Source organism: Petaurus breviceps, unplaced genomic scaffold (assembly GCF_028583685.1).
Source record: "Petaurus breviceps papuanus isolate PSGF00001 unplaced genomic scaffold, PetGlider_PUasm1.0 90823, whole genome shotgun sequence".
Classification (NCBI taxonomy): domain Eukaryota; kingdom Metazoa; phylum Chordata; class Mammalia; order Diprotodontia; family Petauridae; genus Petaurus; species Petaurus breviceps.
This window is the reverse complement of record NW_027187352.1, coordinates 2,907,957-2,977,753: the sequence shown is the minus strand read 5'-3', so window position 1 is coordinate 2,977,753 and position 69,797 is coordinate 2,907,957. Positions and strand designations below refer to the sequence as shown.

Genomic DNA, 69,797 nt, shown 5'->3' with positions numbered 1-69,797 from the left:
GTTCTTGAGCTTATTATTTAATATTTTTTATTTGCATCTCCAGCCTAGCACAGTATCTAGCACAGAATAAGTACCTAATAAATTCTTGTTTGATTGAATTAGTGTAGAAAAGTACACAAACTGATACAAAGTAGAGTGAGATTAAGTGCAAAAGAGAGTGGTAGGCAAAGTTACAGGAAAAATCAGCAGAAAAAAATATTTGCTTTCTTTGGGGCAGGGGTAATTGAAGTATAGGAATAATTCCTAGAAGAAGATGACTTCCAAATGCTCTAGACTGTGGAAGAGGGCAGGATAAGCTAGAAAGTGGCCCAAAAGACAGACCCTCAAGGCCCTTACTATAACAGGGGATCACATTGGTGGGCAACTTGGCATCATTGAAAGTCATCTTTCCAATTGCAGTCCTATCCAGTTTCTTTCCATTTGATTCTGGGCCCAGCTCATTTATCCAGAAAAAATACCTGTTCACAGTAATGATATCTGTCCTGAGAGTCCAGCTCAAGTGGCTGACCACCTCATTATACATCATAATCTGAGAATATGTGTTCTTCATCACCATGTTTCTCCTTTAGAGTTCACTGGGCCAACCTTTGGAGCTGCCAGGGAATCCTACTGAGAGTGTCTTGTATTTTTATGGTGCTTAGTGGATTCCATCAATGCCATTCATGAACAAGAGTATCTGTAGAACTTCACCATATGTAGAGAATCCCTTTCCCATTTCGCCTTTGTGCAGAGCATTCTTTTTGATGTTGGCAAACACCTTTGGCAAGCAAGTCTCATTCTGTTCTATGCCTCACATGGAACTGGAAATTAGAGAATTATTAAGCAAAGTTATTTCTGTGGTTACTTCTATCAGGAAGCCTTAACATTTGCATTGATGACCAATTTAATTTGCTCTACTGAGTCAAATGCTTTATTATAATTAACAACCAACACAATGCTTTATTTTCTACATATGTCAGCTAATTGTGTGATTGAGAAGAGATATTCTGCTGTAGAAAACTATGAAAACCTGCCTGTTCCCATTTTATATCATCATCAAGGATACCCTAATTACATGCAGAAAGTAGTATCAGAGATTTTATAGTTTTTTTAAAGTAGCCTATGGATCAGTAGTCCTTTGCAGCTCAGATTCTGTGGTACTTTTTACACATGTGAACGAGGCTAGACAAAAAGCCATGTGAAAAAGGTCCTTCATGTTTTAGTAGAGTAGAAGTTTAAAGTCTTACCTCTCTCTGGCCCTCGGTTTTCTCCTTTGTAAAAGCAGCCTAAAAGATCTCTTCAGATCCTTTTAGTTTCAGATCCTGTGGCCCTATTAATAAATAGAATGAACCAAAATACAAAGGAGGAGGAATAAACATGATGTACCTGGGGGGACAACAAGGAACCCCACTTGACAGGAGTAACGGTTAGGAAGAGCGAATGTCTCAACATACTTTTCCCTCACTCCTTCCTTCAGACCAGAGCCATTGGTGGTTCCTAATTTCTTCCTTTCACCCAAGCACTTGGAGGAGTCAATGAGGATGCTGTCTCTCTCTGCAGCTTCACCATCAATCACAGCCCATCAGGTAAGAGCAAAGCAAAGTTCTTACCTGGAGAGACAATATGCCCCCAGCAGTCCACCTAATATGGTGCCTATCAGTCATCGGGTAGGAATTAAGCATCTTCTTTGTGTCTAGCCCCATGTTTGCCATGCTTGGGTGCACAAAATAACTTTAAAACTTGTTTTCTACCTGTCCTCATGGCATTCATATTCAGTGGGGGACATAGATATGAAGACCTGTAAGTTTCATAGGCCATAATCTTGACATGAGTTAAATATTGTAACTCAGAAGCCACTGGATTTATCTTAGACTACAAAAATTAGGTTGAATGCCCAGAAAAGGGAGGTAATAGCCCCATTATCCTTGGACCTGGTAAGATCACACCTGACATACTCTGTTCTTGGCATCATGTTTTAGGAAGTGGGGGAGGGAGTATCTGACAGTTCTCTTCCAGTATCTATCATGGGATAAAATAAGTTAATGTGTTTCTGCTTGGCCCCAGAAAGCAGAAGTAGGATCAATAGATGAGCATTGCCCAGAAGTAGACTAATGTAAAGAAAAACTTCCTAACCTCCCTCCTACTAGAAAGTGAACTCTATGATGGAGTTTTCTTTGTTATGCTATGTCTTGTCTAAATTGTCTGATTTCCCCAGCACCAAGCCCAGTGCTCTGTATATAGTCAGTGATTTCAAGTAGCTATCTGTAGCATCATAAATTTAGAGCTGGAAGGGATCAGCAAAATGCTGCCTCTGTGCCACAGACTATGCTAGATTCTGGAGATAAAGACAAAAATTAAACAGTCTCTGCCTTTGAGAAATTTGTATTTTTCTATCAGGAGAGAAAACATGTACGTGGTTAGGAATGTATACAAAACAAATGCCAGGTGCCTAGGCAGGACTTTCCTGGTGGGGTGGGGGCCTTACGTGAGAGGTGGCTGAGCTTTGAAGGAAACTAGGAATTCTGAGATGGACGTAAGTAGAGAGACACAGTAGGTTGAGGCCTCGGTGTGAGGAAGAACAGGTGGGCCATTTTCAACTGCACCCTAGAATGCCAGAAGAAGTGTTACATGCACAGGTTCCAGCCACAGTTCAGTGTTAAAACTCTGGAAGCTGAAAACCACACGCACGCTTTTGAGACACCCTGTGTAATAAGACTGAGAAGATAAACTGGGGCTAGATTATAAAAGGTTTTAAAGCCCAAACAGAGAGTGTATTTGTCCTTAGAGGTAAGAGAGAGCCACTGAAGTTTACTGAGTGAGAGAGACCTCAGACTGACATGGTCAGACTTATACTTCAGGAATCTCATTCTCACATCTGTGGCAAGCATAGATTGGAGAGGGGAGAGCCTTGAGGCAGGGACACCAATTAGAAGAACATTGTAGTAGTGCAGGTAAGAGGTAATGAAGGCCTGAACCATGGGAGTGGCTGTGGGGCAGGGGAGAGAAAAAGGAAGACTGTTTAGATATGTGAAATGAGGGACAAGGAAGAGTCTAGGATGAATCCAGAGTTGCAAACCTGGGTCCTGGAAGTTTAGTGGAAGCTTTGACAGAAATAGGGAAGTTGAAATGATAAAAGTGAAATCAGAAGGAGAAGATAATAAATTCTGTTTTGAACATTCTGAGTGATATGTGCTATATGATATGTACAGGAAATCCAGTTTGAAATGTCCACAGGTAGTTAGTGATGTGTTATTAGAACTCAAGAGAGAGATTAGAGATGCATATACAAATCTTGGAGACCTCTGTATAGAGATGATAGTTATGGGAGCTGGTGAGGTCAGCTTAAATAAATAATTGAAATAAGTGGAAGAAAATAGCTAAGAGGACCCAGGACAGAACCTTGGGGTACATTTACAGCTGGGAATAGGGTTTAAATGATCCAGTAAAGGAGATTGCGAAGGAATGGTCAGACAGGTGGGTGGCAACTAAGAGTGGTTTCATGAAAACCTATGAGGAGAGAGCATCAAGAGAGAAGGGTGGTCAGTAAAGCCGAATGCTGCAGGAAGGTCAAAAGGGCCGTCAGATTTTGCAATTTAGAGATTATTGGTCACTTTAAAGCATATTTTCGGTTGAGTGATGAAGTCAGAAGCCAGAGAATACAAGGACTTGAGAAGGGTGTAAAAGGAACCAGTAAGTAGGCTCTGGGGAAATTAAAAAAAAAGGAAAAGAAATCACTTTCCTTTAAGGAGATGAGGGAAGACTTACAGTGAAGATAGCACCTGGGCTGAGAGCTAAAGAAAAGAGAAGGATTTGAGTAAGCAGTTTGGAGGAGAGAGAGGTCCTGTTAATGGGAATTAACTGGCAGAATAGCTTAATGATACTTGATACTGACTTTATTGGAGGCTTTAGATTTGACATTTGGAAAACTCTGGGTATGATTATGTTGCCTGAGGCTGGACATCTCAAGAAAACATGATTTCAGTGACTCAGCATGTCAGGCCAGAATGCCTACTTGTGTATGTTTCTGAATCTCTCAAGTCTTCCTGGATGAAAGCTGTAGAAACACATACTTAAAGCACCATAATTGAGATCTGGAGAAATAATTGTTATTTTAGCAAAATTATTTATTTCAGTTCTACTGATTGATAATTTATGGTGAATTGGACAAGTAAATTACACTACCCTGACATTATCTGCAAAGAAAGGTTTTGCCAAGCAGATTAAGAGCATAAACAGTATTCCAAATAAGCAGTTCTTTATTGAATACCTATCACTGTATTAAATAGTATGCCTATCACTGCATTAAAATAGGATAGATACAGAAGAAGCAAGAAGCCTAGTTCCTGTCCTTAAGGAGTTTACAATCTAGTTGGCAAAATAAGAACATAGTTTTCCAAATTGTGTGATGTCTCCCCTTGATGGGGACAAATCCATCTGTACAACTGCAGCGGTGACCAAAATTATTGTGGATATTCAGTACAATTCTTGGGTAAATAAATCGACTTGTCGTTAGAAAACAAGGTTCAAATCAGGATCTACAAATGTAAAACTATCATCAAATTGTCTCTAACTATTAAGAAGCAGCAGAAGGTGAACATGTATTTGTAGGGCAAAAGGCACTGGGTCCAGACCTAGATGGTATGCAGGGACTAGATTGCTACAGGATGAAAGGACCCAGACCCTATACCAGAAGGAAGGGTTCTCTGCTTGTGGCTGCCAAAGCTAATTGGATACTCCCCACCAGTTATTCCCTATGTGGCATGTGGGACTGGAGGATACCATCCAGTGGTCATTAGGGGCCATCAGGTACTTGTACTATTATTATTAGCAGTGATTATTTTTTCTTTTATGCTACTTTTTAAATATAAAATTATCATGAATGCTTAACTGAATAAAATGCAAGCTAAGAAGAAAATACACACAGCTCTGCTGAGAGGTTAGGGGGAAGATGGGAGAATGAGCTCTTCAGGAGCTCCCACACTGACTGAGGAGACAAAGTAGTCTCATACTAGAAATAGTCATATAACCAGAATACTCTATAATCAAGTGTTCAAATGTTCTAAGAACAATTGCAGTTGAATTTCTGAGGGATGCTGCAGCCCAGAGTGCTCTACCCAACTCAGATTTTCCATCTTTATTTTATACTACTTCCCCTTACACACTTTGTGTTCTAGCCAGACTGGACACTTTATTGTTGTTGAGTCTTGTCCTTCATCCTCCTACGTGCCAAGAATAAACTCCTTCGTCATACCTGCCAGCTAAAGCCCTTCTCTTCCTTGAAGTGGAGCTCAGGGGTAACCACTTATTGCCTCTCCCCCAAGCAAAGTGTTCTCTTCCTTGTAGTTGCATAAAGCACATTTTCTTCATCATCCTTTGCAAACCTATCATGCTAGACTTTCTATCATACATATTGTATACATGCCATATAAACCCTCTGATCATTGGAGAGTGTAAGCACTCTAAGGACAGGGGCTCTGCCCTTAATCTTTATGTTCCATGTGCCCAGTAAAGGAGCCTATCCCATAACAGACTTTTTTTTTCATTTTTCAAATGCTTTATTAACTTCTGATTTACATCATTCATTTCCGCCAGATGTTAAATTACAAATTTTCTCCCCATTTTTCCCCTACCCACGCAGTCCCACAGGATATCCCCTCCTCCAATCTGCTGTCTCCCATATCTTCTCCCATACCCCCTTTGACTTGTACAATAGGGCACGGTGTATCTCTATGCCCCAGTGCCTGTATATCTTATTTCCCAATTACATGTAAAATAGTATTAATAATAGCACATATATATTTTTTTAAAACATTTTATTTTAAAACTTTGAATTCCAGATTCATTCCCTTCCTCCCTTGTCACCTACCGTTACTGGGAAGATAAGCAATTGAGTATAGGTTGTACATGTGTAGCTAATGTAAAACATTACCATAGTAGATGTTGTTGTAAAAGACTGACTACATTTCGCTCCCTCCTATCCCACTTCTCACTTGTACAATTCTCTACTTTAATCCCATCCCTTTTCAAAAGTGGGTGCTTCCAACTTCCCTCCCCGCCCAGCCTGCCCTCCCTTCCATCATCCCCACTCTCATTCCTTTCCCCCCTACTCTCCTGTAGGGTGAGATACCCTATTTAGTGTGTATGTCATTCCCTCCCCAAGCCAAATTCAGTGAGAATAAGGTTGACCCATTCCCTTTTGCCTTCCTATTCTTCCCCTCCATTGCAACGATTTTCCCTTGCCTCTTCTATATGAGATAGTTTGCCCTGTTCTGTCTCTCCCCATCTCCTCTCATTATATTCCTCTCTTCCCTCTTAATTTCACCTTTTAAGCATCATCCCTTCCTATTAAATTGGTCCTGTGCCCTCTATCTATGTATACCTGTAAACATATATACACACATTCACATATGTATTCATATACCCATATGCCCTCCGATATAGACATATATATATATATATTTCTATTCCCTTCAACTATTTTCATACTGAGAAAAGTTTCATCAGTTACAGTTATTGTTTTTCCATGTAGGAATGTTAATAGTTCAACTTTGATAAGTTCCTTATGATTTCTTTTCCCTGTTTACCTTCTCATGCTTCTTGTATCTGAATGTCAGATTTTCTGTTCAACTCTGGTTTTTTCAGCAAGAATGCTTGAAAGTCCTCTATTCCACTGAAGGACCATATTTTACCCTGAAACATGATATTCAGTTTTGCTGGGTAGGTGATTCTTGGTTTTAATCCCAGCTCCTTTGACCTCCGAAATATCATATTCCAAGCTCTTCGATCCCTCAGTGTAGAAGCTGCCAGATCCTGGGTTATCCTGATTGTGTTTCCCCAATATTCAAATTGTTTCTTCCTGGCTGCTTGTAATATTCTCTGCTTGATCTGGGAATTCCGGAACCTGGCTATAATATTCCTAGGAGTTTTCTTTTGGGGATCTTTTTCAGGAGGTGATCGGTGGATTCTTTCAACCTCTATTTTGCCCTCTGGTTCTAAAACATCAGGGCAGTTTTCCTTGAGAATTTCTTGGAGGATGATTTCTAGGTTCTTTCTTTGATCATGGCTTTCAGGTAGTCTGATAATTTTTAAATGATCTCTCCTGGATCTATTTTCCAGGTCAATGGTTTTTCCCATGAAATATTTCACATTGCCTTCTATTCTTTCATTTGTTTGGATCTGTTTAACAGCATCTTGATTTTTCATAAAGTCACTAGCTTCCATTTTCTCCAATCTAATTCTGAAGCCATGATTCTCCTTAGTGACCTTTTGAGATTCTTTTTCCATCTGGCAAATTTGGCTTTTTAAGGCATTTTTCTCCTCATTGCCTTTTTGAGCCTCTTTTGCCATTTGAGTTAGTCTGTTTTTAAGGTGTTATTTTGCTCAGTCAGGCTATTGACTCCCATTTCTCAATTTTCTTGCATTGTTCTCATTTCTCTTCCCAATTTTTCCTCCACTTCTCTTATCTGCTTCTTAAGGTCCTCTATGGCCTGTTAACCAGCTCGTATGTTTCTTGGAAGCTTTTGGTGCAGGAGTTCTGACTTCCCTGTCTTCCTCCTGTTCCGTGCTTTGCTCCTTTTTGTCCCCAAAATAGGGGTCTAATATTGGATTGCTTTACTTGGTTTGCTTTCTTTGCCTGCTCATTTTGCCACTCAATTACTTGACTTTTAGGCTTTTTGCCACAGTAGGACTCGGCCACCAGACAGGGGAGCTTCATCTCAAACGCTGGGGTTTTCGCAGCTGCCGGAAGTATTAGATGAGCGCCCTCTCTGAAGCATCCACACGCTGTGGCAAGCTGGTCACACACCCCAGGACCTCCACCCTAGACTGCAATCCAGATCCAAGCAGGTTGAAGCAAGAGCGATTACCCCTCAGACTGGTGCTTGGTCCCCCTACACTCTGCAGGCCAGGAGCTGAAGCTGCCATGTGGCGGTGGCTGCACAGCAGCCCTCAGAGGCTTCTCACCCCAGAGGCAAAAGCTGCCGCACTCCCACTTACTGGTCCCAAAGTCCAGACTGCACTGACCTCTCACTTTGTCCTTAGCATCTATGTGTTGGAAAACCGCCACAGCTGCTGATGATCTAGAGTCCCTCCAGCCAGTGGTTGGTGAGGCCCACCTGGGGCTAAAACCTCTTGCTAGTGAGGGGCTGGAGTCAGCTCCCAGAGCGTTGTGCTGGCCGACTCCTGCTGGCCTGCCGGGCTGTCCTCAGTGGGAGGTTAGCATCTCTGTCATTTTGTGGGTTCTGTAGCTCCAAAGTTTGTTCAGAGTCCCCTTTTACATGAATTGGAGATGGTGGGAGCCAGAGCTGCGCCAAGGTCCTGTTTCTACTCTGCCATCTTGACTCCGCCCCCCATAACAGACTCTTTAATAAGTGTTTGTTGAATTGAAGAAGAGCAGCACATTATCTTTTCAAGACAGGCACCAAGTGACTCCCCACATCCACCACGCCTCTGTCCAGACAAGACACATTGAGTCTACTCTGGCCGAGTCATGGGCTCCCCTCTAAGAGATGTACCCATTTGATTAACCTGCACCTCCCACATTTTCTTCTTTACCATATTCAGCAGAGAAAATAGCCAGTTAATAAATAGTTCATGTGTATCTCCTGTATGCCCAGTTCTGGGAAACTTAAAAATCTTGAGACCTGAATTCAGGATTCCAACTTCCCCAATGTTTTGTTTTGTGACATTAAACAAGTCCTCCTTAGTTTCCCTATCTGTAAAATGAGTGGTTTAGATTTCCAAGGGCCCTTACAGCTATGATGTGTTATGTTCTTAGGCCTCTTCTGCTTTTGTCAATGCAAGTATGTTTCAACTCAAAAAAGTTTGGTAAGTGCCTGCTATATGCAAAACCCTATGCTCTTTGTTCTAAAGTGCCTATAAGCGCTGACATTTTGTATTAAGCCCTTGCATTTGTAGAACAGTTTACCATTTACAAAGCATTTTGCATGTATTGTCATTAAATTCTCTCAATAAGCCAGTGATGTTAGATAGTATGTTAGATAGTCCATCCAACAAGTTGAGTTCAGCAGAATGCTAATAAAGTACTTCTGTGCAGGACTTAGGCTATATGGTGATGGTACAAAGATAGACCTAGTACTCAAGGACCTGAAAGTCTTTTTTTTTTTGGAGGGGGTGAGGGCAGGGTAGTTGGCATTAAGCGATTTGCCCAAGGTCACATGGCTAATAAATGTTAAGTGTCTGAGGCTGGATTTGAACTCAGGTCCTTCTGACTTCAGGGCCAGTTCTCTATTCACTGTGCCACCTAACTGCCCTCCTGAAAGTCTTAAGACATAAAAATGAATGACAGAAAGAAGCATGACCTTAGTATCAACAAGAGTCACAAGGAGAACCCTTTGAAAAACCTGAAGATTGATCACAGAATCCCAGAAGTAGAAGAAACCTCAGAGATCAAGTAGGCCAACCCATTCCTTAACAAAAATCCCATCTAGAATATCTCTGCCAATTAGACACTCAACTTCAGCTTGAAGATATCAAGGACAAGGATTGCTCCTTCGTCTGAGACATCCCCTTCCTATTTGGGGCAGCTTTCATTGTAGAAAGTTTACTTCAGATGGAGTCTGACCACCCAGAATCCAATGAGTCTGTAGACCCCAACATGATAGAAAGAGGCAGTGGACTTGGAGACTCTGAACAAACTTTGGAGCTGCAAAACCCACAAAATGACATAGAGAAGCTAACCTCCTGCTGAGGACAGCCTGGCAGGCCAGCAGGAATCAGCCAGCGCAACGCGCTGTGAGCTGGAAGTTTGAGCCCCAGGGCGGGTCTGACCAGCTGCCCACCGGAGGGACTCTGGATCAGCAGCAGCTGTGGCCATTTTCAGAATTATCAACACATAGATGCAAAGGACAAAGTGAGAGGTCAGTGCAGTCTGGACTTTGGGACCCAGTAAGTGGGAGTACATCGGCTTTTGCCCCTGGGGCGATAAGCTGCTGAGACGCTGGCACAGCCAGCCAGCACCATTTGGCAGCTTCAGCTCCTGGCCTGCAGAGTGTAGGGGGACCAAGTGACCAGTCTGAGGGGTAATCGCTCTTGCTTTAACCTGCTTGGATCTGGATTGCAGTCTAGGGTGGAGGTCCTGGGGTGTGTGACCAGCTTGCCACAGCGTGTGGATGCTTCAGAGAGGGCACCCATCTAATACTTCCGGCAGCTGCAAAAACCCCAGCGTTTGAGATGAAGCTCCCCTGTCTGGTGGCCAAGTCCTACTGTGGCAAAAAGCCTAAAAGTCAAGTAATTGAGTGGCAAAATGAGCAGGCAAAGGAAGCAAAGCAGACAGAAGATTCCAACATTAGACTCCTATTTTGGGGACAAAAAGGAGCAAAGCATGGAACAGGAGGAAGATAGTGAAGTCAGAACTCCAGCACCAAAAGCTGCAAAGGAAAATATGAGCTGGTTACAGGCCATAGAGGACCTTAAGAAGCAGATAAGAGAAGTGGAGGAAAAATTGGGAAGAGAAATGAGAACAATGCAAGAAAATTATGAAATGAGAGTCAACAGCCTGACTGAGGAAAATAACACTTTAAAAAACAGACTGACTCAAATGGCAAAAGAGGCTCAAAAAGGCAATGAGGAGGAGAATGCCTTAAAAAGTCGAATTTGCCAGATGGAAAAAGAATCTCAAAAGCTCAATGAGGAGAATCATGGCTTCAGAATTAGACTGGAGCAAATGGAAGCTAATGACTTTATGAGAAATCAAGATGCTGTTAAACAGATCCAAACAAATGAAAGAATAGAAGGAAATGTGAAATATCTCATAGGAAAAACCACTGACCTGGAAAATAGATCCAGGAGAGATAATTTAAAAATTAATGGACTACCTGAAAGCCATGATCAAAGTAAGAACCTAGAAATCATCCTCCAAGAAAATCTCAAGGAAAACTGCCCTGATGTTTTAGAACCAGAGGGCAAAATAGAGGAATCCATCAATCACCTCCTGAAAAAAGATCCCCAAAACAAAACTCCTAGGAATATTATAGCCAGGTTCCGGAATTCCCAGATCAAGCAGAGAATATTACAAGCAGCCAGGAAGAAACAATTTGAATATTGTGGAAACACAATCAGGATAACCCAGGATCTGGCAGCTTCTATACTGAGGGATCGAAGGGCTTGGAATATGATATTTCGGAGGTCAAAGGAGCTGGGATTAAAACCAAGAGTCACCTACCCAGCAAAACTGAGTATCTTGTTCCAGGGGAAAATATGGTCATTCAGTGGAATAGAGCATTTTCAAGCATTCTTGTTGAAAAAAAACAGAGTTGAACAGAAAATTTGACATTCAGATACAAGAAGCATGAGAAGGTAAACAGGGAAAAGAAATCATAAGGAACTTATCAAAGTTGAACTATTAACATTCCTACATGAAAAAACAATAATTGTAACTTATGAAACTTTTCTCAGTAGTTGAAAGGAATAGAAATGCGTATATATATGTGTGTGTGTGTGTCTATATATGTCTATATATGAGGGTATATGGGCATATGAATACATATGTGAATGTGTGTATATATGTTTACAGGTGTACATAGAGGGCACAGGACCAATTTAACAGGAAGGGATGATACTTAAAAAGTGAAATTAAGAGGTGAGAGAGGAATATAATGAGAGGAGATGGGGAGAGACAGAATGGGGTAAACTATCTCATACAGAAGAGGCAAGGGGAAATGGTTACAATGGAGGGGAAAAATAGGAAGGCAAAAGGGAATGGGTCAACCTTATTCCCATTGAATTTGGCTTGAGGAGGGAATGAAATACACACTGAATAGGGTATCTCACCCTACAGGAGAGTAGGGAGAAAAGGGGATGATGGAAGGGAGGGCAGGCTGTGTGGGGAAGGAAGTTGGAAGCACCCAGTTTTGAAAAGGGACGGGATCAAAGTAGAAAATAGAACAAGTGGGAGGTGGGATAGGAGGGAGGGAAATATAGTCAGTCTTTTACAATATATCTACTATGTATTGTTTTGCATTAGCCACACATATACAACCTATACTGAACTGCTTATCTTCCCAGTATGGGTGGATGACAAGGGAGGAAGGGAATCTGGAATTCAAAGTTTTAAATCAAATATTCAAATATGTGTGTGTGTGTGTGTGTGTGTGTGTGTACAAATACATATATATATATATATATATATGTATATATCAATACTGTTTTATATGTAATTGGGAAATAAGATATATAGGCACTGGGGCATAGAGATCCACTGGAAAAGTTGAAAGGGGAATGGGAGAACATATGGGAGAGAGCAGATGGGAGCAGGGGATATCCTGTGGGACTGCTATTTGTGGGGGTGGGTAGGGGAAAAATGGGGAGAAAATTTGTAACTCAAAATCTGGCAGAAATGAATGATGTAAATCAGAAGTTTATAAAGCATTTGGAAAAAAAAAATTCTTTTCTCTAAGATTTGCCAGGAATAAAGGTTTGGCTTGCTGGCACACAGTTGGTAGATTTGATTTTCTTCTCTTTTGTGGAGAACTAGATTCACCCTTCTCCAAAATCTTTGAAAAATCAAGACAGTGACTCAGCAATCACATCTGCCAGCTCTGTTTGTAGCTGTGGTTCATCTGGGCCAAGTGCCTTGAACTCAGCAAGGACAGCTAGGTGCTTTCTTGCTGTCTCCTTCCTTAATCAGGGTATCTGCAAGCTGTTTTCCACAGATATTTATTATACCGCCCCATGCGGTAAAAAGTATTTAATGATGTGGTGTAGTATAAAAAGCAGAGTTTTGGAGTCATAAAACAAATTCAAATCTCAACTCCTTACTCCAAAAATGACATTAGCTTCCTCATCCATAAAATTAGGAGATATAGACTCCAAGGTTCCTTCCAGCTCTAGCTCCTGAGATAAGTGAGGATCAGACAGATAAGTGGACCAAGGTCACCCAGCAAGATGGCTGGAATCAGGAAATGCCAGCACCACTAGCAAGCAGCCCTAGAACCATGAAACTAGAACAAAGAAGAATGGATAGATAACCAGATGTTCAAATGAGTCTGTCTGGACTAGGCTTCCTAGATAAGCTATAGGACCTTGAGAGTCTAGCAGGATCAGACAAGTCAGAGAGAAGGAGAAGGAGGGAGGCTTGAGGGGGGATCATTGTGTTTATATTATCTGTCTGTTTTCTGTTCTTTGTTCTATCTGGCCACGACCCATTTAGTTAAATTTAGCAAACATCTATTAAGAGCCTGTCTTATGTATGACACATTGAACAATCACAAATTACAACCATCTGTCCCATGTGTACTTGGCCATAGAATGTTCAGAGGAGCACTCTAGTACCTATTCTCTCATCCGTTCCTTTGCCCTGAGTGTTCCTCATTCCTGTGTTCATCACTGCCTTTGTCCCAAGGACAAAGGACTAAAGTATTCCTGCAGCGAGGGCATCTAGATTGAGTTCTGAGCCTGCACTCAGGAAGACCTGAGTTCATATCTGACGTCAAATACTTACTAGCTGTGTGACACAGTGAACCCTGTTTGCCTCAATTTCCTCATTGTTAAATAGGGATAATAACATCATTTAGTTCCTGGGACTGTTGTGAGGATCAAATGAGACAGTATTTATACAAGTCCTTAGCATAGTGCCTGACGCATAGTAGGTACTATATAAATGTTAGCTGTTAACTGTTTGCTGTTATTAGCGGAGTCCTTCCTCTTCCTCTTTGGAATGATTCAATATCTGACAGAACTGTTTAGCCATCAGTAAGGTCAAGGTTTGAAATTGAGGTTGTAAGTCATCCTTGCCTACATCCAGATTTCTTTCCAGCACAACCTGATTTCTTTCCTGTTGGGCCCCTTTTTTCCCCTCCTCTTTTCTCCCCCTTTTTTTTTTTTGCCTTTTGGAGGGCGATTGGGGTTAAGTAACTTGCCCAAGGTTACACGGCTAGTTTTTTTCGTGTGGGTGTTAAGTGTCTGAGGCCAGAACAGAACTCGGGTCCTCCTGACTCTGGGGTTGGCGCTTTATTCACGGTGCCACCTAGCCACCTCTCTTTTCTCCCTCTTATAGCCTTGACAAGCACATTTGGCACAAGTGCCATAAGCAAAACTGTCCTCCTCACCATTGGGGCTAACCCAGCCCATAAGAAAAATATAGGTTTGCAGGCTGAGATGTTTTTGGTAAAAAATAAAATATCTTTGATACTTGTGGCATGACATCCTGTAAGAATATAGCAAACACATATGCCCCATGTCCAAGGGTGTATAAAGGCCAAAGAGGAGCTTACTAAAACATGAACACAGCAGCAGCTGTTACCTAGATGCCTCCCTGGAAAAGGGCATAGAGGCAAAAGATGCTGAGCTGACATTCTGGGATTGACTTTGAGGGTTCTGAGACCCCATACTGCCCCAGCCTAGTGAAAAGCAGCATAGGGAGAAACTTTATACATTTAAATATGCCTTTACATGAGAGGTGTTAGAAAAATCTCTGGGAATCAGTCATCTCAAAGGGTCCTAGGTTCTAGCCCTAGCTCTACCATTCTGCACAGATCCACTGTGTGACACCAAGCAAATCTCTTCCCCACAATAGGTCTGTTTCTTCAGTTTTCCTTCTGTAAAATAAGGATAATAGCCCCTGCCTTGCAGGATATCACAGGGCTATTGTAAGGGCAAAATAAGATAGTACAAAAAGCTGTGAAAATTTTAAATTCCCATTTTTAAAAAGTAAGGGAATTTTTACTCTGTCACATGATTCTTCATCTAGTTTTGCTGGTTGTTAGCAGTGTGGCTTTGGGGGAAATCACTTAACATCCCTGGAACTCAGTTGTTCAGTGCATTCGGTATTGAATTTCAAAACAGGGACACCTGGGTTTGAGTCCTGCCTATGACACTTAATTGCTGTGAGTTTGGGCAAATCATTTAACCTCTCTGGCCCTCAGGCTCCTCATTCATCATAACTGTCTCCACTAGAGACATACACAACCAAGAACTGTTTGTTAATTCAGTAAATGTTGTACACCTCAATCTAGTTAAACAATCTGGACAATATAGACTAACCATTGTATCCTTGTGAACAGCATAGATGATAGTTACATATAGTTAGGTGGATTTAGAACTAGTGGAATGACCAGACCCTGAAAAGTAGTCATTAGTGCATCAGTGAAATTTTAGAAGGCTGTCGCTGGTGGAGTGTTTCAGATTTGTACTTTTTCAATGGCTTCAATGCCTATTAATAATAAAAATCATGATGGGGATAATAGGCAGCATCTATATAGTAGTAATGTTTAGAAGGAGCTATACAAATGTTTCTTTATTTAACTCTTGAAATGATGCTAGGCAGTAGGCACTATTATTACTAACCCCATTTTACAGATGAGGTAACAGACAAGACAAAGGTTAAATGATTTGCCCAGGGTCACACAGCTAATAAGTGTCTAAGGACATAGTTGAACTTAGGTCTTCCTGACTCCAGGTCCAGCACTCTATGAACTGTGTCACCTTGCTGCCTCTTAAAAGCCAGGAGATAGGGCGGCTAGGTGGCACAGTGAATAGAGCACCGGCCCTGGAGTCAGGAGGACCTGAGTTCAAATCCAGCCTCAGACACTTAACAACAACAACAACCAAAAAAAAAAAAAACCCTAGCCATGTGACCCTGGGCAAGTCACTTTACCCCAATTGCCCTCCAAAAAAGTTTTTTAAAAAAAGCCAGGAGATAGAGATAATGTGTTACATAACAGAACAGGATCCAAAAGTTTCTTGACAGGCTAGAACATTATACTGAATCTCATTAAGTCAGTCAGTAAGTATTTAAGTCCTGCTATGTGCCAGGAACTGAAGTAAGCGTTGGAGATACAAAGAAAGCCAAGAGACCTTCCTTGCCCTCGAGGCATTTTCCAGCCCAGTGGAGGAGAGAACGGGAACACCTTTGTACCAACAAACAGGATCGACCCGGATCCATCCCTTGGAGATAATAAGTGAGGGGTTAGCACTAAGAGGCAGGAGGGTAGGTTTCTGGTGGAAGGTAGGGTTTGGGTGAGACTTGAAGCTAAGAAGCAGAGATGAGGGGGAAGAGTATTCCAGCCAGGGAAGATTCATGGAGTTGGAACACCAAGGAGGCCAATGTTGCTGGGCCTCAGAGGGTCAAAGTATGTGGAGGGGGAAGGGAGTCAGATGTAAGTGAAAAGACCAGAAGGGGGTCGAGTCATCGTCTAACGGACTTTAAAAGCCAAACAGCGGATTTTCTCTTTGGTCCTGGAGGTGATAGGGAGCCACTGGAGTTTATTGAATGGGGAAGGGGGTGTGTGACATGGTCAGACCTAGACTTTAGGAAGATCACTTTGGCAGCTGAGATGAACAGGGGGATTGGAGTGGGGAAGAGTCTGCAGGAACTGGACCAGGTGGTGGCAGTGTCAGAGGAGGAGAGGGGGCATATGCTGGCATTGTTACAAAGGTAGTAACAAGATCCTAACAGGAGGGGGTTAAGAGAAAGTGAGGAGTTGAGGGTGACACCTAGGTTGGTGCCCTGGGTGAATGGGAGAATGATGTTTACTCTCAACAGCAATAGGGAATATCAGAAGGGAGGAGGGCTTGGGAGGAAAGGTGGTGTTTTCAGTAAAATGTGATAAATTTTAAATCCTTCACTTCATTTCAAATCAAATATACCAAGTAGAGGTTTGGAGGAGGGTGTGGCTAGGTGAAGTCTGCATGAACATGACCATCCTGAGGCACCAGGATTGTATGGAAGAAGTTCTGCTCAGCTCCAGAAGGCAGCACTGGAAACAGTAGATGGAAGTTACATAAAGAAGTTTTAGCTTTAGATAAGGAAAAACTGGTAAACTGAGCTGCCCCAAAGGGATATTCTGGAGGACAAGGAGTTCCCTTTCAACAGAGATCTCTAAGGAAACACTGAATGGCCATTTGTCAGAATTGTAGATAGGTTTCCTTTCAGAGTATCTTTGAAATTCTGTGATTCTAAAACTCCCTGGAAAAAGTAAGGCTGAGCTGAATCCTAAATTGTGAAGAAGATTGGGGGCAGAGGGAGCATAGGACACAGATGAAACAGGCATTCTGGAGAAGAGATGAGAGATAGGAACTGAGCAAAAGACAGGGACTTATAAATGACCCTGGCATGTTCAAGAACTCAGAAAGGAGCTTGGGCCTTCCCAGAGAGAAAGAGGAGTTAGACACAGGAGGTGAGATGCAGAGAAAAAACAGAATTTCTCATCTCTTTAAGGTTTTACAGAGTACATTCTTCACAACAATTCTGTATAGGGAGTCTGTCAGGGATTATTATCATCATTTCACTGCAGAAGAAACAATGATACAGAAGTAAATTTCCTTGATCACAATCACAATAGTTACTGTAAATGACAAAGATCAAAACCCAGAGAAATAAAATTTAAATTAAAAAAAAAAAAAGATCAAAACCCAGGACCCTCCTGGGACCAATGCAGCATTCTTTTCAATACACCACCACTACCTAACTGGGCGAGAGCATTGTATGCCAAGTTAAAATTTTATTTCTCCACACTCCTTTTCTTCAGCTATACCTCCTCCTTCCCTAGGGGCTGGTGAATTGTTTCCATTCCCTCTTTGCTTCCCAGGAGTCCCTTGTTTCCACAGGGAATGGAGATGCCAAGTAGGGGAAAGGTGAGCCAGGCACAGCTATATTTAGATTTCATAAATAAAGCTGAGTCTCTTCCTGAGGACTCGGTTCCTTATTTACTTTGTTTTCATCCTCTGACTCCTTAGTCAGCATTTGTGGAACTTAAGAAACACACTGAGAGAAAGAGAAAACCATCCAAGTTGCATGAGGAACTAGGAGAGGGAACTGGGGAATAAGGCAAAGGCCAATCTAGGGCAGCTAAAGTCAGTCACTGACCATGGGCCCAGTGCCAGGGAGGGAAGCAGTGCAAAGTGTGTCACATGGGACAGATGAACTGCCCATTCATGGGGGAAGGGGGAGGGAGTTAAGAAACCAGGAATGTTCTTATTACTGTCCTTGGCCCTCAATTCTCATTTCTGGACTGTCAGTCTGGTTCCCAGGAGAATAGGGCCAGGGTAGTTAAAAATTAAGGCCACTATGTAGAAATTTGGTTTTCTTGACTATACATGTTTCTAACGGTTTCATTTTTCTTTTCTTCCTCACTTTCCTTCCCCACACCACTCCCATTGAGAAAGCAAGTATATGAAAATAAAATTTAATTTTTAAAAATGGATTTAAATACACAAGTTGCACTGTACTGAAAAACTGAATTTGGAGTTGCAGGTTCTACTCTTAATTCTGCCACTTAGTTCCTGTGTGGCCTTAAGTAAAAGTTATTCCCCTCTCTAGGCCTCAGTTTCCTCATCTATTAAACTCAGTGATCACTAAGACCCCCTCTAGCTCTAAATCCTATTGATAGTACTGTGTTAGAGCTGATGGACCTTTTCATCTCTCCCTTTCATTTTGCAGGTGAAAAAACTGAGGCACAGACAGAATAGATTTTCTCCAAACCAATATAGCATGTCAGGGATGGAGCTGAGAATAGAACTAAGGACTTTATGCACTCCCTCCGCATAGAAGAGATTTTGGCTGAGCACTAATCTTTTGCCCTGACCTTGACTTTTTGTTTTTCTGTGGAATAAGTGGGAGCTCTCAGATGGAAAGCTGGGTCAGGACTAGGGTGGGGAATGCAAAAATTTCTTTATTGTCTAAGCTACAAAAACATCTCGGTCAAAAGCCAACTGGTCACACCATTCCCTTGGGGAGAGAGCAAGTCTCTCACTGGTGACCCTGCCAGGCCATAGATACTGTAATACTAATTATCTCTCATAAAGTTTATAAAGTTTTACAAGGTCAGAAGTAACAAATAGCAAAACCACTATAGTGCAGTGGATAGTACCTGGGGCCTGCAGTCAGGAAAACCTGAGTCTCAGGTCTGATCTCAGACCCTGACTAGCTGTGTTACCATGGGCAAATCACTTTACTGTTGTTTGCTTCCATTTCCTCATAAAATGGGGATAACAGTAGTCCATACCTCCTAATATTAATGTGAGAATCAAATGAGAAAGTTTGTTAAGTGGTTTTATTATTATTTTTAGACACAGTGCCCTGTCTACTACACTACACTGCCCCCAAGAAAGACCCTGGTGCCATAGGAACAATAACCACGGATCCCATCCATCTCCAATAGTAGCTTACGTTTATTAGCACTTCAGAGTTTATACAGGTATTTCTTCCCAACCCTGTCCAATAGGAACAAGAGGATTCTTGTCCCCATTTTTTAAAAGGAGGAAACTGAAGTACAAGGGCAGCTGAATAGTCTGTCCAAGATCAGCTGTCCAGGTCTGCAGAACAGGCAGGAAGCCTGGGGCTTGGAACACCCAGTCTGGTCCCCTCCCTCTGTAGACATGTCTGGCAGGTTTGGGCTAACTCTCCTAACAAGCTCAAAAGCAATTTCCATTCCTCTGGTTTTTTAATCTCTTTTAGAACAGTAGAAACTCAGTACCCATCTGGTGTTTTCTCTGTTGTTGTCCCTTGGGGTTTTGTATGGGCGCAGTGCTGTGCCCAGTTCTGGGACCTGCAGGAAGCCCCCTGAGCTAGGGGGAAGTAGAGGTGATGCTGCCTTGCTCAGACTTTGGGAGGCTAAAAGAACCAACAGTGTTCTTTACTTCTATGGTAGCCCTTCATCCACTAAACAATGTGAAATACTGGATATGGATCATGGGGTGTCATAGCCTTAGGATATAGAATAAGGAGCCTTAGAGCTAGGAGGGATTTTAGAAGAAAGTAGAATATCAAAGGTGTAAGGGACTTTAGAAATTATCTAGTCCCACCTCTTCCTCTCTCAAAGGAATAAACTAAGGCCCAGAGAAGGGAAGGGAAAACACAACAAATCTTTGACTTTGCATTAGAACTAATTCTTAGACCTTTTTTCCACTATGTTAATCCTGTCTATAAAGGATAAAGATAATGCTTCTTCTTGAAAACCAAGGCTTTAATTAGTTTGTCCTATGTTCAAGAACAATGAAATTTAAACAAGTCTGTTCTGATTTCTGCAGCCCACCTTCTTTCCTGAGTGCCTGTGCCATAAGTATTCTCATACCTCTTTTATAACCAAATTCTCTTCTTTCCTTCCAGGGAGTAAGTGAATCTACAAAGAGCATCCATTACCAAAGGCCTGGCCGACCCAGACCAAACCTACTTCCACCAGATCTGCCCAGAAAAGAGGCACAGAGGATTGCCAAGATCTTCTCTGCCCAGTATTCCCAGAAGGACTAGACTGTACCCAACCCCTCATCCCCTTCCCTAATGCACCCTAAGCATGTCTACAAAGGAGAGGGCAGATGGCTCCCCCTCAGGAATGAAGCCTGCCTCTGGCAACCACTCTGCCACATAGCAGGCAAGGAATCTCTAAGCCAAGGATCCCAACCATCCCTCATGAGGTTGGTGAGGATGACAATCTGGGATGTATGTACCACAGCGAGAGCAGCTCCTCTGTGAACAAGAATCAGAGTTGGAAGCCTCTCACAGAACTCTTTTTCATGGAGTGGCCATGGCAGTGAGCCCAGTCAGGATGGGACCTCTGCCCCTTAGATGCTGTACCCACCCACAGCTCACAGTCTGCTTAGACTTTACTGGAAGGGGTAGGAATGGAATCATTTTGTTAGACTTTTTTTTTTAACTAGATTGTGTGAACCAATGGGGAAAGGGAAAAATCACCTTCATGAAAGGTTTTTTGATTGTTTGTTTTTTAGGAAATTGTCTTAAATGAAAAACCATGCTTTTAACTTATTGTCTGGACTCAGAGGAGCCTCAGCCTGTCTCAATAAAGCCCTTTGTACTTGTGTCCTGGACACTACTATTCCCAGTGATAGATTCTGGTTTTTCTTAAGAGAATGTTGAATTTGGGGCCCTCACCACAGAGATCACCTAGGCTCCATGTCAAAATAATGCCCATGGAAGGGAGAGGTTCTGCAAGGAGAAAGAGACCAAGCCAGATGCCAGTGCCACCAGGGTTTGAGTGTTTAATAACAGTGCCCATTTCTCTAACAGTTTACAAAGTGTTTTTCTTAAAACAACCCTCATGTGAGATAGGTCCATTAACAAAGGAGAAGAAAACAAATAGCCTGCTAACACACAATGGAGCCAGAATTCAAATTCAAGGTTCCTGATTCCAAGGGGTTAGAATATCAAGTTGTAAAGATCTTTCTAGCATACTAGGCTGCATTCTACCACATTGGCCTTTCCCAGCCAGCCTTAGGGATTCGCTTTTCATGGATGCCCTCTTCCCATTTTGCTTAGCGGAAGACTAAGGTAGGATTTTCTAAAGATAACTAAGGGAAACAGAGACATGGCATAGATAAGAAGGTCTTGGGGCAGCTAAGTGGCACAGTGAATATAGAGCACCAGACCTGGAGTCAGGAGGACCTGAGTTCAAATCAGGCTTCAGACACTTGACACTAGCCATATGACCTTGGGCAAGTCATTTAACCCCAATTGCCTTGCTTTCCCCCCTCAAAGAAAAAAGTCTGCCTTGAAATCAGAAAAACCCTACCTCCGACATAAACTATTTGATCAGGAGTGAGCACTGTATTTCCAGTGGGAAGAGCACATGTACAGCATTTCAAAGTAAGAAGGAACTTGAGCACTCCTCTAGTCTAATCCATAACCAAAAAAGAACCACCCTACAACACAGTGACCAGACAGTCATTCTGCCTACCCTGAAGCCCCTCCGATGAGGCGGGGTTTCACAGGTTGTACAGAGGTGACAGAGCAATAGTGCAGTAAATGTTCATACGTATCAACAATAAATGAATTGGTCATGCTGCTTAAATATACCAAACTAATAGCCCCTTTAACTTAGGAGTCGGTTTTAGGAATGCTTGCTACAGTAAAGGGTAGTCTCACTGACATTTCTATTCCCTTCCCCAACTAGGTGACCTCTCCCTAGTAATCATTCCTACATATAAAAAGAGTTATCACTGAGCCAAAGGTATAATTTATAAATAAAAGCTTTTAAAACTAGCCGTGTGACCTTGGGCAAGTCGCTTAACTCCAATAGCCCTCCAAAAAAAAAAGGCTCTTTTTAGTTGGCATAGTAAAGAACCAGTCTTAAAGTCAAAACAACCTGAATTCAATCCTGCCTTTAGCACAAGGTGTGTGACTGCACAAATCACTTAATTTCTTTGGGCCTAGGGAATTCTAAGACTACAAGTTCCATGTGAGTTGGCATCTGCATTTGGTGGAAGGGGTTTCCATAGCTAGAATTCCCTATGCCAATGAAATCATGGATATTAGGTGGATCCCCTTTGATGGATTATAGATATGACATGGACAAGAGTAGCCCAAGATGAGATGGTATGGATAGGCTGCAATATGCTCCTTTGGGAGGAGCATCTGAAGAGAAGAGATGAAGGAGCCATCAAAGTATTGAAGGCTTCTCACAGTTCATAATACTACACAACCAGTTACTCTCCCAAACACAGACAACCTAGTCCAGGCAGGGGCAAGGAGCCTGTGGCCTCAAGGCCACGTGTGACCTCAAAGCCACAGATTCCCTACCCAGACCTAGTCTTTTGTGAAAATGGGTGAAACCTATTCCTTGCCTTTTTAGAGTTAATACCCTCAAAAGGGGATAAGAAGCAGAAAAATCCCAAGTTGAAAGGCACCCTAAAGATCACTCATTTTACATAACAGAAAATAGAGGTCTTGAGCAGGGAAAGAACTGCCCAAAGTGAGAACACTATTATTACATGGTAGAGGTGAGATTTAAACTTGGGCTTCCTAACTAAATGCAGTCATGTTTTTTTCCATTGCATCAACAAGGAATAACAATGTTAGGCAATCCATGTTAAATTCCAAATAAAGGGGCATACTCTGGAGGGCTATAGGAGCACACAGGATGGATGAGAGATCACTAGGCTAAGTAGTTAGAGAAAACTTCCTAGAGAGGGCACTGGGTCTGGAAACTGAAAATTCAATGGGGAAAAAAGGTCATTATTTTTCCCAAAATATGGATTTTTATAAGAGAAAGTATAGCCAATGCTTCGACTGTAATCCTGCTAAAGATCACATCTCTGTGTATCCTCCTTATATCAATGCAGATTCCAGCCCCCTATGCCCTATTAGACAATTACATCAATTGCTATGGCTAGAAAAATCCATCTGGTGGCCAGTGCACTGCTAAGGAGTGTGTCTGCAGTTGGGCTGGCACTCAGACAATAGTCTGTTGCAAGACCCATATTTGAAGTTTTTCCAACTTAAGACCTGCCAAAGCTTGTGTTCCACTGGCATAGGCTTCAAGAGGTAAATAGCTAGTTAAGAAGATGGTGTCTGTGCATGAGATTTGGGTGTGAGCGACCATAGCTTAAGACACAGAAACAGTGGCCTCCTGGCCAGGAGTTGAATAGACTTTACAAGGACTGGTTACAATATATTTCACTGGTGCTTTGCAAATCTATTCCAGAGAGCTCTCACTGACAAAGGAAAGGGAGAAAAGACCTATACATACACCAAGCAGTCTGCATACCATACAACAGCTGCAGCATAGGAAGAAGGAAAGCCATTGAAATGGACAAAAATTCATGTAAGATAAAATCCATGGCCTTTTGATATCTGTACACAAATGAACAACGTCTGAGCAACAAGCATGGCAAACTAGCGATCCTACTGCAGAGACAGACTTGAGACTTGGTAGGAAGAACTGCGTATCTAGAATGTCACAGCCTAGTAAAACAGGGAAGTGAGGGGAGGAGAGCATTGTAACATTAAAAGGATGTGCTTGTGAAGAAATCCAAAACACAGGACAGAAGCGGGAAAAGAACAATGAAAGCAGGAGAGAGGTCAGGAGTCAGGCATGCTTATTACAGGTAACCCGGAGAGAGGGAAGAAATAAGTAAGTTCAGGAAAAAAAATGACAAAGGTGGTCAAATGATGATGGGGAATTTGAATTATCCAGGAGTCTGATGGAGCTTTCAGCACAAAACGAAGCTTGTAAGTTTCTTGGTTTGCCTTCACTCTAATTTCATGCTTTAAATGGTGAAGGAGCCAACAACAGGAACAATTCGGGATATGGTTCTTGACAACGAGGAGGAACTTGTTGCTGAGATAGAAAAGATGACCACCTTGGGGGAAAATGACTATTCCCTCTTGGAACTTGGGATAGAGAGGAAAGTTGTATGTATTCTGACGTGAACCCTAAATTTTGAAAGAGCAGATTTCAAAAGATTCAGAGGAAGAATAGTAGTGTTTTATGGATTAAAATTGTACAGTGGATTCGGGGCGTCTAGGTGGCGCAGTGAATAGAGCACTGGCCCTGGAGTCAGGAGGACCTGAGTTCATATTTGGCCTCGGACACTTAACACTAGCCATATGACCTTGGGCAAGTCACTTAACCCCAATTGCCCTTCCCTCCCCCCTCCAAAAAGCAAAAAAAAAAGTTATACAGTGGAGATATGCTCACGGTGGGTGTTACACTCCAGCTTAAAACCCTGAAGATTGAAGCAAATCATTTGAATGAGGACGAAAAAGGAAAGTTGCAGAGAGATTGATGTGGATGCACAAGGAACTCCTCAATTAGACAACTTTAGTAAGATGTGTACAGAAGGTGGCAACAAGGACATCAGTTAATAGACAGTGAATACAAAGTCATGGCACTGTCCTGTAGGAATAGTTAGGAGTGCTCTGAGTCAGAATGAACCACAGCTGGTGAGGAAAACTAAGCACAACAAAGCAAAGAGGGTGGACAGAGAAGGCATAAGACATACACCAGGTGGGTAGGGTAATGTTAAAATGTTGGGCAGAAGGTGTGATTACCTAATTCTCATCTTTCTTGATGAAGCAAAAATAAGGAAGTGATGAATATTCAAGTCAGGTAAGGAAATAAGAGAACACCCAAATGACCTTCATCAGTTCAAGTCTCCACATCTCAGGGTACTGAATGAAGGATGTTACTGCTAAGTCAGTGACAGTCATCTTTAAAGGATCAAGAAGAATGGGGGAAATACCCCAAGACTGGAGAAGAACAAATGGGCGAGCCAATTTTTTAAAAGGAGGAGAAAAAGTCTATAAACTGTAAGACAAAGAACTTGATGTCTGGGAAAAGTTTACTGAAGGAATACTTTCTGAACATCTAGAAAGGCACTAGACATCACATATAAAAACACATGATCACAAAGAGCCAGCAGGTCACTCAAGACCAACCTCACTTCCCTTTTTTGACATGATTACTAAACTTGTAGATCAGTAGAATGCTGAACATATGACTGAGATTTTAGCAGTTTTGGGCAGTCTCTTGTGCTATTCTGATAGAAGAGGTGAGTGAAACATTAGCTAGATGATACAAATGTGATGTGAATTTGTCTGGAATCAAAGAACAACTTGGAAGGAGGGTTTTAATAGAGCTCAGATCTATGCTTGGCCTTGTGCCAACAATTTTATCAGTGAGTCAGATAAAAGCATGGCTAACTGGTATATTGAATTTTTAAATGTCTCAATGCAGGTGGGATTAGCTAACACATTGGATAACACAGTTCAGAACCAAAAAGATTTTGGCAGGCTAGAACACTGGACCAAATTTAATAAGATGAAAATATAATAGGGAACCACAATACATTCTAAGTGGATATGTGACTTTTAATATTAAAGATTATAGGGGCGGCTAGGTGGTGCAGTGAATAGAGTACCAGCACTAGAGTCTGGAGGACCTGGGTTCAAATTTGGCCTCAGACACTTAACACAAAACTAGCCATGTGACCTTGGGCAAGTCACTTAACCCAAATTGCCCTACCTTCCCCCCTCCAAAAAGCAAAAAAATAAAAATAAAAAAATATTAAAGATTATACTATTTAAAAATTAAGAGAGGTGCGGCTAGATGGCGCAATGAATAGAGCACCAGCCCTAGAGTCAGGAGGACCTGAGTTCAAATACTACCTCAGACACTTGACACACTAGCCATGTGACTTTGGACAGGTCACTTAACCCTGATTGCCCTCCAAAAAGAAAAAAAAAATTAGAAGAAAAACAGACCATGTACCTCTCTGAGCTATGGGTAAGAGATGTATTCTTAATTAAACAGGAGATATCAAAGATAAAAAGGTAATTTTGATTACTTGAAACTGAAAAGCTTATGCACAGATAAGATTAATGCATTTAGGATGACAAGTGCAATAGTCAAATAGGAAAACTCTAATTTTTCTGATAAGGGATTAGTGTCCAATGTGTAGAGGGGGCCAGAGTGAGGGGAGAGGAGAAAGAGAGAAAGAAATGGCCCTTCCTGAATAGATAAATGGTCAAAGGATATGAACAAACATCTCAAAAGAACTGCAAAGTATTAACAGCCACAAGCAAAAATGCTCCAAATAACTAATAATAAAAGAAATGTAAATCAAAATAACTGAGGTTTCCGCTCACACCACATAAATTGACAAAAATGGCAACAATCAATGTTGGAGGAGTTAGAGGAAGATAAGCACACCAATATATTGTTGGTAAAGCTGTGGAATGGTATGACCATTTTGAAAAGCCATTCACAATTATCAAATTGCTAAAATTCACATACCCTTTGAACTAGACACTCGACTACTGGGTTTATACTCCAAGCAAGCCATCGATAAGAGGAAAGTCTCTCTAATCCTCCAATATATTTATAGCAGCACTTTTTCTGATAGCCAAGAGTTGGAAACAAAGTAGATACCCATCAATTGGGGAATGGCTAAACAAATTGTAGTACATGGGTGTAATGCAATATTACTGTGCTGTAAGAAATTGTATGTGATGAATACAGAGAAGCATGGAAAGATCTACATGAACTGATGCAGAATGAAGTAAGCAAAACCAAGAAAACAATATACACTAACTACAATAATGTAAACTGAAACAATGACACACCAAAAAAAAAACAAAGTCAATGTAATAAAATTTTAATGATCATATGGAATAATTCTCAGGGAGGGAACAGAGAAGGTATCAAGGACAGAGAAAGCATCAATACTATGCTGATGTAAGAAATAAAAATCAATAAAAATATTTTTAAAAAGAAGAAAAATAGGGATAAAACTAAATGTGTTCAGAAAATCAGCTTCACAGGCAAAGATATGGCTAAATAGCAGTTCATCTGAAAAAGACCTATGCTCTGGGTTTTTAGTGGATTGCAAACTTACCTTGAATCACAATGTGATTGATTGATTGTAATGGAGCAAAAATTAATGCGATCTTAAGTAACTGCATTAGGAAGGCAGCCACTCTGAATTCTGCCCTAATCAGATCTTATATGAAATACGATATCGAGTGTTGCTTGATTTGGAAAGAACCAGTGGTGAACTAAAAACAAGAAGAAAGTTCATCAGGATAAAGAAGAGCTACATGTGGCTTTGAGATTCTGCCATAGGATGATCATTTTAAGGTACTGGGTATCTTTATCTTGGAAAATAGTAGACTTGTAGGGACAGAGTAACTACGAAAGAGGGATTATACTTGTTCTGATTGGCCTCACCAATTCTTCTCCCCTCAGACCCCAACCCAAGTCCCATGGGCTGCCTCAACCCAATGCCTGCCACTTGCCCGGATCCAGCTTGATTGACTACATGTTGTCCTCCATATCATTCTATTCAAACCTATAAGATCTTCTAGACTGTGATCTCCATGAGGACAGGTACTAAGCACTACTAACCTGTGTATTTCCTCCAAAATAATAGCACTATGCTTTCTGCACACTGCACAATATCAGGCTAGAAGGAACTTCTAAGGACAGCAACCTGTGCCTGAAACATAAACCCCTTCTGTGGCATCCTTGGCCAATGGCCATCCAACCTGTATTTGAAGCCCTTCAGTGATAAGCAGCTTCCTACCTTCCAAAGCAGGAGGATGGAAGAACCTAGGGAGCAGGGGGGTAGATGACTATTTGTACACAAACCCCATCCCCGAGTAGCAAGGAAGCTCTTTGAGAACAGAGGTTTGTTTTTCATCCCTGTATCCCTAGCACTAAGAACAAAACACTGAACACAACAGGTACTTAATAAATGTTTGTTAAATTAAATTAACTGAACAAAAAGTAAATGTTCTGTCCTCTCAGCCAAGAAATTTTTTTTTCCTAGTTGTGCCCTGATGGCTCTGGTGCCCAGAAACACAGATAACAAAGACAGGCCCAAATTCTATTACTCTCTAGTTAATAGAACATATTTCCCATTACAGCCCTGTGAAGGAAATGGTACAAATATTATTATCCCCAATTTACAAATAAAAAAGCTGTCAAAGAGAAGTGACTTACACAGAGTCACACAGCTACTAAATTTCAGATGTGAACTTAAACCCAGGTCTCTTGATTACAAGCCCCATGCTCTTTCCATGAATCAACATGGCCCCTGCCTCCTCTTCCCTCCCCACTCCCATTCAGATAGATTTCTCCCCTACCCCCACCCCTGCTCCTTGTGACAAGAAGCCAGTGCCAGCAGGTACCAGGCAGTGCAGGAGAGGCTCTGCTCTGAAATGCCCTGACCATCCCACTCCTTCCTCCTCACTGCCTGTCATCAGATGATTGTGGCTGTCACCTGGCTCTTGGAGGATAAGGTTGCCGTAGTCTATAAATACAGGCCACAGCCCACCCACAGGCCCCCAGAGACAGACAGATGGCAAAGAGCACAGAGCAGGGCACTGCTGCTGTTGCCCCAGGAAACAGGCCCCATCCACACAGACTACTCACAGGTAAGAACCACCTAGGTGTTATTAATCTCTGGGAGAGACTTGGGCTAAATAAGACCCATGGTCTGGAGACTTCTAGAATTGGGAGGGAGCTTAAAGATTGAGTCTGATAGCCTCATTTGACAGAGGAAAAGGAACACCAGAGAGGAAACAGGACCTGCCCAAGGTTACCTATGGAGAGAGAATGGCAGACCCCAAATGTCTAGGACTCTGGGGCTCTTTCTCCTACATGTCTCTCTGTCCCAGTTTCCTGTGTTGCTATTGGCAGGAGGGAGGTGCTGGAATTCACTGGCCTCTGTGGCCAAGGGACTGGGAGCCGATTAGCCCAGAGCCACAGAGCCCTAAGTTGGGGAAGGGGGGGGGGACCTGCCTGATCCACTCACAGCATTACACAATGTTACCAGCTGTGAGGAGCCTTAGAGAATGCCAGTTCCACCCGAAATGTTCAGAGAAGGGAAGTGATCTAACCAAGATCACAGTTCATGGCACAGCCACCTACTAACTTCTCAACCATTTAACTCTTGTGTGTCCAAGTCCAAGGTTCTTTCTAGTGCTCCAAGCTGTTCTGGAAGGATGGTTTCCCTGTGCTAACCCCTAAGGGCCACTGCTCTGTGATCCCAGAGCATATGGGGGGAGGGGGAGTGAGAGCACAGAAGGGAGATAAGGGGAAACAAGGACCCTGAATGCTGCTAACCAAGCCATGTGCCTGGGCAGGCTGGGCTGCAAGTAAAATCAAGGCAGCATAAGGGAGTCCCCTGGAGCTTCAGGTTTAAAAACTTATAATAGCAATAGTAATCACAATGGGGATTTCTACAAAGCTTTAAGATGCAGTTTTTTCTTATATTTCTTGCTCAGTTGCATACAACTCTTTTGTGATCCCATATGGGATTTTTTTTTTGCAAAGATACTGAAGTGGTTTGCCATTGCCTTCTCTAGCTCATTTTACAGATAAGGAAACTGAGGCAAACAGGGTAAAGTGACTTGCCCAGGGTCATACAGCTAGTGAGTGTCTGAGAACAGACTTGAACTCAGGAAGCTGAATTTTCCTCAGAGTCACTAAGGTGGGTTATTCCTCTTATTTTACAGAAGTAGAAACAAGGAATGAGAGAAGTTCTTAGCACAAGGTCACCACCAGCTAGTTAACAGCAGGACCAGGTTTTCCACAGAGGTCCTAGGTCTCCATTCCCAGGCTTAAGCTTCCTAACATAGTGGTGCTGGTGAGGGGAGAGAAGTGATTAGGGCCCATCAGCCACCAGTGAATCTATCTACAAGGCTAGAAATGAAGGGCAGGCCTGGTTCATGCCTATAAAGAGACTGACGAAACCCAGACATGAGGAAGTATACAGAGCAATTAAGTATAAAACTAAAGTGGGGAGTGGGGGGTGCAAAATACCTGGCTTCTACATGGGCAGCCTGGGTTTTGGCACAAGTTCTGGCACTGCCTCACTGTGTGACAAAGGCAAGGGCAGATCCCTTTCCCTCTCTAGGCCTCAGTTTCCTCTTCTGTAAAATGAGAAGGTTGGCCTGGTTCCCCAAGGACCCTTATAGCTCATATACTCTCTAACCCAGAAGCCAGGGAGATGTCCCTTTATGAGGGGACTAAGCCTATATTCAGGAAACCAGGCCATGAGCTAAGTTTCTCTGAGATTTCAGGGCCCTACAAAGCCATTCCTCTAATGACCAGAAAAAAATAAGATGGTTGTCAGATATAGGGTGTAACTGACCCTGCCTGTCCTGAGGCTGAGCCTCCCAGGCCAAGGACAGATCTCAACCTTCCTGGTACTCTTCAGACAGATGCCAAGGCTCAAGGCTGGGCCTCAGACGCCCTGACCTGAGTCAGCTTCCCAGAGTCCTAACTCCCTCTCTTAGAGCCAATCTAGAGCCTTTGCCTTCATCCTTCAGGCTTTCAGCTGTCACTTTCACTAAATGTCCCTGATCTGGGGGATCTGATAGGGATAGGGGATCTAAGGCTCCTGACATTCCCCACTCCCGTCACCACCATCCCCGTATTCCTGGTGCCATCATCTTCTCCCCGTTGCTTCCATATACACTCATTCAGAAATAACAAAGCAACTGAACAAAGGTCATTAGATGTGTAGATATAAGAAAACTCTCTAGTCTTTTATTAGGGAACCCTAAACTTCTGGACTCTTCTACTAAGCTAAGTTCACTAGTCTATCCTGATTCCCACTCAGGACCAGTTGCTCCACCCTAGGCTCCAGCTAAGAATCTAAATTTAGGATTCAACTATCTGAAGAGACCAACCTCATTGGTCCATTTTTCTAATCCCAGCCACACTTAAAGCCAATTAGAAAGCCTCTCAATAGTTTGCTAGGCTTGTGGTGCTCAGCACACAGCAGTGAGTAACCCCTGAGTTAATGAGTTATCTCATTCAACTTTCCTCTACTGAGGGACAAACAGAAATAAAAACAGGAAAATTAAAATAGTTCCCATCATCTCACAGTCAGAACTATTCAAAAGTGGAATGTGCTGAGGTAACCCCTGCTAACAGAACAGTGAGGGCCAGCAACTGACATACACAAAAGAGAGCTCCCTGGAAGCTTGGAACCAGAGGTTGGATGGCTCCTTGGCAGTGAATCTGAGGAAGACATTCCTGCACCTCCTGGGGCCTGCTCCAGATGCAAGGATTACAATTGGAATTATTCAGTCAGATACCTGGGTCATAACCAACACTGATAACACTCTCCTACTTAAGGGCAGGTAGGGAAAGCACAGGTCTGTCCTGCCTGGGCATGAAAGGCAAAGGCAGAACGTAGAATGTGACCTGTCCTAGGCCAAGCTAGAGAAGCCTCCCATACTTACTGATACCTTTTGTTTCAGGTCACCTTCATTTCCAAATATATCTCTCCCCCACCCACCCAGAAAGGCAGACACTTCCAACAAAGAATAAAAAAGACAAATGAAAGAGTAGTTAAACAAAACCAGTCAACACATCAACCACATCTGACTCTTAGACATAAAGCTAGAAGGGCTCTTGGAGACCATCCAGCCATGAATGATGAAGACATGTAGCAAATCAGTCTAAGGGTGAGCTCCAAGTCCCTTAGACTTTGGTTGATAGACCAAGATTGTGGCAAGGCCACTAGAAGGCCTGAACAGACCAGCCCCCTGGGCCTACCTAGGTCTCTATTCCTTTTATCATTCCCTCATAGATACTAGAGCTTTGGAAGAGGTTTTAGAAATGAGAAACTAGGGGATTCCAGAACTCAAGTTATTAAGCAAATAATAACTTGCCCATGAATGGATGATAACTAGGTAGAGGCTAGCCTTCAGAGATAAAAATTGGGAGGCGTAGTGAATACTCACCATATATTAATATGAGGACACCCATAGAGACCCAAGCTCAATAACTAGGAAGTTAGTCCAAAAAAAAAGATTTAACTTGAGAGCATGAGAGCCAGCCCAGAGGACCCTGCTCTTTTGTTTAATGATCTTGGCCCCTGGGGCAAATAATATTCTATTAAGGACAGAAAGGCCATCTAACCTAGTCTCTGGAAAAGATCAGATAGTCTCTTCTGTAAAGGAAAAAAGCTGTTTGTTTGTTTTTTAACCTTAGGGTTATTTTTGGTTCTATGACTGAAGCAAGGCTTGCTAATCTTCTAAAAGAGTTGTTTTTTTAAAAGCCTTTGGCTCTGAATCAAAAGAACATGAAAGAACACACTTTCCTCCTGAGGAAGAGATAACACTATAAGGCACTCAATAAGGTTAATCTGTTAACATTTCTATGTGGAAAGATAATACCTATAACTCCTAAGAACTTTATCATTATTAGGTCAGTTAGAAGGCGTCTCTATAGACAGAGGGCACATACACTAGGATGATCTCCAAAAAAATGGAGGGAAGAAAAAATAAGGATTCACTGGAAGAAGAGGAAAGAGAGAGGAAGAAAGGGGAAAATTATCTGACATAAAAGAAACATACAAGGAAAGGCTTTTACAATGGAGAGGAAACTGCAAAGAGAGTGGGTAATGCTTGAACCTCACTCTCATCTGAACTGATTTAAAGAGGGAAGAATACACACACACATACACACACACACACACACACACACACACACACACCTGAATATGAATGGGATGAACTCACTAATAAAATGGAAGAAGATAATAGAATGGATTAGAAACCAGAATCCAACAATACGTTGTTTACAAGAAACACACTGGAAACAAAAGGACACACACAGAGTTAAAATAAGGGGGGAAAGTGTGGATAGAAATCATCTCAGAAAAACCAAAAGCAAAAATAGATCTAATTAAAAGCAATAATGAAACAAACTACAGTTAGCTAAAAGGTATTATAGACATGATGTCATATTGATCCTAAACATATACAAATGGCATATACAAATATCATAGTATATAAATTCTTAAAGGAAAAGTTAAATGAGTTGCAAAAGGAAATGGTAAAATTATAACACTGAGAGACTTCAATTTTCCTGTCTCAGAGCTACATAAATCTAACCATAAAATAAATAAGAAAAAAGTTAAGTAAATATAATTTTAGAAAAGTTAGATGTGATATACTTCTGGAAAAAGTTGAATGGGAACAGAAAGGAGTATACCTTTTTTCCTCAGTTCTATATGGTAACCTTCACAAAAAACTAACCATTTAACAGGGCATAAAAATCCTCACAATCAAATACTGAAAAGCAGAAATACTAAGCAAACCCTTTTCAGACCACAATACAATAAAAATTATATTCAGAAAAGGGCTGTGGAACCATAGATTATAATCCATCTCTAAAGAATGAGTGGGCCAAAGAGCAAATCATAGAAATAACCAATAATTCCATTAAAGAGAATGACAACAATGAGACAACCTTCCAAATCTTTTGGGATACAGCCAAAATAGTATTTAGGGAAAAATGTATATCTCTAAAAGCATGTATCAATAAAAAGAGAAAAAGAGCAGATCAATGAATTGGGCATGCAACTAGAAAAACTAGGAAAAGAGCAAATTAAAAATCTCCAATTAAAGACCAAAGAGGAAATCCTGAAAATCAAAGGAGAGATTAATAAAATTGAAAGTTAAAAAAAAAAACATTGAACTAATAAATAAAATTAAAAGCTGGTTTTATGGGGAGAGGGGGGAACCAATAAAATAGATAAACCATTGGTTAATTTGATTTTTTTTAAAGAAAGAAGAAAACCAAGTTACCAGCATAAAAATGAAAAGGAGGAGTGCACTACCAACAAAGATGAAATTAAGACAATTATTTGGAGCTATTTTACCCAATTACATGTCAATAAAATTGACTGTCTAGTGAAATGGATAAATATTTACAAAATTTTAAATTACCAAAAATAGCAAAAGAGGAAATAGATTATTTAAATAACCCTATCTTAGAAAAAGAAATTGAAAAAGCAAAAGTGATTTCTCTAAGAAAAAATCCTCAGGGGGTGAAACAAGGATGTCCACTATCACTCCTCTTATTCAATCTGGTACTAGAAATGTTAGCAGTAGCAATTAGAGAAGAAAAAGAAATCGAAGGAATCAAATTAGGCAAAGAAGAGACTAAGCTATCACTCTTTGCAGATGATATGATGATATACTTAAAGAATCCTAGAGAATCAAGTAAAAAACTACTTGAGACAATAAATAAATTTAGGAAAGTTGCAGGATATAAAATAAACCCACATAAATCCTCGGCATTCCTATATATTTCTTTTTTTTTTTTAAAGCAATTAGGGTTAAGTAACTTGCTCAAGGTTTCACAGCCAGTTATTTCTGGGTGTGGTGCTAAGTATCTGAGCTCGGATTCGATCCCCAGGTCATCCCAACACTGGGGCCAGTGCTCTTACTCGCTGAGCCACCTGGCCGCCCCAAATTAGAAATGACAATAGAGAATTTAGTTCTGTGATGCTGACCTTGCAATTCAGAGAATATGTCTAGACAGCTAGTTCAGGCCTGAAGAGAGTTACCATGGGATATATGTTCTCTCTTCTTCTTTTTTAAAGCAATTAGGGTTAAGTAACTTGCTCAAGGTTACAATGCCAGTTATTTCTGGGTGTGGTGCTAAGTATCTGAGGCCAGATTCAATCCCCAGGTCATCCTGACACTGGAGCCAGTGCTCTTACTTGCTGAGCCACCTGGCCGCCCCTTATTCCTATATATTTCTAATGAAACCCAACAGCAAGAGATAGAAAGAGAAATCCCATTTAAAGTTACTGTAGACATTATAAAATATTTGGGAATTTAATTGCCAAAACAAACCCAGGACCTATATGAACACAACTACAAAACACTTTTCACACAAAAAAAGTCAGATTTGACTAACTGGAAAAAATATCAATTGCTTGTGGCTAGGTCAAGATAATATAATAAAAATTACAATTTTACCTAAATTAAATTACATATTTAGTGCCATAACAATCAATCTACCAAAAAATTACTTTATAGACCTAGAAAAAGTAGTAACAAAATTCATTTGGAAGAACAAAAGGTCCAGAATATCAAGGGAATTAATGAAAAGAAATGCTAGGGAAGGTGGCCTAGCCATACCAGATTTTAATCTGTATTATAAAGCAGCAGTCATCAAAACTACTTGGTACTTGGGGGCAGCTAGGTGGTGCAGTGAATAGAGCCCTGGCCCTGGAGTCAGGAGGACCTGAGTTCAAATCTGGCCTCAGACACTTAACAAAAAAACTAGCCATGTGACCTTGGGCAAGTCACTTAACCCCAATTGCCCTCCATAAAGCAAAAAAAAAAAAAACTATTTGGTACTGGCTGAGGAATAGAGTAGTAGATCAATGGAATAGAATTGGTATACAAGACTCAGCAGTCAATGACTATAGTAATCTACTGTTTGATATACCCAAAGACCCCAGTTTTGGGGATAAGAACTCACTATTTGACAAAAACTGCTGGGAAAACTGGAATATAGTATGGCAGAAACTGGGCATAGACCATTATCTAACACCATATACCAAAATCAAGTCTAAATGGGTACATGATCTAGATATAAAGGCTAATACTGTAAGCAATCTGGGAAAGCAAGGAATAGTTTACCTGATAGACTTATGGAGAAGGGAAGACTTTATGACCAAACAAGAGTTAGAGAACATTATAAAATACAAAATGGATAATTTTGATTACATTAAATTGAAAAGTTTCTGTACAAACAAAGCCAATGTAACCAAGATTAAGAGGGAAGTGGGAAATTAGGAAAGAATTTTTACAACCAGTGTCTCTGATAAAGGCCTCATTTTTAAAATGTACAGAGAATTGAGTCAAATCTATAAGAATACAAGTTATTTCCCAATTGATAAACGGTCAAAGGATATGAATAGGCAGTTTTCAGAGGAAGAAATTAAAGATATCTATAAACATATGAAAAAATGCTCTAAATCACTACTGATTAGAGAAATGAAAATCAAAACAACTCTGAGGTACCACATCTCACCAGTCAGATTGGCTAAGATGACAAAACAGGAAAATGACAAATGCTAGAGAGGATGTGGAAAAATTGGAACACTAATGCATTGTTGGTGGAGTTGTGAACTGATTCAACCATTCTGGAAAGCAATCTGGAACTATGCCCAAAGGATTATAAGTAATTTCATATCCTTTGACCCAGCAATACCACTTCTAGGGTTATATCCCAAAGAGATCATAGAAGTGGGAGGAAGACCCATATGTACAAAAATATTTATAGCAGCTCTTTTTGTGGTGGCAAAGAATTGGAAATTAAGGGCATGCCCATTAATTGGGGAATGGCTAAACAAGTTGTGGTATATGTATGTAATGGAATATTATTGTGCTATAAGAAATGAGGAGCAGATGGACTTCATATTTACCTGGAGAGACTTATACAAACTGATGCTGAGTGAGATGAGCAGAATCAGGAGAAATTTGTACACAGCTACAGACACAACGTATGTGCGACAACCAACTTTGATAAGCTGGACTCTTCTGAGCAATGCAAGGTTATAAGACAACTCCAAAAGACTCATGATGGAAAGAGATGTCTACATTCAGAGAAAGAACTAGAAAGAACAGAGTTTGAATGCAGATTGAAGCAAACTACCTGCTCTCTTTCTTTTTCTTGTTTGGTTTTGTTTCCTCTTTCCCATTGTTCATTCCATCAGTTACAATCCTTCTTTACAACCTGACTAATGTCTAATGTGAAAGTATTTGCAGATCCTATACTTGATTGCATGCCACCACAGGGGAAAGGGAGGGGAGAAGGAGGGGGAGAAAATTTGAAACTCAAGGGATTGTGGAACTGAATCTTATAAACTAAAAGTAAACAAACAAATTAATAAAGACAAAAAAAAATCCCCAGGACCAGATGGATTTACAAGTGAGTTCTACCAAACATTTAAGGAGAAGTTAATTCTAATACTATATTAACTATTAGGAAACATAGGTAAGGAAGGAGTCCTACCAAATTCCTTTTATAACAGAAATATTGTTTTGATATCCAAACCAGGGAGAGCAAAGACAGAGGAAAAAAACTGTAGGCCAATTTCTCTAATCAATATTGAATCAAAAATATTTAATAAAATACTAGCAAGGAATTTACAGCAACATCACAAAGATCATACATTATGATTTGGTGGAATTTATATCAGGAATGTAAAGCTAGTTAAATATTAGGAAAATTATCAGCATAACTGACCATGTTAATAACAAAAACAACAAAAATCATATGATTATCTTAATAGATGCAGAAAAAGCTTTTGACAAAATACAACAGCCATTCCTATTAACACTAGAAAGCATAGGAATAAATGGAGTTTTTCTCAGAATGACAAGTAGTATCTATCTAAAACCAAGAACAATCATTATCTATAATAAACAAGGTCTTCCCACTAAGATCAGAGGTGAAGCAAGGATGTCCATTATCACCACTATTCAAAATTGCATTAGAAATGCTAGCTATAGCTATGAGACAAGAAAAAGAAATTGAAGGAATCAGAATAGGTAGTGAGGAAACAAAATTATCATTCTTTGCAGATGATACGATGGTATACTTAGAGAAACCTAGAGAATCAATTAAAACTAGTTGAAAAGATTAACAACTTCAGCAAAGTTGCAGGATATAAAATAAACCCATATAAATCATCAGCATTTCTATATATTTCCACAAAACACAGCAGGAAGAGATAAAGTCCATTTAAAACAACTGCAGACATCATGAAATATTTTGGAGTCTATGTGCCAAGATAAATCCAGGGATTTTATGAATACAAACAAAACACTTTTTTTTGCTTTTTTTTTTTGGAGGGGGGAGGGCAGGGCAATTTGGGTTAAGTGTCTTGCCCAAGGTCATACGGCTAGTAAGTGTTAAGTGTCTGAGGTCACATTTGAACTCAGGTCCTCCTGACTCCAGAGCCAGTGTTCTACTCACTGTACCACCTAGCCGCCCCAACAAAACACTTTTCCCACAAATAAAGACAGATCTAAATAATTGGAGAAATATTAATTGCTCCATATAATAAAAATTATAATTCCACCTAAATTAATTCATTTTCTTCAGTGCCATACCAATCAATCTACTAAAATGATAACAAAATTCATCTGGAAGAACAAAAGATTAAGAATATCAAGGGAATGAGGAGGCTAGGTGGCACAGTGAATAGAGCACTGGCCCTGGAGTCAGGCCCTGAATTAAAATCCAGCCTCAGACACTTCATACTTACTAGCTGTGTGACCTTGGGCAAGTCATTTAACCCCAATTGCCCTACCTTCCCCCTTCCAAAAAACAAAAAAAGAAAAAAAAAGAATATCAAGGGAATCGATGAAAAAGAAATGTGGAAAGACAGTGGCTTTGAAGCACCAGATTTCAAACTATAATTCAAAGCAGTAATCATCAAAACAGTCTGGTACTGGCTAAGAAATAGAGTGGTACTTCTAGGGTTATATCCCAAAGAGATCACACAAGTGGGAAAAGGACCTGTATGTACAAAAATATTTACCGTGTTTCCCCGATAATAAGACACTGTCTTATTAATTTTTTTTGAAAGAAAAACACCAGAGGGCTTATTTTCAGGGGAGGGCTTATGTTGTCCTGCCTCAGCTCTCCCCCGCGGCACTGCTCTCAATGGCGCCAGCAAGCAAATCACTGGGGAAGAACAGGATGATGCGCTCACTGCTGCAGCTCTGATTGGATGCAGCTCGGAGCGTGGCGTGCGTTTCACCGGAGGGAGGGGGGGAACGGTGCATACAGAGGGTACCGTAATGTAGCGTGTAGCGCAGGGGATCACCTTCACTATAGTAGCAATCTCAATAGGGCTTATTTTTGGGGGAGGGCTTATTTTAGAAGAATCTTACACAGTAAGGGGAGGGCTTATTTTCGGGATAGGTCTTATTATCGGGGAAACACGGTATAGCAGCTCTTTTTGTGGTGGCAAAAAATTGTAAATCAAGGAAATGCCCATCAATTGGGGAATGGCTAAATAAGTTGTGGTATGTGAATATAATGGAATAATATTGTGCTATAAGAAATAAGAAGCAGAAGGACTTCATAATAACCTGGAGAGACTTATATAACCTGATGCTGAGTGAGGGGAACAGAGCCAGAACATTGTACACAATTACAGACATATTGTATCTGTGATGACTGACTTTGATAGACTGGGCTCCTCTCGGCAAAGCAAGGTTATAAGACAACACCAAAAGACTCATGATGGAAAGAGATATCCACATCCAGAGAAAAAGCTGAGGAGTCTGAATACAGATTGAAGCAAACTATTTGCTCCCTCTTTTTTTTGTTTCTTCTTTCTAGTGGTTCATTACATTAGTTATAATTCTTCTTTACAACTTGACTAATGTTTAATATGAAGGTATATGTAGAACCTATATTGAATTGCATGTTGCCTTGGGGTGGGAGTGAGGAGAGGGAGAAAGGGAAAATTTGGAACTCAAAAACTTGCGGAACTTAATGTTGTAAACTAAAAATAAATAAATTTAAAAGAAAAAAAAAGAAATAGAATGGTAGATCAGTTGACTAGATTAGGTACACAATGCATAGGAGTAAATGACCATAGTAACCTAGTGTTTGATAAAGCCAAAGGTTCAAGCTTTTTGGACAAGAACTTATCATTTGACAAAAATTGCTGGAAAAACTGGAAAGCAGTTTGGTAGAAACTAGCCATAAATCAATATCTCACAATGAATATCAAGATAAAGTCAAAATGGTTACATGATTTGGACATAAAGGGTGATTTCATATGTAAATTAGGTAAGCATGGAAGCAATTTACCTGTTAGATCTATGGACAAGGGAAGAGTTTATGACCAAACAAGAAATAGAGAAGATCACAGGAAATAAAATTGATTATATGAAATTTAAAAAGGTTTTGCACAAAAAAAAAAACCCAACTCAGCCAAAATTAGAAGGAAAGTAGGAAGCTCAGGGGAAAGGGGGTAAATTTCTCCAATAAGTTCTTATTTCTCAAATATATAGGGAACTGGGTCAAATTTATAAAAAAAAAGAGGAGCCATTCCCCAATTAATAAATGGTCAAAGGATATGAACAGTCAGTTTTCAGAAGAAGAAATTAAAGCTATCAATAGTCACATGAATAAAGGCTCTAAATCAGTACTGATTAGGGAAATGAAAATTAACACAGGTGAGTGAGGTACCAACTCACACCTGTCAGACTGACTAACATGACAAAAAAGGAAAATGACAAATGCTGAAGGGGATGTGGAAAAACTGGGACACTAATGCACTGTTGGTAGAATTGTGAACTAATATAACCATTTAAGAGAACAATTTGGAACTATACCTAAAGGGCTATAAAACTTTGCATACCCTTTGACTCAGCAATACCACTAGTAGGTCTGTATCCCAAAGAGATCAAAGAAAAAGGATTAGGACCTATATGTACAAAAATATTTGTAGCAGCTCTTTTTTGTGGTGGCAAAGAATTAGAAATTTAGGGAGTAACCTTCAATTGGGGAGTGACTGAACATGTTATGGTATATTAATGTGATAGAATACTATTGTGCTATAAGAAATGACCAACACAGCACAATGATTCCAGAAAGAAAAAAAAAACCTGTGAAGACTTATATGAACTGAGACAAAGTGAAGTGAGCAGAAGAAAGAGATCAGCAATATTGTAATGATGATCAACTGTGAAAGACTTAGATACTCTAATAAATACAGTGAACCCAGATAATTCCAAAATGTTATCCACATTCAGAGAGAGAACTGACAAACTGAGTATTGATTGAAGCATACTTTCTTCACTTTATTTTTCTTGCTTTTTTTCTATAGCTAATATGGAAATATGTTTTGCATTATTTCACATACATAACTAATATCATATTGTTTGCCTTCTCAGTGGGTGATGGAAGGAAGAAAATTTGGAATTCAATTTTTTTTTTAATGTTACAATCTTGTTAACATTTCTCACTCAATTGATTTCCAAATAACTTCAGAGAATTTAGGTGAAACTGACCTTTTTTGTCCTTCTACTCCTCGAAGGGTATCGTGTCTCCTATCAGTTGAAGAGCTCTGGTTCAAAGGGGCATAGTCTGTAGGAGAAGAAATGAAGGAAGTTCCCCTCTTCATTCACCTTGCTGCCCTCTGATACAGTTGCATTGGGAAGCAGGGATTACAACTGCTTCATGTCTGACTGGCCAGATCTCTCCATCGGCTTTTAGTGTCTCCAGGTTTAACCACTTTAAAGCTTCCAGAATTTGGCCACTTTTCAACCCAGTCAATCCCAAACTTACACTTTGTAAAGGAAGGATCAGATGTTAACACCCTTGCTAATACAGTAACATCTTATACTCTGTTATTATATCCCTTTCATCATGCTAACCCCAGGAGGCAAGGCCACCTGCCTCTCTTAACTGCCTTGCTATATTTTCTTGAGTTTTCATACACAGATATAACCAACCAAAGCCTAGGAGGCTTTAAGCTCACCTTGAGTTCAGTAGGAGCACCAATACTAGAACCAAAGTTGACTTCCAGGCCACTGCACTTTCTTGTACACTACCTTTTCTACTTCCTTGGGCCTCAGATTTCCTATCTATTAAAAGAGGGAGTTAGACTCAAGGGGGACTAAGGTCCTTACTTGTCCTGGGAAGCTAAAATCAAACATTAGAGAGGAATGGTCATTTAACATCATCTTTCTTTCTGATAACTCTTGTAGCCTCCTTCAGACACCCAAGGACAAGTCTACTAAGCTTCCAGTCTCCTCTGAGCACACGTTAAACACTGTACAAACCCACTAGAAGTTGTCTGGGACCATGGCTGGACTAAAGCCCACAGATGTACCTCCCACGACTGCCGTCAAGGTCCTAGGGGCTGGCACTGCTGCCTGCTTTGCTGACCTCCTCACCTTCCCATTGGACACAGCCAAAGTTCGCCTCCAGGTAGGTAGCCCCTTCAGTGAGGGTCGTCATTCAGTTTGATGGGATGCATTGAGTTTTATAACATAATATGTCCTCCCAGCTCACAGACTGTCTCAGAGTGGGAATGGACTTTTGGGGCCATCTAGTCCAAACCCTACCTGAGCAAGGGCTCTCCTCTACAGCATCCCAGTCAGGTGGTCATTTGATCTCTGATTGAAGACAACAAATGATGAGGAATTCACTATCTCCCATGTCAGCCCTTTCCACTTTGGCACTGTTCTCATTGGTAGGAAGTTTTCCTTATAGCAAACTAAAATCTGTCTAATTGCAACTTCATTCATCCCATTATTCTAGTTCTGCCCTCTGGACCAAGTAGAACAGGCCCATTTCTTCACCAATAGATTAAGGAGCTTGGACTAGACTGAATGCCAAGGTATCTTTCCATTTCTAGATTTTGTGATTCTGAGATGAATTGATATTCTACATGACAGGCCTTCAAATACTTAAAGGCAGTTATCATGTCCCCACTAAATCACCATTAGGCTAAACCTCTCCATTTCCCTCACCTAGTCCTTATATGGGCTTATCCTCAGTCCCATCATCATCCTGATCACCCTTTCCCTGACTCCTCACCCGTCTCTTCTGTCCTTCAGATTCAAGGAGAATCACAGACAGAGCAGGCGATTCAGAATGTGCGATACCGAGGAGTGCTGGGCACCATCGGGACCATGGTGAAGACGGAGGGCGCTACCAGCCTCTACAATGGCCTCGTGGCTGGGCTACAGCGCCAAATGAGCTTTGCTTCCATCCGAATTGGCCTCTATGACTCTGTCAAGCAGTTCTACACCCCCAAGGGAGCAGAAAGTAAGTGCTGGAATTAGAGAAAAGATGAATCTTAGACCCAGGAGGCAACAGATCAGGATAGAGGGGGCACCCAATGTGAGAGGCAGGACTCTCTTGATTTCCAGTGCTAGTCAGTATAACAAGCATTGGTGAAGCCCCTAATATATGCAAAGACCACTGTGCTACTTGCTAGGTGTCTAATAACAGAATGAAAAATCTTGAATGCCTCCTTGAGGAGCTTACACTGTGCTGGAAAGGGGAGGGGGGCGAGGTGGTACACCAGGCAAACAAACTTGAGAGGAAAGGAAACAGTAGAATCTGAACACTGTAAGGCTGCTGGTCTTAGAGCATGAAGACTAGAGGGGCTAGGGTAGAATATAATAGCAAGATCACTAGCTCTGAAATAAAGATGAGCAAATACCAAATCCCAGCTCTCTCTTGCTAGCCATGTGACCTTAATCAAGTTACTTATGTTTTCTAGGCTTCCATTTCTTTATCCATAAGAAAAACATTGGAATACTAAAGTATATTTCAATCTATGATCCTAATCCTATAATCCTAAAATTCAGAGAGAGATTGAAAGTAGGTTCAAATTCTGTCTCCAATGCTTGTTAGCTGTCTGATCCTGACCAAGTTACTCTCCATGAGTCTCAGTTTACACATCTGTAAAATGGATATAATGATTCTTGGTCAGTCTGCCTGTAAGACAGATAAACAGAGCACACAGGATGGCTGCTGGCACAGGTTCAGTCTTGATCTAGTCAGACAGGAAAGACACCAAGAAGGGGTAAATAATCTTACTTTATTCTAGTCTAGTTTTCTCAGAAGAGGTTGCTGATAATGGGAGCATAACTCCTACTAACATTGCCTAATCACCCTTCTCACAGGGGCCAGCAAGAAGGGGGGTGACTACTCTTACGTCTGAATGGAGACAATGAAGACAGGCACAACTTGTGCATCCCCTAAATCCCCTCAAGCCTTAATAGGGGCCAGTTGAGGCATGCACAGCATTCCAGCTTGTGCATTCAACCCTAAGTTTCCCCATTCACTGACCAATGCCCACCTGCTTTATAGGGGTAACGAAGAAGGCATATTGCCAACAATAGCCTCACAACACCCCATCCCTGTATCTCACTGCACAGCCACAGTGGATGTTTAGATGATTTATCAATATATAATACTTCATAAGCATGGTAGAGATTTTTTGAACCATAATTGTGGGAACTCATATCTAATACCTGGGAACAAGAGACTGTTATGGCTATGGATCCTGGGAAACTGAACTTTTAGAAATAATAACAAAAATTCACTTTATGCACACTAAAATCCACCTTATGCTAGAAGTCACCCTGCTTACACTGCCTTATAGAATTATTATAAAGTTATTCTGTAAAAAAAAAAAAGCACTCTGGAAATAGGACTGATTATACTAGATCAGGAATCATAACATTGAACTATGGATATGGATGGAAAACCTGGTTCAGAAAGGATAATGAGGGGACTGGAGACTACATCATATGAGGGGATGTTCAGCCTGGAAAAAAAAGACTAAGTGGGGGGATATGAGTGACATCATCAAGTATGTGAAGAGTTGTCACATGGAAGAGGGATTAGGCTTGCTCTGCTTAGCCCTGCAGGACAAAACGATAGAAGCAGTGAGTGAATATTACAGAGACACTGATTTAGGCTTCATGTAAGGAAAAATTTTGCTAACAATCCAAAGCTGTTTCAAAGTAGAATGGACTGCCTTAGAAAATGATGATTTCTCCATCTCTGGAGGTCTTCAGACAGGAGGCTGCATGACTAAATACATACATACACACACATATATCTGTACACACACACACACACACACACACACACACACACAGAATCTAGCCCAATGCCCTTTTTGGATTAATGAGCAAAGTGAGCCCTGGAGACAGGAAGCAACTTATACCATTCACAGTGCTTTTAAACATGGAGTCTGGACCCAAATCCAGATTTCACTCAAACTCTAAAGCTAACAAAATAGCAAGAGATGATTCTGGGAAAGTTTCTGTCAGAGACCTGGCAGGATGCTGACTCACCCCTTCCCCTTTCTCTCTCCTCTTCATGTTTTGCCCCACAACAGACTCCAGCATCATGATTCGGATCCTGGCAGGATGCACAACAGGAGCCATGGCCGTGACCTGTGCTCAACCCACAGATGTGGTGAAGGTACGTTTCCAGGCCAGTGTCCGACTGGGATCAGGAAGCAGCAGAAAATACAGCGGGACAATGGATGCCTACAGGACCATTGCCAAGGAGGAAGGGATCAGGGGCCTGTGGAAAGGTGGGTCTTGGTTCTGGAGTTCCTGGGCATTGAGCAGAATCAGTGCTACCCAGAGAATCAGGAGCTCCTAAATGGGTAGAGAAGGTAGTGAATTTTAAGGGTCCTGAAAGTAACATCCCTTACCAAAACAACTATGCCCCACCATCCAGACACAGGGACCATAGTTCCCCTAATAATAAGAATAGCCATGTCTCTGGTGCTTTGAAGTTTACCAAGCTTCTTCCTCACAATGCCCCAAGAGGTAGGCCATACAAGTCTTCCTAGCTTACAAATGAAGAAACGGGCTCAGAGGAGTGAATCATCTGCCTCCAATCACACTGCTAGGAAGTGTTAGAGCTAGGGTTCAAACACAAGCCTGATTCTGAGTTCAGTGCTCTTTCCTGAAGTACTGAAAACATATATTATCTGGGAGAAGGACTATTCAGTCAACAAGCACTTATGAAGCCATTATCTCCCACAGTGACCCTAATTTATCACTCAGTAGGTCTCTGACTACTGAGGCTATTCTGTGACCCATGGATGAGATTCAGCTGAGGCACTGAAGATCCTTTGCCTTAAAGCTCTGGAAGCCTAGGGAATGGTTGCTATTTTCTAACACCTGAAGGGCTATCCTAGAGTAGAAGGAGCAGAATCCTCTTTCTTGGTCTCAAGGGGCAGATTAAAGTAGGGAGGAGGAAATCAGAACTTTTAGCTCAGCAGAACTTCCTAACAAGAACCAACCCACTGGCTTACAGTGGCAGGGAGAGAGCTTTTCCTCCCTTGAGGTCTTCACAAAGAGGCTGGATGGGAAGATTGTTGGGAAGATTACAGAGGGATTTCTGCACTCAAGGGGAGGTTGGACTAGGTTACTTTTCAAGTCTCTTCCAGTACTAAAAACATGCTAGGACTATGATCAAGATATAGTGGAAAGAATGGGGACCTTGGAATGCCTTTAGGGCAGCTAGATGGCTTTAGTATCACCAAGTCCTAAATTCAAATCCTACCTCAGACACTTATTAGCTGTGTGACCCTAGGCAAGTCTCTTTGCTTCAATTTCCTCAACTACAAAATGGGAATAATAATTGCATCTACTTCACAGAGTTGTTACAAGGATCAAACAAAATAACATATGTAAAGTTGCAGGCTTAGAAGTGCTTTACAAATACCACCTATCACTCTAAGTAAAAGACCTGGATCCCAGCTCTACCCCTGTGTGACCAAGAGCAAATCCCTCCTCCTCTCTGAATCTATTCCCTGCCAATAAAATAAGGGGTATTGGAAGGGACTTCCAGGTCTGTCCCTCCCGTCCTTTCAGACCCAACAAGCTGTTTTCCTGCAATTAAGTCCTGTTCTATTGCTCCATTGTGGTGTGTTGATATCAATGGGTTCTTGAAAGATTTGCTGATAGAACACAAACTCGGGTAACTCCTACCAAACTGGGGAGGTTGCAGTCTAGGAGCATCCCCAGGCTGCCTTCAAGAGGATTAATTTCTTGGCTGCAGCAAGTCATAAAGCCTGTGCTAAGTCCTAGTAGAGAAGTGATGAATGGCATGGATAGAGGGAGGAGTTCCCATGCCCACAAAGATCATGGAACCTTCACATATTGAAATCAAGTTCTTTTCAGCTATAACACATGTTTTAGGGCCCAAGGGTAGGGAACCTGCAGCCTCGAGACCATGTGGGCCCTCTAGGTCCTCGAGTGCGGCCCTTGGACTGAATCCAGACTTCACAGAACAAATCCCATTTGTGTACCCCTGTTTCTAGGCTATGTATCTAGCACCTGCCTCCCAGAGTTCTCGGGAGGCTCAAAGGAAATGTTGTGTGTAAAGTGCTATGTGAACCTTAAAGCTTGGAGGACTGGAGGAGGTTGTTAGTAGTAGTAAATGCCCCTCCCCCTGCATCCAGCCTTTGATGCTGAATCATCCTTCACATCCCAGCTCAAGTTCTCCTTCCTTCTGGAAAGCTTCGCCCCATCCTCCCAGGTGATAATGAACTCCCCATGCAGAGCACTTCATTTCCATTCCTAATGGGCTTGCCATGTAATGTTATATATCATAGTTGTCTATCTATGCCTATAGGGCAGCTAGGGGGCGCCATAGTGCTCAGAGCACTGGGCCTGGAGTCAGGAAGACTCATCTTCCTGAGTTCAAATCTGGCCTCACACCCTTCCTAGCTGTGTGACCCTGGGCAAGTCACTTCACCTTATTTGCCTCAGTTTTCTCATCCGTAAAGTGAGCTGGAGAAGGAAATAGCCAATGACCTGAGTATTTTTGCCAAGAAAACCCCAACTGGGGTCACAAAATGTCAGACACAACTGAAACGACTGAACATCTATACCTATATGTAAATATGTAATATATAATAATGCATAATATAATTTATAATCCATATAATTATAATATGTAACATAGTTACTTGGGCATATATATTATCTGTCACTATTATCTCTCCATGAGATAAGGGACTGAATTTTATCTAAACTTTCTCTTTCATTCTGCTCTGCTCACAAGAGACACAACAATAGTGCTTATTGTTTTGTAAGGTCCCCCTGCTCCCAGATCAGATGTCCTTTATTCTGTTCCTTTCTAGCTTCGGTATTTTGGGTTCTTAGAACAATTGGACTCTATAAAGAACCAAGTTGGAAAGAGAACACACTCTTCGAAGGATGACCTAAAGTCTTGTGACCTGGACAGCTCAGGCAGGTTAGGTGAAACCTACGGATAGACACCCCCCCCCACCTCCTTCTCAGAGTAATGTTTTTACATAAATCAATGCATAGGATTGCTAAGAAAATCAATTATGGTGAAATAATAAAAATGTAATGTTTTTATCCCAGTCAGGTTCACAGAGTCACTGAACATGATCCACAAAATGATTAGGAGTCTGTGGACTCCACACTCAGGATCTGTGCCCAACAGCACAGCCTTAAACAGTGGGATTTCTATTCTTTAAAGGGCACTGTTGGGCAGGTTAAAGTTGTGTGAGCCACGGCTTTAGGGGAAGCTCCAAGCCCCTAAAGAAAAGCTGCAGTCCCAAAGCCAGGAGCAATTTTCCTGTGCGTGTATTTGGAAGAGAGGACAGGCCCGGCCACAGCATAAGGTGCAGATTCCATGATCTGGTGTTCTGTGTACCTGTATATGAGGGGTAACAGCAGCTCCCATTTCTATTCCCTTTTGGGGATGTGCACAGCACTTTGCTCACAACAGCTGGTATATCTAGGGACTTCACTTCTTTCCCATGCAGTATCTCAGGGGAAGAGGCAGGACCAGAAGCCAGGGCTCTTTTGCCAACAGTCTCTTGTGCCCCAGTCAGACCTCCTCAGCACCTTGTTCAAGTATAGGGGGAAGAGTCCTGGACCCTGTCAGAGGAAGGACTAAGGCAGAAGGCTTTGCCTTTTTTGTTCTAATTCTACCACTAACTCAGTGACTTTAAGCAGGTCTCTCAGTTTCCTCATCTAGAAAATAAGAGAATTAGACCAGATGGTTTCTAAGATAGTGGTTTACCTTTTGTGTGTCATGGATACCTTCAGCAGTCTAGATGATTTCCCATAATAAAATTTTTAAAAATTCATAATTTGAGGAAATGCTAAATTTCAGTTAGAGATGAGTGAAAATAAAGATGTTTTTGCCTTTCCCAATTTTTCCCAAATTTTTTCCCAGATCTGTTCATCACTGGATCCCAGGTTAAGAACTCCTCCCTGTCCTAGGGTCCCTTCTATCTGTCACTTTTCTTTTCTGCCTTAACCTTGGGCACTGAGGGCTTGGCTTAGATATGAAGAAAGACTTTCCAGTGTCATTAACCATCTTGTTGCTGGGAGAGAGTTGGAGCATGAGTTTTAAACCTTGGACAGAATCTCATGACTATAATATTTGAGGTACTAATTAAAAGCATGGGACTGGATTAAATGACTAACACTCCCTCCCCCAGTCCATCCAAAGGATTCTCTTATTGTGTATTTATATAGCTCATAGCTCGGTATTTTTGTCTCATCCCTCTAATAGACTGTGGGCTCTGTGAGGCCAGGCACTAGGGCTCATCTAAACTTGCCATTCCTCCCAGAGGCTAGCATTGTGCTCTTCATCTAGTAGGCAACTAACAAATGATTACTGAATTGAACTGGCTCCTATCCTTGCTGACCCATTCCTTTCCTTCTCTTTAACAGGAACTTTGCCCAACATCGCCAGAAATGCCATTGTCAACTGTGCCGAGATGGTGACCTATGACATGATAAAGGAGGCACTGATAGACCACCATCTGATGACTGGTGAGGCTTGGAGCTTTTCCACAAACAACACAACTTTCATTTCCTTCACAGATCCACCTCAGACTCCTTTAGTGAATAGAGAATAGGGAAATAAACAAGTACTGCAAACAGCATGAGTGTCAACCTCAGGGCAGCTAGGACCTGCCTCAGCTTTTAGAAAGAGTAGATGATACAGTGGTGTGTCCACCAGTATGTCAAACAATCCCAGCACATTGAAAAAAAATTCTCCTCTGGAAGCCATGAGTCCTGCATTTATAGTCCTGGATTTGCACTGACTTGCTCTGTGACCCTGGGCAGGGCCCTTACCTCTTGGTCTCAGTTTCCTCTTCTACAAAATGAAAGAGTCAGACTAAAATCAGGGGTTCTTAACCTGGGGGGGCGGGGCTGGGGAACTGTGAACTCTTTAAAAATACTTTGATGACTAATGTTTCAATATAATTGGTTTCCTTTGCAATCTTATATGTTTATTTTATGCTTTTTAATTTTTATTGCATTTATCACTTTATGAGGGATAGGCCTTACCAGATTGCCAGAGGAATCCATGACACAAAAATGGTTAACACTCCCTGGACTAGATCTCTAAGGCTCCTTGCAACTCTAATAGCCAGTGGTTCTGTGACTGCCAATATTTGCAGAGCAGCCCACTCAGTTACAATCACCATGCTAAGGTGATAGAGAAGCATGAGCCGTTGGTTCTGCCCTCGCTGGATTGTAGAGTTGGAGTTGGAAGGAACATTTAGAGTGATCTAGTCCAATTCTCTCATTTTACAGATTAAAAAAACCCAGGCCCAGAAATGTTGAATAGCTTTCCTAAGATCACACAGGTAGCAGAGCCAGGCCTTCTGGCTCAAGATACAGCATGCTTTCACTGGACCGCATAGCATTCCAAAGAGTTTACAATCTCTCTATAAAACAGAAAATAATTAGGCATTTAACTTCATAATACTCATGGAAAGACCACTGGCCTAAGACTCAGAAGCCTTGGGTTGGTGTCCCTCTTTGGGGACTTCTTGGTTGTGTGACTTTGGACAAGTCACCCTCTCTGTACCTGTTTCCTTATCTGTGAAATAGGGATGATAGTCTTTGAATTGTTACTTTACAGGCTTGTAAACCTTAAAGTGTTATATAAATTCAAGTTACTTAATAGACACATAGTCCAAGAAATTGGGAAAAAAGAGAAGGGAGAGAGGAGAAAGCTAATTGTCAGATTATCTGTGATGATAGAGGTCATTTACATGATGCTTTAAAGTTTGCCCATTTTATGTGTATCATTTCAGATGATCTTCACAACAGTCATGTGAAGTACATAGTATTATTATGTCCTTTTTCAGTTGAGGAAGTTGAGGCTTATGTAGGTTCAGCAACTTTCCTGTGGTCATACAATTAATAAATCTAGGAAGAGGGTCTTTCCCTGACTCCGAGTGCAGAACTCTTTCTTTGCACTATACCACACTACCTCTTAGCAATGGCCATATAGATGGGGCTCTAAGATTTACAAAATATCCATTTTCTCATTTGATCTATTAGAATTTAGAAAAGATTCAATTCACACTTTCCTGTATGTATTCCAGAGACACAAATCCTCTCTTATAATCTGAGACAGTCATGGATAAAGAGACAAATGTAAAGGACACATAAGTTAAATCAACATTCAAAGGCACAGCAAAGCACTGGATTTGTAGCATGTTCAATTATGTCAAATTGCCTAATTGGAAGGATAAAAATGTGGAGACCGGCCATGAGACTTGTGTGCTTCAATTGAAATGTTTCCAATATTCTTGAGGGACTCCTCTCTATTGGTGCAGGTTCTAAACCTTCCGTGTAGATTAACTTCTTAAATTGCTATAAATAAAAAATTATTCCCCAATGGGTTAGACCCGTTGGTGAACCAGATCAGTTCTACACTGTCCTCTTCTCTTGAGTCTCTGACCTTCTTATCATATTGCTGATTGTGCCCTGCCAATCCTTGGCCGAGGATCGATCCCACCATTGCCACCTTCACTCCTATACACATGCTGCTGAATGTAGGTAGGAAAAAAAAAACCCACAACCATTCTGACTAGGCCCACTACAAATTCATGTTATACAAACTTAACTGGGTCCTCACTACCACTAGTCAATCCTTCCCTTATTCACTCACTATCCCTTTTCAATTCCTTTATTAATCCCACTTTCCAAATCAGCTCTTCCACACCTTATCCCTTCTCAAACTTCCCATGGCTTCCCCTCTTACCACTCTCTCAGCTGAGAACCTTGCCTCACTTTTTACTGAAAAAATTGAGGCTATTCCCCAAGATCTCCTCCTTTTCCCTTCTTCCTCATCTCATTTTACTTAGATATCCTCTACCACTATCTCCTCCTTCACCTCTGTCTCACAAAAACTAGTGGCTTTACTTTTTACCAAGTGCTCTAAACTTCTACCTACAAAATAGATCAATTCCATCCAGTCTTCTCCAGCAGACTACCCCTTCTGTCAGGCCCTCTTTATCACTTATTTTCAGTCTCTCCCTGCCTGCTGGCTCTTTCCCTACTGCCTATAAGTATGCCCAAGTCTCCCCTATCCTCAAAAAACTCTTACCTGATCCTTCTATCCCAACTAACTATTCTCCTATATCTCTTCTGTCCTTTGTGGTCAAACTCCTTGAGAAGGTTACCTACCATAGGTGTCTCACTTTCTCTCCTCTCCCTCGCTTAATGCCTCATGAACTGGCTTCTGGCTTTATCATTCCACCAAAACTCTTCTCTCCAAAGTTATCAAGAATCTGACACTCTCTTCTCTCTAGGTTTTTGAGATACCGCTTTCCTGGTTCTCCCTCTATGTATCAGACCACTCTTCCTCAGTTTCCTTTGCTGGGTCCTCATCCAGATCATATGTCTAACTATGGGTGTCCCACAGGGCTGTCCTGCCTGGGCCCCCTTCTCTTCTCCCTCTATGCTACTTCACTTGGTCATGTCATCAGCTCCCATGAATTTAATTATCATCCGCATGCTGATGATTCTCAGACTGACCTATCTTTCCCTAACCTTTCTGCTGACCTCCATTCTCCCATCTCCAATGGCTTTTCAGGTATCTTGAACTGGATGTCCAGTAGACATCTTAAACTCAACATGTATAGAATTAAACTCATTATCTTTTCCTCTAACCATTCCCCTACTCCCATCTTTCCTGTTACTATCATGGGCAACATCATCCTCCCAGTCCCTCAACCTTGCAACCTAGGGATCACCCTAGATTCCTCACTATCTCTCACCCCTCTATATTCAATTTGTTGCCAAGGCCTTCTCTCCTCTAATACTGCCAGCAGCCTGGTGCAGGCCCTTGCCACCTCACACCTGGACTGTGGCAGTAGCCTGCTGGTGGGTCTGCCTGCCTCACATCTCTCCCCACTCCAATTCCTCCTCCATTCTGACACCTAAGTGGTTTTCCTGAAGTGTAGGTCTGACCATGTCACGCCGCTACTCAATAAGCTCCAGTGGCTCCCCTCTATCTCTAGGCTCAAATACAAAACCCTCTGTTTAGCATTCAAAGTCCTTTATAACCTAACCTCCCTGTACCTTTCCAAGCATCTTACAGCTTATTCCTCACCATATTCCTCTTCAATCCAGTGTCACTAGCCTTCTTGCTGTTCCACAAACAAGACAATCCATTTCTTGTCTCTGGTCATTTTCTCTGGCTTTCCCCATGCCTGGAAGACCCTCTTTCCTCATCTCTGCCTACTGACTTCCCTGAAGTTCCAACTAAAATCTCATTTAAAAAAAATATTTATTTTGGGGTAGCTAGGTGGCACAATGAATAGAGCACCGGCCCTGGAGTCAGATGGACCTGAGTTCAAATGTGACCTCAGACACTTAACACTTACTAGCTGAGTGACCTTGGGTAAGTCACTTAACCCCAATTGCCCTGCCTCCCCCCTCCAAAAAAAAGCAAAAAAAATAAAGATTATTTTAGTTTTCAACATTTACTTTTATAAGATTTTGAGTATTAAATTTTTCCCCTCTCCTTCTCCTTCCCCTTCCCCAAGACAGCATGCAATTTGATATAGGCTATACATGAACAATCATATTAAGCATATTTCCACATTAGTCATGTTGTGAAAGAAGAATCAGAACAAAAGGAAAAACCACATAAAATCTCATCTTCTGTGGAAAAACTTTCCAAACCCCTCTTAGTTCTGATGCCTTCCTTCTTTCAATTATTGCATATTTTTCTTGTATATAGTTTGTACTTATCTGTTTGCTTGTTATCTCTCCCATTGAATTGTGAGCTCTTTGAGGGAAGATACTGTCTTTTGCCTCTTTTAGTGTCTCTACTGCTCAGCACAGTCCCGGCACATTATAGGTACTTTAAATGCTTATTGCCTGATTGACCAACGTTCAGAAAGTCAGCCTCTCCTAACTAGACCAAGAACGGTGCTTGGACGATAGCCATACATAGTGGGCCTATGCCTTCCCTTCTCCCCTTCCCTCCCCGCTGGGTGTGGGCCTCCTGGATCTTTTCTGTTAACACTTTTGAGAAGATGAGTCACTTTCGTGAAAGAGGAATTAAAAGAGGGTTTGAGCAAAGGATGGGGCAAGGAAGCAAGGGAAACCAAAGAACAAGCATTTAGATAGCACCTACTGGTGCCTGGCGCTAAGTGCTTTTTTTTTTTTTTAAACAAATATTTAAACACCTCTGAGAAGTAAGTGCTTTTATAGTTGAGGAAACCAAAACAAATAGAGATTAAGTGACTTGGCCAGGATCACACAGCTCTAAGTGTCTGAAGCTGGATTTGAACTCAGGCTTTCTGGCTGCCTCAGATTGGGGGGGTGGGGCAGGCTGCACACATGAAGAGTATGGGCTACTGCATAGAACAGCAGTATGCCATATTCAGATTCCTAGGAACCGTTCGAGTTCATCATCTAATCAAACCCACTGCTCCTAACCTCTCATTTTGTACTTAGCCGGAATTAACTACAAGACACAATAGTGAGGTTAGAAAACACTGAAACAGAATGGAAGAAAAATAATGAGGAATAAAATTAAATATCCGGCATTCTCACTACCCATTTCCCCAACTCTCCTTCCTGCCACTCTCCAGCCCTCGCTAGGGGGGTGTGAAGCCACTTTTCCTAGCTTCCAGAGCTCATCAGCAGAATGTGAAGGTGCCCTCAGAATTGGCAGTGGGACTAGGTGCACTAGAGTCTTGGCACTGGGACTAACAATAGAAACCAAGACCCAGGATTCTCATCACTCTCAGAACGGATCATAGAAACATCAGGCTAAGTAAGTGCTCACTCCTAATGCTTCTTTCTCTCCATCTGCCTCCTCCTCTTCCTCCTTTTCAGACCCAGCTTCTGCATTTCTCCTCTGCTGCTTTCGTGGACACTCTAGAGATGCCACTCACATGCAGATGAAATGTGAAGGCGTCAAGGGTTCTGGCACATGTAAACAGGACTTCCTAAGTGACCATCCAGGTTAACACCTACAGCTTCAACACACACTTGTTAATATGTGGTGCTAGAAAAGTCCCTGCCTTATGGAACTTAAAGTCATGTGAGGGGATACTGAGAAACATACAAATAAATAAGTGTAAAATAATTCATAAGTGCCTCAGTCTACAAATGGCTAAGAAAAGTCTTTGCCAAATGAGGGAATGTGAGAAGCCTTCCTAGAGAAGGAAGAATTTTACTTGGGCTTTAAAGGATAGATAGGAATCAACAGGTAGAGGTCAAGTAGCCTGTCCCAGGTCTAGGGAATAGAGACATGCATTGGGCATGCTCAGTGGAGCATTAGCTAAAGATGGACAAATAAGCTGGTGCCAGGAGATGTATTCCCTAGAAAACTAGGTTTTTAAGTCTGAACTTTATTCAGTAGGCAGTAGAGAGTCACCAAAAGGTCATTAGCAGAAGAATGACAAGGCCAAATCTATTCCTCTGGAATATTAGTGTGTCAGCATGTGAAAGAACAGAAATGGGAAGACTTGTTAAAAGGCTACCTTATAAGCTTGGCCCTGAGAAGCAGAAAAGAAAATGTGCCCCTTCCCTTCTTCACTGAGATGGAGAACCATAAGTGTGGCATATAGCATATACTGTCAGTCTTGGCTGATGTGTTGGTTAGCTTTGTTCCCCTCTCTTTTTATTCTTTGTCACAAGGGATGGCTCTCTGGGTAGGAGAAGAAATAAAGGTGATATAAAAATAAAAGTCTGTTTAAAGTTGTCCATCATAATAGCTGAGGCGATAGCACTGGCCCATGAAAAGCTAAGGAGCTAAGAACTAAGGAGAAAGTGAAATACCAAAGATATTAGAGGAGAATCAACTAGTTTGGGTAGCTGAATGAATATGAGAGATGAAAGGAAAGAGTGAAAGATCACAGCTCTAGGAATGTGAACATGGTGAATCTGATATGGTGAATATGATAAGCTTCACAGTGGAGCCAGAAAGAAAATTCAATGACAACAAATGAGAGAAAATTCCCAACCTTAGGAAACTCTCTTCTTCCTGCCTATCCCACAGCTCTTGGATCCCTTCAGGAGAGATGAATAATTCCACAGTGTGACCTTTCCCTTTTCTTCTGCAGACAACTTCCCCTGCCACTTTGTCTCAGCCTTTGCAGCCGGTTTCTGTGCCACAGTTGTGGCAAACCCAGTGGATGTTGTGAAGACCCGCTATATCAACTCCCCTCCTGGCCGCTACAGTAGTACCATGAACTGTATGCTGAAGACGCTGAGGCAGGAAGGCCCTACAGCCTTCTACAAGGGGTGAGCTGCCCTTGCCCAATGCCTTCCATGCTATGAGGATCCTGGCTTCGAGCTTACACATTTGAGTGGACAGGACACTCCAGGAAGGATAGCGTCATGGACAGAACACTGTGCTTGAAGTCAGGAAACTTGAGCTCCAGCTCTGACTTGACCATTCAGTAGTTCTGTCATCTTGTACTAGCCCCTTCCTCTTTCTGGGCCTTAGTTTCCTTCTTTGTAAAATGATGGGTTTGGCCTTAATATTCGCTAAGGATCATTCCTACTTTGATACTATTTGGCTCCAAGTATAATGGAGTCTCTGTCTTGACCTTGACCTCCCACTATGAATTAACAATAACCTGTTATATCAGGTAGAGCTCGACCCCACAGAGATCATAGGTTTTATCACTCTCCAGTTCCATAGCCACAGACTACATCCCTAACCACAGCATTCATCATGCACTTACACATTATTGGTTGGGAGGGACACCAGTCAATAGAGGGTAGAAGGGTCTTGGTGGTACAATGCCTCCCATCATGAATACCACATTGAGCAGGAGTCAGCACCACCTTTGTCACTGATTCACTGTGAAAAATTGGGGACGTACTTTGGTCTCTCTGGATATCAGCTCAGTAAAGTCCAAAAAAGTAGCCATTAGCCGATGTCAATTTGTATGGCACTTTCTAGTGTCAGTCAATTAGTAGATCAACAATCATTTATTAAGTGCTTACTTTGTGCCAGGCATTGTAAGCACTGGGGATTTAAAGAAAGGACAAAAATAGCCCCTACTTTCAAGAAACTCACATTCTAACAGGAAAGACAACATACAAATAATTAGGTCCATAGAAGATATATACAGAGTAGATGAAAGTAATTTGAAAGGAGAAATCATTAGCACTTCGGGAGGATGGGAAAGGCCTCGTGCAGAAGGCTGAATATGAGCTGAGCCTTGAAGGAAGTCAAGGAAACTAGGAGGCAGAAGTGCGGGGACAACATGTTCCAGCCCTGGGGCACAGCCATTGCAAAGGCAGAGTCTGGAGATGGGGTTTTGTGTTTCAAGAACTGCAAATAGGCTAGTGTAGCTGGATCACAGAGTTCATAGAGGGGAGTGAAGTATATGGAAACTGGAAAGGTAGGAAGTAGCCAGGTCATGAAGAGCGTTAAATGTCAAATAGAAGATTCTACCATGTTTCCCCGATAATAAGACACTGTCTTATTATTTTTTTTGGACAGAAAAACACCAGAGGGCTTATTTTCGGGGGAGGGCTTATTTTAGAGGAATCTTACACAGTAAGGGGAGGGCTTATTTTTGGGATAGGTCTTATTATTGGGGAAACACGGTATGTTTGATCCTAGAGGCAACAGGGGGTCGCTAAAAATCATTGAGCAGGGGAGTGACATAGTCAAACCTGTATGTTAGAAAATCTCCTTGGCAGCTGAGTGGAGAATGGATTGGAAAGAAGAGAGACTTGAGGAAGGGAGACCAATTAAAACATTATTGCATAGTTCAAGTGAGAGCTAATGAGGGCCTGAACTAAAATTGTGGCTTTGCATGAAGAAAACTACATTTATTGTTTAGATGTTGTAAAGGTAGAAAGTATCAGGATTTGACAGCTGATCAGGTACATAGAATGAGAGGCCCTGAAGAAAGGATGACACCAAGGTTTTAAGCCTGGGTGACTGGGAAGACAGTAATGCCTTAATAGGGGAGGATTAAAAGGGGGGGGAAGATTTTTAGGGAAAGACAATGAGTTCTGTTTTGGACATATTAAGTTTGAGATGCTTACAGGATGTACAGTGTGAAGTGTCCAAGAAGTAGTTGGACATGCTGAGACAAGGGCTACCTTATAGATCTGAGAATCATCTGCATCCTTTGACTTGAACAAATTTATTCTGTGAAGTTTGGATTCAGTCAAAGGACTGCACTTGAGGACCTAGAGGGCCACATGTGGCCTTGAGGCTGCAGGTTCCCCCCCCTCTGCCTCAGGCCATTATCATCTCTTCCCTGGACTACTGTGATAGCCTCCTAATTCCCTGCCTCAAGTCTCTCCTCTCTCCAATTCCTCTTCAATACAGCTGTCAAATTGATTTTCCTAAAGGGCAAGTTTAACTGTTACTCTACTGCTCAAAAAACTCCAGTGCCTCCTTATTACCTATAGGATAAAATAGTTGGTCTCAACATGCCTTTCTAGTCTTCTCATATCCATTACTTGCCTTCTTTCACCATAAAGTCTGGTCAAACTAACCTTCTTGCTGTTCCTCACAACCCTCTGTCTCCCATCTCTGTGACTTTGCACTGGCTATCCCCGTCCCATGCCTGGAATGCACTCCCTCTCCAACTCCATCATTTAAAAATCCATATTTTCCTCTAAGGCTCAGTCAGCTCAAGGCCTCTCCTGATCCTCCCCAGTACTGATAGTGTTGTCCCCATCATCTTCCATGTTTTATCTATTTGACATTTACCTATATATGTATACTTTGTCTCCCTTGTCTACACTGAGTTCTTTGAGGGCAGGGACCATTTTTCTTTTGGTCTTGTATCCTCAGCCCCTAACACGTTGCCTAAACTTGCATAATAAAAAGCAAGTGCTTATAAAAGCTTGATGGTTGGTTGATGTAGAAAAGTGATTAAACCTTATTACAGGGTGAAACACAGATCCCTGGGCCACTCCAGTAACTTTCAGGTTGAGGTCAAATCATTAGTGACTAATCTTTAGATCCAGCCACTCAACCAGTTCTGAATTAATCTAAAAGCACAGCTGTTACCTCTCCATATTGTCCACAAGGATAGCATAAGAGACTTCATTAAATGCTTTAGTTCCATCAGGGGAAACTATATCAACAGCCATTCTTCTGCCCTCTCATTTGAGTAACCATGTCAAAAAAGGAAATAAAGTTAGACTGGCAGGCCCTTCTTTGATGAAGTCTTCTTTCCCTCTCTTGAAATGATTTTCTATTACTTTCACGCACTGAAGGCTGCGACTGTTTTGTTTTTCATCTTTGTACCTGTTCCCAGTGCCTGGCACAGTGACCTGGACATAGCAGTGCTTAATGATTTTTTGTTGAATTGAATTGAAGCCATGTTGGCTCTCTGTAATCACTGATTCATTTTCTGTTTACTAACTATCTCTTCAATCATGAGTTCTAGAATTTTGCCAGGAATCAAAATTAAGATCAATGGACTACCATTTGCAGGCTCTGTTTTCTTCCTTTCTTAGAAAGTCAGACCATTTGCCTTTCTCCAGTCTTGGGACACCCTCGATAGTCTCCATGATGTTCTGAAGATCCCTGACAGTGCTGCTTAGCAATCTTTCCACACCCTAAGATCCAGTTTGTCTGGGCCTGATGATGTAAACTCACCAAGAGCAGCAGATGCTCTTTTATGATCCTCCTGCTTATCTTGGGCATCGGCTCTCTATTTTATTCCAGTACAAAAATTATTCTCCTTGACAGAGGAAAGAGAAGCCAAATAATTGCTGAGAGACTCTACTTTCTTCTCCTTTTCAGCACATTCTTCACTCCGAACAATGTTTCCTTTATATCTCTCATGTCCCAGTGGAGCTTTTTAAAATGCTTTTGCCCATGTTAAGCTTTCCTTGCCAGCCTTGGCTCATTCTGGTTTTATACTCATGGTCTTGCAGGACCATTCCATGCTTTCCTACTCACTCTTTCCCCCCTACTCTTGAATTCCAACTTCAGTACTCTTCTTTCGAGAATTCTAAGATATCTGGGGGTGGCTAGGTGGTGCAGTGAATAGAGCACCAGCCCTGGAGTCAGCACGACCTGAATTCAAATCTGGCCTCAGACACTTAACACAAAAACTAGCCATGTGACCTTGGGCAAGTCACTTAACCCCAACTGCCCTCCAAAAAGCTAATAATAATAATAATTCTAAGATATCCACATCTGTTTCTTTAGACAACTATTCATAGAAATTGTTTTTCTTCAAAATTTAATTCCTGAGAGCTTCCCATCCCTCCTGGGCTAGCTTCCACTATAGAATTTTAGGCAATGGGATCCTATCCCTTCTCAGAGCCGTTTACAATCTATTCTTCAGAAACTGAAGATATTTCCTAGATTATCCAGCTTTTCTCTCCACTTCTATGAATTCTAATCTGGAATGATCATTACCACCAGGTTCTCATCATTTCTACTTCATCACCCAGTTCTTGTTTCTTGATGAGAATCAGATGCAGAGTAGCAGTCCCCCAGAGTTGGTTCCTCCATCTTTTAAAGCCATGAACTTTAATTCAGGCAAGTGAGGTTCAGAGAAGGTAAATGATCTGCTGATGGCTAAACAGCTAACAAATGAGAGAGCTAATATTAGCACAGATCTTTTGACTTCAAGACTAACTCTCTTTCTGGGATGCTTGCCCCTCTGGGATACAAAGATAGAAATTACACAAACCCCAATTAAAATGCAAGAGGAGGAAGAGAAAGTACACAAATAACTATAATACATGAGAGAGTGAAAAAAATAAGTACAAAGGAGTGGTCCAAGAAAATTGTGATGAGAACATTGAGGAGAGGAGAAATCAGTGCCATGCCCTGACCAGCCAAAAGCACAATGCAAGACTTTCTTAGCAATTCTAGAGATACCTGAAGATACACTTGTTATCTTTTGACATCTAAAGGACTTACATGGAAAAGAAGAAAACAGACTTGTTTTATGTGACTCCAAAGGTATGAGCTAGGACCAGCAGGTGGAAGTCACCAGAAAGCAGATTTTGATTCAATATAAAAGAACTTTCTAAGTATTTGCACTATCTGACTTAGAATAAACAGGTTCTAGGAGTGAGGTTCCAGTCAATGGAGGCATTCAAACATAGGATAGATCATGTTCATTAAGAAGACTGCAAAGGGGATTTCTGCATTGAGGATTCTACATTTCTACATTGGGTCAGACTAGATGCTCTCTAAGGGTACTTCCAATTCTGAGAGTCTATGATTAAATATTCAAGACTGGAAGAATCCTAGACTTTTACCAACTTATAATAGTTATTCAGAGAATCATAAGAACAAGTTGTTCAATTAACTGACATGTTTAAAGTGTCTGATCTATACAATATCTTATGCCCATTATATCCAGGCCCAATATATCCAGGCCCATTTGACTCAAATGTCTACTTGTTCTTTTCACTCTAGATTCACTCCCTCCTTTCTTCGTTTGGGATCCTGGAATGTGATGATGTTTGTGACATATGAACAGTTGAAACGAGCCCTGATGAAACTCCAGATGCCCTGGGAATCTTCATTTTAACTAAAAAGAGAAGATTATTAAAATATAGAAATCATAAGACTGATAAATATATACATATATGTATATGTATATATATGTACAAAGAAAAAGAGATATAAACATTTATGTTTGCTTGCTGCCAAACCTTAAGAAATACCCTTTCACAGATTGAAACTTGAAGAAATGAAGAAGAAAAGGTAGATAAGAAGGAAGTTTCCAGCCTTGGATACTGTGTCTTAGGAACAACCTTGTCATGCATTGACAAGATAAAATCATAAATTATATTAATTTTTGAAACATATCAAGGTTAATGCCTAATATTTAGGCAAGAGAAGATAAATTCAAACAGACCTATCTGGGAAAATCATGAGGTATGGTGGATGTATCCTGGACATTGGTTTAGAAAATTAATTGACAGCAGTTCAAGAGTCTTTAAGCAAAAGAAGAGATGAATAGGTATTCAAGTTTCTACTCACTGGGGAATCTAGGATATAGATGTCAATTTATCAAAATTACAGAAGCTCAGTGCTGGAAGGAATGTCAGATCACATCTAATCCAACCTCTATCTGAGCAGAAATCCCCTCAATAAAGTCCTGGGCAAATTGTACACCGTCTTTCAACATGGTTCATCATCCACAAGCTTTATTGAACACTCAGGACCTATAGTGTACTTTGCTCTAGAGATGGGATCTAAACTAAATTCTAGAAAACTGGGGGCTTCCTAGCCCAAAGAAGTAATGTTGTATATTAGCCCTTAGACTATGGCGGGGGGGGGGGGCCAGAGACAAGATGGCAGAGTAGAAGCAGGAAATAGCATGAGTTTCCTCCACAACCACCTCCAATACTTGTAAAATATGACTCTAAACAAATTTTAGAGCTATAGAACCCACAAAGTGATACAAACAAATCTGCCAAAGGCAGGCTGGCAGGCCGACAGGAAGGGTCTATCACACCAATCTGGGAGCCAAGTGCAGTCCCGCATGAACCTTGCTATCTGAGACCCAGGGCAGCCTGGCCCAGACTGGTGAGAGCAGACTTCAGGAGAGTGAATCAGCAGCAGCTGTGGCAGTTTCCAGATTTCTCAACCCATAAACACCAAAGAGAAAGTAAAAAGTCAGTGGGAAACTCTGTTGGAATTGGGTGACAGAAGAGCAGGGTCCAGCCCCTGCCCCTGGGGCAAGAGGTGGTGGAGGCACAGCAGCTGCAGCTGCTGCTGCATGGCTACCTCCAAAGTTTGTGGCCTGCAGATCATAGGGGAACCAAGCAACCATTCAGAGGGTAATCACTCTTGCTTTGACCTGCTTGGATCCGGGTCGCTGTCTTGGGTGGTGGTCCTGGAGTGAGAAATAGCAGTGTGCCAGAGCTTGTGGTGACTGTAGAGAGGGCACCCTCCTCAGACCTCTGACAAAATTGGCAAAAACCCCAGCAATTTGGGATGAAGCTGTCTCCACTCTGGAAGCAGAGTGCTACTCTGACAAAGATCTCAAAAGCCAAGTAATTGGCTGGCAAGATGAGCAAGCAGAGAAAGTGCAATGAGACCATAGAATCCTTTTTGGGGGACAAAAATGATCAAAACATGGAACCAGAGGAGGTCAACAAAGTCAAAACTCCTGCATCAAAAGCTTCCAAGAAAAATATGAATTGGTTACAGGCCATGGAGGAGCTCAAGAAGGACTTTGAAAATCAAGTAAGAGAAGAGGAAGAAAAATTGGGAAGAGAGATGAGAATGATGCAAGAAAACCATGAAAAGCGAGTCAACAGCTTGATAAAGGAGACCCCAAAAAATACTGAAGAAAAAAACACCTTAAAAAATAGACTAACTCAAATGGCAAAAGAAGCCTAAAGAGCCAATGAGGAGAAGAATGCCTTAAAAAGCCAAATTGCCCAGATAGAAAAGGAATTTCAAAAACTCACTGAAGAGAATAACTCCTTCAAAATTAGATTGGAGCAATTGGAAGCTAATGACTTTATGAGAAATCAAAATACTATAAAACAGATCCAAACAAATGAATAGAAATTGAAATGAGAAATGAAAAGAATAGAAGGCAATGTGAAATATCTCATTGGAAAAACCACTGACCTGGAAAATAGATCCAGGAGAGATAATTTAAAAATTATTGGACTACCTGAAAGCCATGATCAAAAGAAGAGCCTAAAAATCATCCTTTGAGAAATTCTCAAGGAAAATTGCCCTGATATTCTAGAACCAGAGGGAAAAGTAGAAATGGAAAGAATTCACCAATCGCCTCTTGAAAAAGATCCCAAAAAGAAAACTCCTAGGAATATCATAGCCAAATTTCAGAGTTCCCAGGTCAAGAAGAAAATATTACAAGCAGCCAGGAAAACACAATTCTGAGTATTGTGGAAACACAGTCAGGATAATATAAGACCTAACAGCTTCTCCATTAAGGGGTCAAAGGGCTTAGAATATGATATTCTGTAGGTCAAAGGAGCTAGGTTTAAAACCAAGAATCACCTACCCAGCAAAAATGAGTGTAATGCTTCAGGGGAAAATATGGTCATTCAATGAAATAGAGGACTTTCAAGCGTTCTTGATGAAAAAACCAGAGCTGAACAGAAAATTTTACTTTCAAATACAAGAAGCAAGAGAAGCATGAGGAGGTAAACAGGAAAAAGAAATCATAAGGAACTTATTAAAGTTAAACTATTTACATTCCTACATGGAAAAATGATAATTGTAACTCATGAGACTTTTCTCAGTATGAGGATAGTTGAAGGGAATATATATGTATGTATGTGTATACATACATATATATGTGTAATTCAGGAGGGCTTATGTGTGCATTAATACATATGTAAGTGTGTGTATATATGTGTACATGTATACATAGACAGAGGGCACAGGATCATTTGAATAGGAGGGGATGATATCTAAAGAATGGAATTAAGAGGTGAAAGAGGAATATGATGAGAGAAGGAAAGGGGGAGAGATAGAATAGGGTAATTTATCTCATATAAAAGAGGCAAGAGACAACTGTTACAATGGAGGGGAAGAACAGGAAGGTGAAGGGGAATGGGTCAACCTTACTCTCATTGAATTTGGCTTAAGGAGAGAATAGCATACATATCCAGTTGAGTATCTTACCCTGCAGGAAAGTGGGGTGAAAGGGGATAGGAGGGGGGATGATGAAGGGGAAGGCAGATTGGGGGAGAAGGTAGTTGGAGGCACACACTTTTGAAAAGGGACAGGGCCAAAGTAGAGAATAGAATAAGTGGGGGGCAGGATAGGATGGATGTAAATATAATTAGTCTTTCACAATATATCTACCATTGAAATGTTTTGCATAACTACACATGTACAACCTCTATTGAGTTGCTTGCCTTCCCAGTGGGGGTGGGTGAGGAGGGAAGAAGAGAAAGAATATGGAAATCAAATGTTTTAAAAAAAATTGTTTTTTGCATGCAACTGGGAAGTGAGATATGCAGGCACTGGGGTATAGATCCATCTTGCCCTGCAAGAAGTTTAGAGGGGGCATGGGAGAGGATATAAGAGAGAGAAGATTGGAGGAAAGGGTGTTCAGTAGGCTCGCTATCTTGGGGTGGGGGGTAGGGAAGAGACGGGGAGAAAATTTGTAACTCAAAATCTTGTGGAAATGAATGTTGAATACTAAAAATATATAAATTTTTTTTAAAAAGACTATGAATTTAGGGCTAAATTCCTTCTCCAGTGCTATGGGAGTAAAGAGAACTCCTGGTTCTTGATGACAGCAGAGCATAAGTTCTGGCAGGTCCTACCAAGCAGGAAAGGTTTCAAGCACAAGTCTGATAACAAACTGTATATCTGTCATCCAAGAACTAGCCTAGCTAAGGGGAAGGAAGTTCATATCACCTCAACGTTGGCTTCCAGGAAAATCTCTTCAGCCACAGCAGTTCCTGAAGACAGTTTACCAGTCTGTGACAGAGTTGGGATATCATTTAGTAGGCACATCCAAATGAGAACACAGCTCCTTGAATAAGAATTATAGGGCTATGTTGGCATGTTTAGTAAAATTCAATGATGATGATGATGTTGATGATGAAAGAAGGAGGAGAAGGAGAAGAAAAACTGAGACAATTACATCACTGAAGGAACTATTTTCAAGGTAGGGGGTAAAGGTGGTATAGTAAAAAGAGTCTTGGACCTGGAACCAAGAGACCTGAATTAAAATCTAGTCTCTGACACTATCTACAGACAAGTGAGTTTAGATCTCTCAGCTTCAGTTTCTTCAATTATAAAATGAGGATAATATGTATAGCACCTGCTTCACAGGGTTGTTGTAAGGAAAGTGTATAGAAAAGTTTACAATTCTGAAGAAATGAAGTTGTTATTATTGTGGAGGAAAGGTTCTGTCCACCCTGAGGTTGATGGGACAGGAAGCAGACTTAGCACATCTAGGCCTGCTCTGAAGTGGAGAATGAGGCTGTCTGTTAGGAATGTCTAGAAGCAGGCTCACCAAACAACCATGGGGTGGGGAGACATTCAGAGAGGGGGCTGCATGAAGCAGTGCACTGTGTGTCTAGGACTGTCCAGTCCTCTGTTTCAGAGATAGAGAGCTTTGCACTTGAAGTCACAGAGATCAGGTACCAAGTAACACTTGGTAGCTTTAGGATCTTGAGTGAATTACTTTCCCTTCCTGGACCTCAGTTTCATCATCTATGAAATGAGTGGGTTGGACTAGATAATCTCTAAGGTCCCTTCCAAGCTCTGACCTAACTTAATGCCTTCCATATTGTAGATACTTAATTGAACTGAGAGAAGACTCTGTCAACCCATAGTACACAGCCTTCCATTCTGCTTAGCTCCAGAAGGCATAATTAAAACTAAGGAAGGGTAAATTATAGTAAGGTCAATTTTAGCTCATTATAAGGAAGAATTTCCAATAAATAGAATTGTCTGAATGAACTGTCTCTAGAGGTAGTAAATGCCATGTTAGTGAGGCTATTCAAGAAAAGGCTGGAGAAGAACCTGCTAGAGATGTGAAGAGTTTTCAGCAATCCAGCAGATGAATTCTGAGGTCCCTTCCAATTCTGAAGTTCTATGATTCTACAATTCCTATTCAATCTTCTTGCATTAGCTCAACAGGGTCATGGACTGAAATGAAGACCATACCAGCTTCTTTTTTCTGGGCCTCAGTTTTCTTCTGTGCAGAAAGAAAGGATTTAATCCCATAGATTGCTTCTAGCTGTGAAATTCTATGATGGTAAAACAACTGTAAGACCCATGTCATTTCTTTGCTCCTCAATAGGAAAGGCAGAAATAAGAAAAAAACTAAAAGACACTTCAAGATGGTGCTAGGAAGAGGTTTTCCCTGTGTTACAGAGGATTGCCATACTTTCTAATTTGGTAGCATTCTCACCTTTTGCTTCTCTCTCTCTCTGTGCTCAAATTTTTGTCCTTGAGCAAAAGCAACAATTCTGGTGGTTTAGGGTCATCCATCTTCAGTCCTACATCCCACCCTCTCTTTCTTCCACCTTCCTTCATTCATTTACCTACAAAAGGAACCTTGGAACCAATTTAAATGACCACTCCAGAACCCTTATCATTCTTACAAAATTAAAATTGGAGTCTTGGTCAATACTCATGATCACACATTAAAACCAGTTTACTATATTTTGCATTAATCCATTATTAATTCCTCCACCAGGAAGATGGGATTTCACTAAGGGATTTACATTAAGCTCACAATTAAAACAATTAAAATTTTTACCAAGTTGTCCAAAGATTATCCTCCTTTTAACAATATCCAATTGTAACAAAGTTGAGACAAATGTGATACCTACTAAATACCAGAATAATATTCCCACAAACCCTCAATCTATTCGTCCTTATGCTATTACAAAGAACCAAAGGACCCTGACTTACACAGGAATACCTATACTAAATCCTAAGCCTGATAGCTGTATCTTATAGTAACTTGAGATGTTCCAGAATCAAGTATTTAATAGATTTGTTGTTGTGTTTTCAAAATTTTTGATTATTGAAACTTTTCACCAAGGATAGAGATGAAACTGTAATGAGGGAACCATGTCCCCAACTTCAGAATGTCAGTCCCAGCCAAAATGTATACCAGGCTGCAATCTGCATTGAGCCGCGCTCAAAGTCTGTCAGGTATGACTGGGAAGGCTGAGTCAGGAGAATCCTACCTCAGCTCATGTGGAACAGTCATTCTTCTGACCTTCCATACTGTGAGGGATAATTTGCAGTGAAGTTTCCCCATTCTGAAAAATCAAATCTAGAGTGGCTTCAGCCTCCACTAGGCCTAAGTTTAGAAGTCACCTGACCTTGCAGGAATCTGGGACTTAGAGCAATGGAGACCCTCCCCAGTGCCACCTCAGCACAAGATATGCCAAATAAGGACAGAAGTGCTTCCTCAAATGTACATTGGGTGATCCACTGTTTCCTTGTTCCAGTACTTGGAGGTAGATTGCCTGGCTTAGATTGTATACCTAACTTCCAGCCAATGGAAGAAGAGAGTCAGGAGTGGTGTGGGGGAGAATTCTGCATTAAGACTTTATAACTTTGCCATTTCCTTTTGCAAATTGCTTCTCTTCCCTGACCATTTGTCAGGAGGGTGGCCCTTTCTTGAGATCGTAAATAACCTATTCTCTTCTGCTTCCTACCTTGAGAAACCTCTGAGTATTGTTTGGGTAAGGATCTCTGTGCACACAGTTTGGGGATGCACACAGTACCCAACCGTCCTTCACAGGCCTGGCATCATGATAGCCTGGATAGCTTTTCTTAATAACCATACCTGCAGTGAGATTCGGAGGAAGTCAGTTAACGGTCCCATCAAATCTTAAATAACAAGTTCCAAAAATCAGTTTAAGATATGATTATAATCTCACATTGGTTAAGGAACATCTCTAAAGTGAGCCTCAAATAACCTGTATTCATTTCTGTATTTATTCTTGTTCATAAAAATCAAATCTCCCATCAGGATTATAAATTATTGCTCTAATAGATTTGCATCTACTTCCCAAGCTTCCCTATCTTCCTGGGACTATGCTTAATCTGAACTCACACTAAAATTCCTTTTCTCTCAACTAAAAATGTCTCTGATTTAATCCCAACAATTAATTCAGTCAAATTAACACCCAACTGCTCTTTCATCACTTTGAAATACACTGGGACCCCATTCCACATATATACACAGATACAACTTTTCTACAGTAACTTTATAATCCCAATCTCAGTCCATGGGATAATGATTCAATATTGATACATTCAATTACGAATGTTAACTTTGCTTATGCCATGCAATAACCACAAATTCAGATTAAAACAGCAAGATCTCTTCTGCAAAATATTTTTTCTAAAAGTATTTCCTTTCTTTAAAAAGAGTTTGAATTTATCCTCGTGTTAAGGGGAATAATCACTAAACCTTTATGAAAGACTTGCATTATGCCTAACTTTCCATTGATTACCAAACTCTGCCAAAAAGATGATAATGGAGGACCTGATTGGACAAAGCGTCCAAGCATGCAGTGTAGTCCCCAAACCCCCCTACCTCAACATCAATTCACTCTCATTGAATTGCAATATACCACAAAGATTTACCAGAATTCTCATTCTAAATTCCAAATTTGTACTAAAGACCAATTACTAGAAATCAATTTTACCAACTTTAAAGGCCAGTTTGGAGACTGACTGATTTCTCAGTAAGACTTCTTCAAAAGCTGAAGAAGTAACTGCTGCCCCTCCCCCCCTCTCCCTAGTAGGGAGTGGTGAAATTCCCTTCTTAATCTGATCTGTGATGTGAAATGACACTTTAGGCAATTCACCTGAAATTTCCAAATCCCAGGGTCCCTTCTAGAAACTTCAGAAAATTCACAGTAAGTTTGAATATTACCAAATCTATACATAATTGATAAATGAACCATCCTTGGGCCATACGATCATCTAAATTTTGACCAGAGAATTTTCTGATATTTTCTCTCAATCTATCTAGAAGGAAGTTATGGGGCCTCATCTTTGTCCTTCTGTATTTCCTGTACTTTTTTTTTTAATTCTGGTTCTTAGTCACTGAATTCCGAATTCCCTGGATCACCATGTTTCTAAGATCTTGTAGGTGTCCTCTATGTATGGGGTTATTGTGATACCAGTTGGGGTCTCAGAAAGAAAATTTTCCTCCCCTCTCTGACCCCCTTGAGCCATAGGCTGGGATTCATGCCAAGCCTGCATAGCCTCCTGTCTAATTTCTCCCATCTCTTCCACAATAAATAATATATCCAAGATTGTTAATAATTCCCCCCAAGTATAAAAATCAGGTCCTAAAAACTGATTAACCTGATCAGCAATCCCTGAGGGTCCTCAATTAACTGTTTCATTTCTGTCTTAAAAGTTCTTTCAGTGCTATTTGGGGGAGGGAGCCAGCATTGACATAACTTATCCCCTGGGCCAGCAGGACTTCCCCAAAAAGGAAAGCTTTAGCAGCTTCCAAAGTCCTAGTGAAGAGTGAGAAGGGGCCTCCCAAATCAGGAAATGCAAGAAGAAATGTTGATT

The 69,797-nt window shown here is 41.2% G+C and overlaps 2 protein-coding genes across 2 annotated transcripts in view; both read left to right on the top strand.

The window, feature by feature from the left end:
• The window catches only part of C2CD3 (C2 domain containing 3 centriole elongation regulator), a 183,250-nt gene extending 162,485 nt beyond the window's left edge, over positions 1–20,765 (top strand). The window contains exons 32-33 of the mRNA XM_069070830.1: positions 1,457–1,565; positions 20,045–20,765. Of these exons, the coding sequence (XP_068926931.1) occupies positions 1,457–1,565; positions 20,045–20,185 (250 nt within the window). The 3' untranslated portion in view covers positions 20,186–20,765. The remainder of the gene's footprint in view (positions 1–1,456; positions 1,566–20,044) is intronic.
• Positions 20,766–41,731: 20,966 nt separating this feature from the next.
• On the top strand, positions 41,732–61,851 carry LOC138148368 (putative mitochondrial transporter UCP3). Its single transcript, XM_069071055.1, has 6 exons — positions 41,732–41,957; positions 42,590–42,800; positions 44,893–45,093; positions 49,235–49,336; positions 55,894–56,074; positions 61,200–61,851. The coding sequence occupies exons 1-6, from the start codon at positions 41,832–41,834 to the stop codon at positions 61,312–61,314; spliced, it is 936 nt and encodes a 311-aa protein (XP_068927156.1). The 5' UTR covers positions 41,732–41,831; the 3' UTR covers positions 61,315–61,851.
• Positions 61,852–69,797: the final 7,946 nt, after the last annotated feature.

Bases quoted from the DNA above. Each gene is read 5' to 3' on its own strand.
- LOC138148368 (XM_069071055.1), top strand. From the start codon at position 41,832: ATGGCTGGACTAAAGCCCACAGATGTACCTCCCACGACTGCCGTCAAG. The intron at 41,958-42,589 runs GTAGGTAGCCCC...TCTGTCCTTCAG, and splicing joins CAGCCAAAGTTCGCCTCCAG to ATTCAAGGAGAATCACAGAC. The intron at 42,801-44,892 runs GTAAGTGCTGGA...GCCCCACAACAG, and splicing joins CACCCCCAAGGGAGCAGAAA to ACTCCAGCATCATGATTCGG.